At 37.8% G+C, this 72,089-nt stretch overlaps 4 protein-coding genes across 5 annotated transcripts; 2 read left to right on the top strand and 2 right to left on the bottom strand.

Moving 5' to 3' along the window:
- Nucleotides 1-19,636: 19,636 nt before the first annotated feature.
- ppm1g (protein phosphatase, Mg2+/Mn2+ dependent, 1G) lies at nucleotides 19,637-27,784 on the top strand. The gene is made up of 10 exons (XM_079855033.1): nucleotides 19,637-20,169; nucleotides 20,310-20,379; nucleotides 21,382-21,467; nucleotides 21,755-21,878; nucleotides 22,448-22,899; nucleotides 23,134-23,262; nucleotides 24,322-24,556; nucleotides 24,666-24,795; nucleotides 25,420-25,516; nucleotides 26,711-27,784. The coding sequence occupies exons 1-10, from the start codon at nucleotides 20,059-20,061 to the stop codon at nucleotides 26,897-26,899; spliced, it is 1,623 nt and encodes a 540-aa protein (XP_079711159.1). The 5' UTR covers nucleotides 19,637-20,058; the 3' UTR covers nucleotides 26,900-27,784.
- Nucleotides 27,785-32,679: 4,895 nt separating this feature from the next.
- LOC307149217 (uncharacterized protein) lies at nucleotides 32,680-38,380 on the bottom strand. Of its 2 annotated transcripts, none has more exons than XM_079855394.1 (9): nucleotides 38,246-38,380; nucleotides 36,036-36,103; nucleotides 35,911-35,958; nucleotides 35,751-35,815; nucleotides 34,405-34,442; nucleotides 34,241-34,314; nucleotides 34,045-34,107; nucleotides 33,418-33,468; nucleotides 32,680-33,214 (listed from the first exon to the last, which is right to left on the bottom strand). In XM_079855394.1, the coding sequence occupies exons 1-9, from the start codon at nucleotides 38,253-38,255 to the stop codon at nucleotides 33,161-33,163; spliced, it is 471 nt and encodes a 156-aa protein (XP_079711520.1). In that variant the 5' UTR covers nucleotides 38,256-38,380; the 3' UTR covers nucleotides 32,680-33,160. The 2 variants fall into 2 exon arrangements, with proteins under 2 accessions (XP_079711520.1, XP_079711519.1); XM_079855393.1 differs by lacking the exon at nucleotides 38,246-38,380 and adding an exon at nucleotides 37,098-37,219.
- Nucleotides 37,934-62,794, top strand: apmap (adipocyte plasma membrane associated protein). Its single transcript, XM_079855387.1, has 9 exons — nucleotides 37,934-38,230; nucleotides 38,371-38,487; nucleotides 45,490-45,605; nucleotides 45,906-45,998; nucleotides 54,463-54,579; nucleotides 54,835-55,009; nucleotides 55,174-55,308; nucleotides 59,545-59,737; nucleotides 60,982-62,794. Exons 1-9 carry the CDS (start codon nucleotides 38,139-38,141, stop codon nucleotides 61,189-61,191), a joined length of 1,248 nt encoding a protein of 415 aa, XP_079711513.1. The 5' UTR covers nucleotides 37,934-38,138; the 3' UTR covers nucleotides 61,192-62,794.
- cst7 (cystatin f) lies at nucleotides 62,257-69,903 on the bottom strand. The gene is made up of 4 exons (XM_079855392.1): nucleotides 69,703-69,903; nucleotides 69,335-69,510; nucleotides 69,143-69,262; nucleotides 62,257-66,462 (listed from the first exon to the last, which is right to left on the bottom strand). Exons 1-4 carry the CDS (start codon nucleotides 69,875-69,877, stop codon nucleotides 66,370-66,372), a joined length of 564 nt encoding a protein of 187 aa, XP_079711518.1. The 5' UTR covers nucleotides 69,878-69,903; the 3' UTR covers nucleotides 62,257-66,369.
- Between the last annotated feature and the right edge of the window lie 2,186 nt (nucleotides 69,904-72,089).

Raw genomic sequence — 72,089 nt, 5'->3', positions numbered from 1 at the left:
AGCACTTATTTACCTTTGTTAATGAAAATGCAGCTGTTCATTGTTTTCCATGCTAGTTCACAATGCATTAACTAATGTTACAGTTTTTCTCTCATAATTTTGGCTCAATTCTCGAATGAGACTTTTTTTTCTCTCAAAACAATGAGAGATCTCTGAACAGTTAGGGCAGCCTATGTTTACACGACAACAATACTAAAAACGGAAATGCTTTTCCTTTGTTTTCCGTTTACTGACGACAACGTTGTCAGAACGATCCCCCTTTACATGAATCCGGGCAAACAAGACAAAAACACTTTATTATTCATGCCAGGCCAGTAGTTGGCGATGCCACTTTGTAAAGAAACACTACGTGCCTATGTATATACTGAACACGCAATACGCATGCACATGACGTCACGAATTTGTAAATGAACGGCCAAAACGCATCAAAAGTTTTACGTTTTTATTCGACAATGGTGTTGTGTAAACGGCCCTTCAGTTTCTTGTTAACATCGTTTGAATTCATTATTGATTCAAGCAAATTGCGTGTGTTTTGGCACGTCTGCAAAAGCGCAAGTACAATTTTCACAATAACTAAATGCATGTGGCTTGTTGATCAAAACTGATGAGTTGATTCTCACTGAAATTGTCAAACTTTTCACAACTTCTAAACATTCATTCATAGTAAATCAATCAATCAATCAATCAATCAATCAATCAAGTTCAGAAGCATATATATGGTTTTTGTCCAGCACAATCACTACCATTATGAACATGGAGGAACGTCACAATTCTAAAGCAGCCGCTACAGCCGAACCCATACGTTTATTTGGACTTTTTCAGTACATTTATTTTTGTGGAAGTGTGATAGATAGATAGATAGATAGATAGATAGATAGATAGATAGATAGATAGATAGATAGATAGATAGATAGATAGATAGATAGATAGATAGATAGATAGATAGATAGATAGATAGATAGATAGATAGATAGATAGATAGATAGATAGATAGATAGATAGATGATAGATAGATAGATAGATCAGTCAGTCAGTCAGTCAGTCAGTCAGTCAGTCAGTCAGTCAGTCAGACAGACAGGCAGGCAAACAGACTGACAGATATACACAGACAGAGAGACAGACAGACTGACAGATAGATAGATACACAGACAGATATACACAGACAGACAGTTAGACACAGAAAGACAGATTGATAGACAGATAGACACAGACAGACAGTGACTGGATCAGTAGCCGGGACAGGCAGCAGGAGTGTGTCAGCATGAACGCCTCTAAGCTCTGCTCTGTGTACTGAAGCTCTGATAACAGCAAACACACTGGTGCGATGTGTCATTAGAGCTGCAGTTTCACACTCCACTGACACATCTTCCCCCGCCGCCGCTGTGTGGAGACTCTTTAATCAGCAGGTCAGATGCCCACTGGGTCTCTTTAATCAGCCAGAGTGTTAAATAGAGATGACAAATAGGAAGTAGCTCAGCACAGATGCAGACGAGGACTTCTGACTCGAGCACATCAAAGCTTCTTCTGCAGGAGTTTCAGTAGAATTAGCAACTCACTGTTACTATTGTTTAGGATCATTAAGGGTTTGATGCTGGAAAACTGTACCATGTGGCTGCAGTTTATAGTCCATTATTTATTTTCTTTCGAGATCAATAAACATACCATGGTATTATCTATCTATCTATTATTGGAAATGGTAACTTAGTAATACTGTTACAACGCACAGTATACAATGTTTATGGACATTCTTTGAAATACCTTATCATGTTAATATAATTTACAAAATCCTTACTGTGATGGCATCAGGGTACAGTGATGGTGTCAGATAGTAATACTGTGGTACTTTGAAATATTGTACTGAAATGATTTACATGCGGTCTATAAGGTGCTGTATGGTACTTCCAAAACTTGAATTTCCAAGAAATACTTTTTAGGAGGTGTATTCAATACCATGGTATATGTCAAATTAGTATTACAATGATATTACTATCTCATATCATCACTGTATTTACAGTACGTTTCATATTTCTGTGGTGTATGGATTGGCATGACTGTTCTTTGTGGTAATACCATAGTTTTTAGTACCATTTAAATACAATAGTATATATGTATAGCCTATATAAAAGCCTGCATTGAAAAGTCACAAATATTATTTAACATCACTGCACCAACATTAATTTATACAGAAAAAAAAAACTATTTTTGTATAGGTTAAATCAGGTAGAAATCACACTTAAAGTTAACAATTCAAAGTACCATGGTATTACCATCTCCTACTTTTTTGCATTGTAGGGTTATTTCTTTCTTATAAATTTTAGTCACTCATTTTTGTGCAAAAAAAAAAAAAAAAAAAAAAACAGAGTGGGGAAAAACGCAGCATTATTGAGTTTATCAAACAGCATGATAAAACCCCGAGGATAGTGAGAACATTTGACTGCGGAAGTTCATTATTCAGAGCATCCGAACCACCTAATCCCAAACCCTGAAGAACTAATTTAATATCAACACATTGTGAGGCGTGAGACACCCTTGAATAGTAAAAGGAAGATGGATGGATTTTATTTGATTTATTTCTAAATCCTATAGGGTCCTTTAGACATGCGGTTCTCGAGTGGTGAAAAGATGGGTAGCAGCTCTGTCCTGACAGGGTCATGGATTCACTGAACAGTGGAATGGCCATGTCATTTATTTAAAGTGCATTTTTATATCGGTCTAGCCAAAAATCACGGTTTTGTTCAGTTTGGCTAAAAAAAACAGTTTTATTTAAGTAGTATTTTCAGTGTTGATGTTAAGAAACTAAATGTTTTTTAATTAAATCTTAAGTAAAAATGCTACTTTCATATTATAAATCATTTAGTTTTGGTTTATTGTGAATTCAAATTGTAAAAAGCCCCCCTAAAATTCTATAGTGACTTACATTAAGGGACATTTAGGCTTGTCTAAAGAAATTATACTGATTAAGTATGGGCTTTATAATAAATAATCTTTTTACTTTGTATGAATGTTTTTGCATTTGGGAAAATTATATATTTTGATTAATAATAAATAAGAATGTAAGGTTTAAACCAAACCATAAATATAATTTGTGGAAAAACTAATACATTTGGCTGTAAAAGAAAAGAAAAAAAAAATGCGTTTTTTTTTTTTTTTTTTTTAAAGTTGGTCAAAGTGTTGTTGTTGTTTTCAGTGTACTTTTTTTTTTTTTTTTTTTTTGACAAAAAAAACCCCCTAAATGCTAATATTAAAAAGCAACTAACCAAAATGTGCATTTAGGGATGCCAAATAGACTTCAGTGTTTTAAAAAACATCAAAGGCTGTGCTTCCAGTCAAGCTCTTCTGTACAAGCATGTCAGATCAGATGCAAAAATGGACAAGATGACGTTCCCTCACTCTCAAAAACCAAGAACACAACAACTACACAAGCTAAGAGAAAATACAACCCAAACAGCAGAAGGGAAAAAAGAAAACCCACAAAACAATAACAGGAATGGAAATGAGAGAGACTTCTCACAGAAGCCCCAGACCTTGTGTTCATGTCCCTCCCCCTCTTCTAATCGTTCCTGTCGCCTCTGGTGTTTCCCAGGCTGAAGGAAGTGGGCCACAGGCCAGCGATTCATATCTCTACATCACATTCGTACATAGTGTGGGATTCAAGCATATTAATGCTGCAAAATGTCAGAAAACTGCTAGAAAAGGCTAATTGTTGGAAAGTCTTGGGAAAAGTTACTTTTAAAAGTCATGCGTTACAAAATTGCGTTACTCCCTAAAGAGTAATTTATTGTGATACTTAGTTACTTTTTATGGAAAGTAATGTGTTACGTTACTTTAGCCTTATTTTTTCTTGCCTGGGCTGGGCTTGCTTGTTTGATTTTTAATAATTATATATTTTTATTTTTTAAAAACAAGTTTTATTTTGGGCAAATGTAAAAAGGCCCTTTCATACCAAAAGTGAAATGAATATGCCTCAGGCTGTACAGTAGAGGGAGCAACTCAAACAAACCTTCCAGCTGCTGCCATTCTGGATCGCAGAAGAATAGGTTGCAGGAGAAGAAAGTTCAACACTCATTAATAAAAAAAAAGAAAAAGAAAAAAAAAGAATTCGGCCAGCGCTCATACCTGTATTTTCTTCCTGTTTTCGGTCGAAGTCCACAGTAGTCGATTGTCGAGTTCACGCGCATAGGTTATCACGCGCGTGAACTTGACAATCGACTATACTTTGGGCTTCGACCGAAAACAGGATGTAAATACAGGTATGAGCGCTGGCCGAATTAACTTCATTTTTATTCATATCTTTCACATCTACTGCAGTCAGATTCACCCATGTTCACTCTAAAGGAATCACTCACATTGGCTGGGCACTTGTAATGACACATCAAGGATGTTAAGAGGCTAAAAGCAGGTTTAAAACTTGCCCCATTGAAGTCAACAGGGTGCAAATTTTAAAAAGAGGATAACACGGTGTAGGCAACACCGATTTTTGTCGTTGTTCTCTGTACTGACAGCACTCCAAATTTACAAAAAAATGAGCTCAATGTTAAAATTGACCGGAGTTCTCCTTTAATTAAAGTCATTTTTGCTTATTCGTATGGTTTAATTGGATCATCAAAGGTCAACAGAAAAGACATTGGTTAATAAAGTGAGATTAAATGCATAAAGTATATATGTGTAATTTAACATATTTAATTATTGCAGGTTTGCAGGAGGAATACTGAATCTGTTTTCGTGCAAGTGAGATGAGTTAATGCACTCACATTCAGTCTCTACAATAATCATCATGTTTGCACACAATGCCTCTACTCCTGATTTCTCTCAACATGGAGACAGGAGAGGCGTCAGTCAATAAATGGGAAAACAAAGTAACTTGCATTATTATTTGAAAAGTAACTCAGGTATTTTGTTGTTAATTTAAAAGTAATATGTTACTTTACTAGTTACTTGAAAAAAGTAATCTGATTACGAGTTCATTGTAATGCATTACCCGCAAAACTGTTGCTGGAATTTTGTAAAAAGGATCTGGAGACGCTGATGTCTGTGACAGATGGTGTAGTTCAGGAATGCTGGGAAACGGCACTTTCACCGGCTCCTTTTCCCACAGTAACACAAACTGAAGAGGTGAGAAAGACAATTTATTGGGACTAAACTCCCAGTCTCCATTCTGGCTAAGGAAACACAGGTTCATACAAACTGCACTCGCTCCGGCCCAAATGGTGCTCGCACCTCTTGAGCATTCTGCTGAGAAAGTCACTCATTTGGCACATTTTAGCAAAACAGTGACACTTGGTAAGAACAAATACAGCTGAAGACAGCATCTGCATGTCTCCGGCCAGACACAATCTGCTGACCGCTTCTGCACTACTTATCCATTCAACATAGGCTCATTGGAAAAATATGTCTCTTTTGCAAAATTTCAAATACACCAAGAACTTTTATTTATTTTCACACATCTTATTATTTCAGGGGTAGATCAATTGATAAAGACTTTTTTTTCCGCGTGGTTCCACAATACTATGAACTCAAAACACTTTTTACAAACTGCATGATTTGTAAACTAAGGGTGTGTTCACACTTGTAGTTCAGTTCGTTTGGTCCGGACCCCAAAAAAAAAATAGTGCTGGTCCGCTTAGCGTTCACATTGGCATTTTAACACCGGACCTAAGGATACCGAACCTAAAGGCAAAGGGATATTTTCACAACCTGGCTTTTATAACGTATATATTTTTTGACGGAACTTATCGAACATCCCAAACGATGCTGTGTTCTGGATAAATGCGCTGGTTGTATGTGCGTAGCTACATATGATGGTATTTTGAGCAGCTGAGAACTCGTGAAGAGCTTATAAAATGTGTAAAAGTGTCAAAACAGCCTCAGGAATCCCTCCGTCACACACACACACGAAGATCTGCTGCGAGGAGACGCGGTTCTGATGCCTGTACTGAACTGTGATGAGCAACATCACGACTATGATGAGAAAAAACATGCTTGAGCATTCGGTCCTTTTTAGGGTCGGATCATTGTTACATCATGTTTTTGATTCGTTTACATTGCTGGTCAGAATGATTTGCCCTCTTGGTAAATATGATCAAAGATGGCTGTAAAAAATAATTCTGCATTGACAATCCTTTTGATATTTTATAATAATTTTTTTTTTTTTTTTTTAAATCTAACCTTTCATTGAAGTAAAAGAATTTAAAGTGTGGGGGGGGGGGGGGGGGGATCACATTATGAAATAAATGTTTTTCTCCAAAACACATTGGGAACAATTACTTGCCCCCTTTTATTAAATACTTTTTGCAACCTCCTTTTTCCAAGATAACAGCTCTGAGTCTTCTCCTATAATGCCTGATGAGTTTGGAGAACACCTGACGAGAGATCAGAGACCATTCCTCCATACAGAATCTCTCCAGATCCTTCAGATTCCCAGATCCATGTTGGCGCTTCTTCTCTTCAGTTCAGCCCACTCATCATCTATAGGGTTCAGGTCTGGGACTGGGATGGCCATTGCAGATGCTTGGATTTGTGCTCAGTGACCCATTTTTGTGTTGATTTTAATGTTTGTTTTTGGATCACTGTCCTGTTGGAAGATCCAAAGATGGCCCGTTGTAAGATTTCTAGCACAGGCTGTCAGGTTTTGATTTTTTTATCTGTTGGTATTTGATCGAATCCATGATGCCATGTATCTGAATGTCCAGGACCTCCAGCAGAAAACTAGGCCCACAGCATTAAAGATACAGCAGAGTATTTCATTTTACACATGGGGTACTTTTTTCTCCCTGTGTGCACCAAACCCATATTAAGTGTTTGCTGCCAAAAAAGCTTCTTTTTTTGTTGTTGTTTCATCTGACCACAGAACCCGTCCCGTTTGAAGTTCCAGTCGTGTCAGTTACTTTTCAAACGTTCTATGGACAGATAAAACAAATGAAAAAGTACTTTGTGGCAGCAAACACTTACTATGGGTTTGGTTCATACAGAGATAAAAAAGTACCCCATGTGTAAAATGAAATACTCTGCTGTATCTTTAATGCTGTGGGCCTAATTTTCTGCGGGAGGTCCTGGACATCTTGTATTTTAAGCCGATTTGTGTCATTGAAGTCTCACTACTACAGTTCAGTGATGAAATATACGTGTCCTGTAAAAGGGAAGCCTCAGGTGCCGCTTCACTTTTTTTCTCCCTGAGGAAAGGTGAAGTAGGCTCTTTTTCTCTTCTCGCTCATCTTTCCATGATTTCTTGAAAAAGTGTAATATTTAATTTTGTGGCTCCGTTTACCCCAGTGTTTCCTTTGTTCGTGGTCTGGTGTCGTGTGTGTTGCTTCCAGTTCTTTTTTCTTCCCAAATGTTTGGACTTTGTTTCGCTTGTCTCCCTGTGCCTGGATATACTTTCATATTTTAATAAACATATATTACTGCATTTGGATCCTACTCTCTGTATTTTCTGAAACAACACATTCCAAAAGTGTTGAGAAATGTGCAAGCAACGTAATGTTGCAACTTGTCACATTGAGCCTGGGTTGCATTTACTGGTTGCTGAAAGCATTGCTAAAAATGAACAAATTTGCTGAAGCGCTTGGGTAGAATTTGTGGAACTTTGTGAATGACAGGCAGAACTGTAAAGGTTTAGTTTCTGTGTGGACTGAGGAACGCTCTTGTTTTTCATGTTCCCATTCAGACAGCAAGACACTTTGTCATGTCACTGTTAATCCCCCTGAAGACACACCTCATGAAACACCCCTCTATGGAAGAGCACTATCGGTTCCTTGCATTATCACTGGGGCTTGTTCCACAAAGTGGACAAATTTAATGGCAGACATTATTTTGTGGATATGAGGAGGACAGTACCAAACCATGCTTTTTTAACTCCGATCACATAGACAACAGCAGAGATGTTCTATAAGAGCGAGAGTTAGGGTTAGGGTTAGGGTTAGGGTTAGGGTTAACCCTAACCCTAACCCTTGTCCTCCTATAGAAGAGAGCAGTGCATGATAACTGAAGCAGTCCTGAGAGGAGGGACACTAAACAAAGCACAGGTGTCAAAGTGATTGCTGTCCTGTCGATGAGTGTGATTCGACATGTTTAGCAACTCCTCACATATTATCAACATAGAGATGTATTAAAATAGCTGCATCTGATGCACATGATCATGCATAGACAAATTGTGTGCTGATAGGTTGATTGTGTGCACCAAAGGCACAGTATTTAACACACAATCAGGATTATTGTCCTAGCTGACCAATTATGGGTATGCTAGTGATAAGCTCATCTGTAGCTAATATGGGACATTTATAGCCAACATTTAACAATGATTTTCTGAGAGGTTTCAGTGTTTTCCAGCCCAAACAAGAATAATCTGAGAAATACAGTCACAAATTATACGTATAATCATCAATAATAAACAAATTTGGGAAGTTACTTCAAAATTGTAACATACCAACTACAAGCTGCTTATAAAGTAGTTAAAATACACTTTTTAAGAGGAGCTACACTAAGCTGATTACACATTTTATTACACAGCTCTGTGGAATACTTGATTCTGATTGGTCAATCGCGCAATCCAGCGGTATGTTATTCCCCGATAACAGCCGGTAAAAACTGATAACACAGGCTCATCCGGGTATCTGTCACTGAAGTCTGCGCTCGGATTGCTAGAAAGTTTTTTTCCCCGTGGAAGTTTGAGCTAATTAAATCGGTATTACAGACTCGCTCTCTCTTGTTTCATACAAAAGCAGCTGCTGCCATTTTGCGACTATTGTTTTGTACACTGTAATGGATTATAATACAACAAACAGGTAAGATTATAAAACAGTTTAATCTCAAATCAATATCTCTTATCCCCATAATTATTCATGTGGTGAAATGCTGTGTAATAAGTGGTTTGACTGTATACCGTATCACTTAAATGTCTGTCTAGTTTGCCGCTTGCTAGCAACTGCTTTCTCTGAGGAAGCTTTGCGTTTAAAGAGCTTATAAAATATTTAAACTCAGATCAATATTTCACGTCTAATTATTTACTTATGTGGCGAGTAGCCACGTAATAAGCAGGATAATGTAAATCCAGCCAATTGTTATGGCAGAATAAACCCCTCCGCTTTGCATCAGGGTCCTGATCACCCTGTCGGGGTTTATTCTGCAATAATAACTGGCTGGATTTACATGATCCCTTATTTAGCTAACTACACTACCATTGTAAAAATAAAAAATACAGATACTAACTTTAACCGTAAAAGACTGTAAAAATGCTGCAGTAAAAACCTGTTCATTTATCAACAGTAAGTTCCCTTATACGGGGAAAAACTGTAATAGATCTAACCATGTATTAGTATGGTGGTTGTCAGGATGTTAAAAGTATAAAACAGATTTTAGTAGCAGTATAGTCTCGCTAATTCAGCAGAAAAGGCTGTTGGGTTTACCGGTTTGTAAATTACAGTTTTGAATTGTAAAATTTGTAACTTGTAAAGTTTAAAGAATTACTCTGGCAAACACAACTGCCTTTTTTTTTTTTAAACATTAGGATTTTTAACATTTATAATGTTACTAAAGATTTCTCTTTCAAATAAATGCAGGTTTTTTTTAACTCATCAAAGAATCCTGAAAAAAATCATGGTTTTTTAAAAAATATCAAGCAGCAATATTGTTTTTAACATTGATAATAGGAAATATTTCTTCCGCACCAAATCAGCATATTAGATTGATTTCTGAAAGATCATAATGTTTCAAAAACATAAAAAAAATATATATTTTTAAGATCCTAATCTTTTGAATGGTAGTGTCCATTGAAAATAGTTAGAAAGGAGTAATCTTATTAAATATGTAACAGATGTTATAATTTATTTATATAGAATTTTTATAGAGTAGTGTTTATTTTGCCCCAAAAAATGTAATGTTACTAAAGATTTCTCTATAAAATAAATGAAAAAAATCCTGAAAGAAAATATTTCTTACGCACCAAATCAGCATTTTTGAATGATTTCTGAAAGATCATGATTTTTCAAAAACATAATATATATATATATATATATATATATATATATATATATATATATATATATATATATATATATATATATATATATATAAGACCCCAATCTTTTGAATGGTTTATTTTTATAACCAGAGTACTGTTTATTTCCCCCCCAAATAAAAAGGCTCTCAATCAGTATTAAATTGAACAGACACTTTGTCAAAACATAGAATGACCAGGATCATTTTTGAAACGCACACTGAAATGAATCTTTGCAGCTTAGTGTTTTCTCACGCTTCACTACAGCTGAGCTCATGTCACTAATGACAAATGTAGCTAATTCGCCACTTTTAGCTAGTTACTTCCCAAGATTGATAACGACTACTTGAAATTAGTTATTTTGGCTGATTATACACTCAGGGTTAGCATTCAGTCTAATGGTCTGAAGTACCTCCCTTGCATCTGCTCCAACAATGGCCAAACCCTGACTTTGTGTCTGCAGCATCAGGTGCTTCGGCTCTGACAGCTCGGATGAAGCCATTTTGAGCGTTCACAGAATCATTAGCATTCTACCAATCAACTGAGGAGATGCTCCCACACCCCTAGAATCCCAGCGCACCCACACACACACACACACACACACACTGCCATATTGTGCGAAGGAGATCCATCATCATGTGGTAACGGGAATCCCTTAAAATACGCCTCATTCCCGCTCGCTCACAGACAGTATTGCATAGGAGGTGGGGGTGCTAGGGTCATACTGTCCTGGGAAAGTTAAGTTCTCCATTTAAATCAACAAACGATGTGGCCTTCTGCCGAGTATATGAATGTGCCCGGTGGCAGATGGCAGTGTTTCATACCCATAGACTCGAGCAAACCCTAATCCCCGGGGGATCGCGCATTCCCGGGTCATCAGTTGTTCACATCAAGGAGAAAAAAGGGGAGAGAGAGAGAGAGAGAGAGAGAGAGAGAGAGGGGAACGCTCGTTCTCCCCCTCCCAAAGCCAACAAATACATTTCAGGGCACTTCAGTAGAGACGTAAGCCTGATTGGGTGTCTATCATCTCATTAGTCTGGAGGGACTGGAAAGCCTCATGAATAATGATGCCAGCTAATTATAAAAGACAGATAGTGTGAGTTAGTAGAACTCACTCAAACATGGTTTAAGGAGCTCAGTAGGATCCCTCATTTTCTCCAACTCATTTAGTTGCCCGACTGTCATTGGTTTCTAAGATGCCTGCTGATTTTCTTCATTGTTTGTTTAGGTGGGTGAAAGCCGCACCAGTCCCACGCTCCAGCCATGTGCGTGTGTTTGTACATATCAGCTGCTGCGGGCCAAACAAAGAGGCTCATGTGACTCAGCAGTTGAGGGAATAATGTTCCTCCCCCTCAGGCTCTATTGCTGAGAGACTTTCTCACACCTCTCCATCTGGACTGGCTTCTTTCGAAACGTCAATCACAGCAGGGACTCCCATTTTTCAGCCAGCTTTGGGGGATGACCCTCTCTGGGAGATTTGGTGAAAAGTCAGAGAGATTTCTGAGGGATGATCGCGTAGAAGTCGGCTTAACCTCGCCTAGATGTGCAGAAGGTTCATAAAAGTCATTTGACAAAAGGAGCTGTCAATCCTTAGAAGTGACATTCTGTTATACTGTGTATAAACAAAAAAAATCAAAGTAAAGGAAATGCACCCGGAAGCGAGTCGGAATCACATAAAAAGTCTGATCATTTAAAGCATAAACAATCTAAATGATTCAATAAGCAAATGTGACTACTGTTTTGTGTCAACTATGGTTGGTCTAGAATTTTACAAGGACCAACAAATGGAAATGAGCAAACGCCCTCTAGTGGTAATGTCGTAGAAACGAGCGTGATGTTTTGTGTTTGAGCGCCCTCTGTCAATAATATCCAGAAGTGACACTTCTGTATGAGTCCCTTCTCTTCCCCCATATGACTGTTGAGAACAATTATCCTGACCAGTTGAATGAGAATGAAAGTATGACAATGTCAGTTTTTTTTATATAATTAAAATCAAATAACATAACTAAAATCATGAAATCATGCTTATTTTCTTAAATCTAGAATATTATTTAATCCAGGTTACTGTAATTTTGTATAAATACACATTGGTTTAATTTCCTAAATTTTAAAATTCACAAATTCATTAAACCCTAAATTACATTTTAATCATTTTGCCTTTTTTTTAAGGCAAAGTTAATTGACTAACTTACTAGTCTTAGCAGTTTATGCAATCGGCCCCTGAACCTACAAATGCAAGCCTCTCTTAGCTTCAGTCTAAGTTATAATAATAATAATAATAATAATAATAATAATGAATGTTATTTTATATAGTGCATTTAAAGCAGCTTCTCAAGGCACTTTACACAATAAAAAATACAAAGAAAAAAAATACACAGATAGAAATACAGTGTATAACAACAACAACAAAAAAGAACACACTGGAATACAAAATAGTTAAAACCATCAAGAAAAAAGCTAATCTAAAAAAAATGTTTTTAGGTTAGATTTAAAAATGCATTACATTGCAGATTGGTATATGATATAATATTATTTTAATTTATTATCATAATTATAAGCACACTGGTTTGTAGCGCAAATAGTTTTACTGTTATTCATACTCTTTGTTATTCATTTATTATTTACCTATAGCATCTAATGGATCAGATGTCTCACACATTCAAAGCAAAAGTTCTTCTGTGTTGGATACCTTTTGTTTTTACTTTTGTTTACACATGGTTGTATCTGATGATCCACTATGATGCTGTTTATGTATTACTAGCCATTTTGTGGTGTAATGCTTTCATTAATGTTTGTTGCTTGTGTGTATATGTGTGTGTGTGTGTGTGTGTGTGTGTGTGTGTGTGTGTGTGTGTGTGTGTGTGTGTGTGTGTGTGTGTGTGTGTGTGTGTGTGTGTGTGTGTGTGTGTGTGTTGTTCTGTTGGCTTGTTGATGTACTGATAACTGTATTTCTTTGCTGTTATATGATTGTGATATAGGTTGGGACCCCTTGGAAACTAGATGGTACGTCTCAAGGGGGTTATCCTAATAAAAAAATTCTCACTAAATATTTAAGATGCACTATTTCTAGGTCAGTAAACAAATTGTATACTGAATTAAAATCTGTTTTTCGCAGATAATGAGGAAATGTAAATGAATGTCAGGTTGAAGAAATAATTTATTGTATAACTTTTAGCAAACAAAATTTGTCTCAACAATATAATGAAATAATTGTAATTCATATGCTGTGTGGACAAAAATCATGGATACATGGTTACTTCTGAACGGCCATGGATGAAGAAAGATCCTTTTCATCATACAGTTATGACCAGCAGGGGGTGACACTAACCAGATCTGCTGTATGTCTGTTTCTGGAGCACCACCAAAAGAGCGCTTTTTTAAAACCAGTGTGGCAATTGAGAAGTTCATGCAGAGGTGAGGCCCTAGGTGGGATAAACTTAATTAATTATTAATTAAGCATTAATACTGCATTAATACTTTTTCCTTTAAAGAACTAATCCAATCAGAATTGGAGATTTGTGACTTTTAGTGTATGTTTGGCTTGAGGTTAGAGTCAGCAAATGAAATGGAATGAAGTTGCAATAGTATTTTCATACCTATTGTGACATATCTGAGTGAAAAGGCTTCTCAAACAACATGAAATGTCTCTGGTTACTCAACGTGACCCTGGTTTCCTGAGCGGAGAAGACATTGCATCAGTTGCTGACACTATGGGGAAACCTCCTTTCTCCTAGAATACTGAAGCCCTATTGAATGGCGTTGTGCACATCACGCAGCTGCTGACGTCACTTCATCAGAATCTTTTGACTGAGAGAACCATCTGATCCCTGATTCTGAGTGTATGTAACACTGCAACTTATGCAATGTTACATTCCCTCCTGTCAGGAAACCAGGAGACGTTCCCTTTCACGGTCGGTTCATTCAACATTGCGTCAGTAGTTGGGTTGAGTATTTTGAATTTTAATTCATTTTAAATTCATTTTAATCTTTTTAATTTTGAATTTCAAATTAAACAATTCCCCATCGTAAGTACACATTGATGGCCTAAGACACGAAACGAGCGGTTTGTGTGAGAAAACGAACAGTAATTATATCGTTTTGTGTACTTCAATGTGATACTTACGATGGGGAATTGTTTAATTTGGACTCTGTGCATGCTCTTTGAGACAGTGACCACAGACCTGCATGATATGACTGACAGACAAGAACGGTTTGACCTAAAAATATCAAAATTGAAACTACTGCGGAAACAAAGACACCTACATCTTGGATGCCCTTGAGGTAAGCTAAAACATACCAAAATTTAATTTCAAAGTGAACTATCCCTTTAACAAAAAACAACAGGCTAAAGAACACTTACACAAGGAACTTTTGCCTATGGTTTAAAAACACCATAGCAAAAACAACTAGCCTAACTAATATAAATTTCAAGCATTATTAAATACAAGTAAATACTCAGTAATTAAAAAAGAACAAATAAACAAATTAGCAATTGCACAAATAAATACAACTGAACAAAGATACGATTGAAATAAACAGTGTTTTTAGATTTTTAGATAGTACAGCAACTGTAATCAAATGTAAAATAACACTGCACTTTTTATGAATAAAATATACATTACAACAAAAGTTATTCATTCAAGAACAGTGAGTGAATTTTCTCTTTGTCTTTTGTTGTTTGATTAATGTTATTATAGAGACATCAGCAAGAATTTTAGGCTGCCGTCACTTTAAGAGCTGCACGGATCCAATATACTGTTATACGTTTCCTTTTTCAACTGTTAATGTTCACTTAAGACATAACCCACTGTGTTTACAAGAATATTTTGACATATCTTTGTGTGTATTTGTCCGTCCCCAATATACTTCAAGCGTAATCGAAGACTGAACTGATGTGACGTCATTTCATACTGACGTCATTTCAAAATGGGCAAAAACTAAGTTCAGTTAGTTTTGGGTGTTTGAAACAGCTTGCCAAAAAAAGAGCTTGCCAGCTTTTCCGGAAAAGTTTGCTTCGGCTGATAAACACCTTTGTACTACCCATTGGTCCGTGGCGATTACTTACTAGGTAGGCTCCGCCTTCTGGAAATATTTTCTGCTTCATTTCTCCTGTTCAATCCTTGGAGGTCAGACATGATCCGCGAATGATAACATAAAAACACTGGAGAGCTGCTTTATAGTAGAAAATGTAGTTGTACTTCTGATAAAACGAGACACTGACACTGATTTTAATGTTTATTACAGTAAAGCTGCTTGATTTTAAGTAATCTATTGTATAAAGTGCTATATAACGTGACGTGACTTTACTAAAGTGCCGAATTGCAGAGCTCGTGCAAACATATCCACGTTGCTGTGATCAGATGAACGCTTCACGTACAGTGGTTCGCTGTCCTGAGGCGGGAAACTGTGAATTCATGAGAGGTGGGGGACTATAAGTGTGCATCGGTGCTTGCTATACTTATAACTGCTTATTTTGTATGAAGGCGTGAATGGCAGAGGAGGATATTTGCTCTGATATTGAGGAGTTTTGTTTGTTTTTGATTTATTAACAAAGGTAAGGACATTGAACAAAATGTTTTTCGCCCGTGAAGGAGTGAGGGAGTTAGAGTGTGCAGGCCCTGATGCTTTTGGTACTTCTAGCGAGTTGGCCAGGCTGGTTTCGGCTTCACCGCTGGTTCGGGCTCCTTGCTTGAGGCTGACGCGAATCAGAAGGACGTCCAGATGAGCGCTGTCTAGAGCACTGAGCAGAAGATGATTTTGAGTGGGAGGGGAGCATTTTAGAGTCAGTGCTCCGATCGGGCATGAAGTGACTCATGGCTTTAGATTGTTTATGGGCTTCCAATGTTCTGAGAACGTGCCAACAGCATCACCAAATAATCCAGCCGCATGAACTGGGGCATGCAAAGCCCCTTTCACACAGCGCGTTGATCCTGGAAAATTGCCGTAAAATTGCTAGAGTGCCTTCTGTGTGAACGCAAACACGTCCTGAGATTGATGCCAGGATCGATGCCGGGATGGGGACCTAGTAACATTGCCGGGATCAGTCCCGGAACGTGCCCTGTGTGAACAAAAGCCAGGACCAATGCCGTAAGGGTTGTGATGACACACGTGCCATCGTGCGACTCTGTTGCTCTTAGAAGAAAGTTTGTGTTCGTCATCAACAAAGAAAGAACGAAAAAATGTCTGCAAACTGGAATGAAGCAGAGACCAGGGAGCTCCTTACTGTCCGCACTGGAGCTGAGATCGTTCGCCAGCTTTGTGGAACAGTACGCGATGCGTTAGTTTTCGACGCGTACGTTACACGTCACATCCTGACGTCAAGTGTCATTACGGGATCTTTACGGGATGTGTGTGAACGCACTCACAGATTCCGGAAAATCACTGGCAGTGTGAATGAACCAAGATCAAACGACACATTATCCGTGTATTTTCCGGAATCTCTGTGTGAGAGAGCTGTCTTCTCAGAGTCTGTAATCTCAGTCAGCGTGAGCCACAAATTACCCATGCTGCGGCCATGGACTAGGCAGTCTTTTTGTAGCTCAGAGGGCTTGGTCGATGGCACTACCTTAAACAATTCTGGGTCTGGACCTTTCTCATCCATCGACTTTAGCAGCTTCACGTGGAACACCTGAAGCAAAGCCATGGTGTGGAGCTGCCTGCCCAATGGAAAAAAAGTCCTTCGCTGCTGCCCGGCAAAGCGTCACCTTGGATTACTAGCCTCTAGTCTCCTTGTGAAACTCGGGGAGGAGTGGTGCTGGTTTCTGGGGGGAGGCGGCCCGAGTGCAGATACCATTCATCCATTCGGCAGGCAGAGACCACTCCAGGCCCACGGCCTGCTACGGAGAAGTGACATCATCTCCAGCTGACCTCTTGTTACCTCACACAAACGGAAACTGACAAATCTCATGGCATAAGATTGCGTAATATTCTGAGAAACTCCTAGAATTATGTAATAAACTTTATTCATTTTATCGACAATCTTGCTTTGTTCTCCCTTTATTGTTGCGGCCACGAGCCGGTCGTAACGGTCCTGCACAGGAATGTCACTGTTTCAAAGCCATCTCTTTCAAAGTTGTCTTGAAGTTCGCCTGAATGCAGAAGGGAAATAATCCAAATGAGGTGTTGATCAGTGGCGAATGCAGGCTTAAGTAGACAGATGTCATGATGGAGGAAGATTCTGATGCAATGATGTTAGCGGCGGCTTAGATAGTGGTTGGATGTCATTGGCCGGCACCAATCAATAGTTCAATAGAGAAAGAAGGTTTCCCCATAGCGTTATCTACTGATGCAATGTTGAGTGAACTGACCTCGAAAGGCAACTTGATTTTGTCCATGGGGATTGATGGGATCAATGGATGGTTGTTTGCTATTGCTGTGACCTCATGTGAGTGACAGGTTGTCTCGCCCTCATGTCAGTAAACATCATCAGAGAAGAGATGTCACTGCAAGAGGGAGGGGATATTTTTTGATTAAATATTAAGAGGACACATGAATTGAAAAAAAAAAATGAGTTGCAAAGATTTATATCAGTATTCCATTAAGAATTGTCCAAGAATTGTCATGCTAACTTTACTAAATGGCACTTCAGGAAGCTTCTTTTGTTTCGAATCAGTGGTTCAAAGCTAGTTTTAAACTCACCAAGTCACGTGATTTCAGCTCGTCAGGCTTTATTACATCATAACATTTAAAAAGGCAATGGTTTGCCACTAGATGCCGTTGATCTATAAACGAGTGTCTGATGGGTTTTTATCTAGTGTCAGTTTTAAAATGTAGGTTCATGTTTTAATTAAATTAATACATTTTAATACTTGTGTGTCTAATACAAAAAGGAGAATGATTAATGATTTATTTTACCTATTTTGCCAGCAAGTGTCACTAGTCTGTGGTGTATCAAGAGCTTCGAAACAGTGAATCAATTGGTTGAGGCATTCAGCGAAGCAATTGTTCAATTGATTCAGAGTTTCAAAAACCTTTGTTTCTCTCATTACTACCTAGTTATATGCTAGTGCTCCTAAATACTCACAAAATTGACATTTTAGAAGATGCATTCAAAATGAATAGTCTCTGTCTTCCACCAATATGGATCAAACATTTTGATGACTCATTCTTCTCTTCAGATTTGCTGTACAGAGAGTCTGTTTGTGCGCACAGGTTCTGTGTTATAAGCCTATAGGTTAAAAATGGCATATATGTGGCCACTATTAAGAATTACAACACAATTTAGTGTTTAAAAGTGCCTTCACTAAACAAGACTCACAGTGCCACTGAACGAGGTGTCTTTGAATGTACTGATTCAGTCACCGAATCACTCGTTTAAATAATCAATCAAAACACTGAGTTATTCACAACTGCAACAGTCGCATTGTATTTCATTAAAGGTGCTGTATGTAAGTTTTTCACTGTACTAAAGCATAAATACAATATGTTTGCAGATATTTAGGAAAAATGCTGAGTTCACGAAAAACACTTCTACAGACAGTTATTTTACTTTGAAATGTGTGTTCCGTGTTGGAATGTCTGTTTTTGTTTTGGTCTGTGTGATACCGCACGTTGCCAATTTACCCAATAGTATTTTGCCACCACAGGTTGCCAGTTGGCGGGAAAACACAGCATGGAAGCCAGCAAACAAACTGGGTCAGAGATCACAGATTCTACCCAACCTAAAAAGCCTCAGCACCCCATCTAACGGGAGCATATTAAAACACGGTATCAACTCATCATTAATCAATAAATCAATTTATCAAATTACAGTAAGTCTCCTCGCCTTCCATTGTGAATTGCGCTCGTTCCTGTTGCGTGACCTGTTTATACGCCTGGAAAAAGGTCACTGGTTAACACAAGTTCAAGATATTTTCACATTTTGTTCTACAACAAAAAATACATCTTGCAAGTGCCGATATTTTAAAGCTTTTACTTGTCTTGAAAAAGGTGGTTGCTAACAAGCGAATAAATGAATTACAAAGTCGGGGACATTAAACGGCATCACATTGAACAGGAAATCTCATTTACTCACTAGTCCCCTTCCACAGCCTCATTGTGTTTATATTAATGCACTTGCAAACTATTCTATGTCAAACTTTCTGGGAATTTTTTTTTAAAATAAAGATTGAAACATTTGTCTGAGGCTTGGTAATGTTGTCACGCGACCGTAGTGTAGTTCATTTATAGCCTACATTAGGTTTTTAACTTCTGCCAATTGCCATTAGGCTTCAAAATTCATAAAAGTTTTTGTAGTTGAAGGAAGTGAAGACACATCGTCCATCTTTTTTTGCAGTCTTACACGTCATCAGAGAAGACAAGACAAGACAATTAAGACAAGACAAGAACCTGCATGATGGAGGGGAAGTTATTTTGTTTAAAGATTACGAGACCACGTGAATTCTAAAAAAATAATGAAGTGTCCGGATTAAAATTTTATAAAAAATACTTGCATTTCCCCTTAAAAAAATAAGAATTATCCATTTTGATTTCATGGTTACCATAATGATGTAACCTGTGACTGGACGAATTAGTAAATCTAAACCAATCTTTTTACCCAGCGATGAAGATTCGAGTCACTACGCATGAATCAAAAATCCCCGCTACCAATTTTTAGTAACATGCGCATGCGCGAACTCACAATGAGCAGACTTCCCTTTCCGGTGTGCCTAAAGTCCGCCCTCTGTGAAATGGGTTTGCTGGTGGACTGTTGATTATGTTGACTCACACGTGTTAGAGGCTTTTCTATGTTTTAAAAGAGACTCAAATCGAATCAACATTTATTCCCCTTTGTGTTTAATGTGAGTTCTGTCCGTTTTGGACAGACTTATCTGGACCCTTCGCTCATCTGTGATTGTTCATTTAGAAACTCCAGCAGCATCACCAGTGTTAGCAGCCCGTCAGCTAACAGCAGTTAGCAGGGTAACATACCGGTTTACTCTCATCTAAGGGTCACTGCGCACTGAAATGTGACAAGTACCTAGTTTGTGCAGACGTATTACCTTCTTTAAAGTCAGCGAACTGGAATTGGACGGATTTATTTTACATTACGAGCTTTTCTTTCACTATACCTCATTGCATAGTACATCATGGGGGCTTACTTGTCTCAACCCAACACGGAGAAGAGCACAGGCAACGGCGGGGATAAAAACATGACCTATGGGTACGCGGCCATGCAGGGCTGGCGAGTGTCTATGGAGGTAAAACACACACTTTCACCGTTTCATTCACTCTGCTGCTGTTGTGTGTTTTGTTATGTGACTTGCGCGGATTTTGGCGCCAGTGAGTTCAGAGTGACTCCCGCCTCGAGCTCTTTCTAACGGCTTGTTTTGTTTCCTAGGACGCGCACAACTGCATCCCAGAGTTGGACGATGAAACCGCTATGTTTGCGGTCTATGATGGTCATGGAGGTAAGCTGGTAACGTGCACAGTGTGTGTAAGAGCTTTTAAATAGTGAGTTTACTCAAAAATGACATCTGTAATTTACTCGCCCTCAAAGTCGTCCCAGTCTCCTTTTTTTTTATTTAAAAAATGATTTCAGTGCAGCTTTGTTCCATATGCCTGTTCATAGTGATCATTTCCTTTAAGCTAAAAAAAAAAGAAGCACCATATACACATACAATAGTCCATATATGAGCGTTTTGAGCAAGTACTTCCATACTATATAGTAGGTGAGAAACAGTATGTGACAAAAGTACTCATAAAAGAGTACGCATAAAGTACTTGGATGACCTACTACTACTACTAGATTCTGAAGTGTGCATTTCAATGGACACTTTACTATCCCATGAGGCCATGGGAGAGGATTTGTGAATGGAGGAAGCCATGCAGCTGACATTGGTAGGCCACATGATAATGACAAAATGGTGAATGTAGTATGTCCAGATTTCATTCATACTACATACATGTATACTATATAAAGAATACTTTTTTAGCGGTCATGAATTACTTATTCAAAATAAGTACCTACTCGAGAGTATGCGATTTCGGACGCAGCCTTTGTTTACCCAATAATGAAAATCATACTGTCATTACATTCCAAACCTGTATAAATTTCTTCGCTGGGACATAAGGATAATTTGAGAAATGTTTTCTTTTTCCATACAATGGAAGTCAGCGGTCACCAAAATAGTTTGGTCGCCAACGTTCTTCAAAATATTCTGTGTTCCACAGTAGAAAGGAAAACCATTCATACATGTTTGGAATGACATGAGGGTGAGCAAGTGATAGTTTGAAGTTTTGGGAGAATAATCTCTTTAAAATTAAGTTATTCACTTAAAATCTTCCCCTGTGCTGAGATGTAGGCAAAAGAGCTGCATTATGATTTTTTTTTTTTTTTTTTTTTTGGTGAACTCTTCCTGAAAGAGGCAAAAATCCATTTGATAGTGAGAATCTGTTACTGTTTCCTCCAGGTGAAGAGGTTGCTTTGTATTGCTCAAAGTACTTGCCTGACATCATTAAAGAGCAGAAGACATACAAGGATGGCAAGCTGCAAAAGGTAACGCTCACCTTTTACAGTTGTATATTCATTTGGCATCTGGTATAATCCTTTAACTTGCATAGGCCCACAACTCTGTGGTGCAAAGAAAATCTGTGTCTGCTTTTATTTAAGACATTATGGTAGATTTCAGATGTGCAAAGCCAGTAAATATGATTTGAAGGCTTTTTAAAGTCTCCATTCTGTTGTTGTTATTAGTCTCTCATTAATCATATCATGATATCTGAAAATGGCTATAATCACTGACCTCATCTTTGTGTTCGTCTTGCTTGCCTTCATATTCCCAGGCTCTGGAAGATGCGTTCCTGGCTATCGATGGCCGCATCACCACAGAGGAAGTCATCAAGGAACTTGTTCAGATAGCTGGACGTCCTCAGGAAGAAACAGAAAAAGTAGCAGATGAAGATGATGGTTAGTGTGAGGGTTGTTTATATCACATACTGGCCCTGTTTAAACCTGGTTAAGATTAAACAAAAATTGTAATCTTCCTACAAAAAGTGGTTGCTGCATTGAGCGGTATTGAGTGGATTCTGACTGGCTTCAACACTTCTGATTGGCCATTGCATTCTGGTGCTCAACAGACGTGTCTGTGATTGGCTACAATTCTCAATGCTGCAAAGATGCGTTGTAAATGGAAGTGTTTTATGCTTTTCAGAGCACAAACACAAATATGTATAAGAAAGCAGCTGCATATCTTTGTGAGAAAGTGTGAAATCGGCTTACTTGTATGCTAAACTTTTAACATTATCGCGATATTCACAATATTCCCCAATCTTTATCGTCAGCAAATATCATGATGATGTTGATATTCAGTGTATCGCCCAGTCCTAGTGTGAACAATATCCAGTTTCGAACCAAGTGTGAAAGCACCCTAAGTGACATAAGCAATTGCAATGTGTATCAATTGTAAAATGCATGCACAGCTCAACTACTACAAGTTAGCAAAATAAACTGACATCCATGCTCCTCTCTCTTGTCAGTTGATAATGAAGAAGCAGCTCTGCTGCATGAAGAGGCCACCATGACAATCGAGGAGCTGCTCATCCGCTTCGGACAGAACCAAAACAAAAATGCCAAAAAGCCGTGTCCAGATGCGCCTAAAGAGTCTGAGGATGGAGAGAAGTCTCGTGCTGAGACGGCGATCAACGGCGAGGCAGAATGTACGGCCTCTGAGGCCGGCAGCAATGGGAAGCAGAAGGCAGCTGGTGCGGGAGATGTGGCTGAAGGCTCCAAGATGAGGGCCTGCAGAAGAGCTGCTGCTTCCGGCTCCGCTTCGGCTGGGTCCCGTGAGAAGTCTGGCTCAACTGGGGATGCTGGTCCCTCATGCTCCTCCTCTGCAGCTCCTGCTCCTGGAAGTGCCAAGTCCAAGTTTTTCGAGGACAGTGAAGAGTCCGAGGAGGGGGAAGAAGAAGAGGAAGGTAGTGAGGAAGAGGTGAGGGGACACATTTAGCAGGACTAGCACATTTTGACAATTCAGGACTAGGTTTGTATAATGGCCAAGCATCTGGGTTACTTGCACTGCAGGTTCAATCTGGAAACCAAAGAGTAAGGGTCAAGTTTATCCGTGTAGCGCCTTTCACAATGCACATCGTTTCAAAGAAACTTTACAGAAAGTAAATGGAATATGTAATTGTATATTTTGAACATTATCTGTTATGATCAAAAGGACTGCAGTGAGGAGGATGGTGAGAACAGCAGTGAGAATGAAGAAGAGGATGACACTGAAGAGGGGGAGGAAGAGGATACTGATGAAGAGGAGGAAATGTGCCTGCCAGGCATGGATGGGAAAGAGGAGGTTAGCATGTCACATGACCTCAGATTTAATGTGGGAAATATAGGCTGCATCTGAAATCACATACTTTTGAATAAGCAATTACTTTGCGACCGCTAAAAAGTATGTTCTATGTGGTATGGATGTATGGATTATGAATGTAATCTGGACGTACTACATTCGCCATGTTGTCATTGTCATGTGACCTAGCGCTGTCAGTTGCATCGCCTCACTGTCATTCACAAATAGTCTCCCGTGGCCTCATGGGATAGTAAAGTGTCCACTGCATGCACACTTCAGAGTCTTGCTGGAAGTAGGTCATCCAGGTACTTTTGCCTACTCAACAAGAGTACTGTGAATTCAGACTTACTACTTTTGTCACATACTGTTTTTCGCCTACTATATTAGGAAGTATGCAATTTCGGATGCAGCCCATAGTGTTTGTTCATGAATTTTCTAATGGTTCTGACCTCTTTCTACTCTGAATAGAAGTTCAAATGATGCCTTCATGACCTTTTTGTTCCTTTGAAACTTGGTTGCTGGTGTTTTTTCTGTGGAACACATAAAAACAGTGAAAAACAAGCATATTTTTTGGACTAAGTAATTTTCTCATGTAAATGCTTTGAAAACTTGAAATAAGTTGTTCGAATAAATAATGTTCTTGAAATAAATTGCACGACTTCGTGACACATGCTCGTATGCATAGTTTATTTTAGGGCTGGGCGATATATCGCATGACATTGTTAGGCGCATCTCATCAGTAAAGCCGGTTCCTTGATTAGTAGTAAATCGCCATCACCTGCTTTCAGATGGAGCGGCATTCACTACACAGAGCCGTAGTTCACTGACAAGCTGAGCCATATCGCATTAATTATCGCAGGCGATACGTCCGCAATAATGCGATATGGCTCAGCTTGTCAGTTAACTACGGCTCTGTGTAGTGAATGCCGCTCCATCTGAAAGCAGGTGATGGCGATTTACTACTAATCAAGGAACCGGCTTTACTGACGAGATGCGCCCAACAATGTCCTGCGATATATCGCCCAGCCCTAGTTTATTTACATTTTTTCATCCGTTCTGCAGCCAGGCTCAGACAGTGGCACCACAGCTGTTGTAGCTCTTATTCGTGGGAAGCAGCTCATTGTGGCCAACGCTGGAGATTCCAGGTGTGTGGTGTCTGAAAAGGGCAAGGCGGTGGACATGTCCTATGACCACAAACCAGAGGACGAGCTTGAGCTGACCAGAATAAAGAACGCGGGTGGGAAGGTGACGATGGACGGACGTGTCAATGGAGGCCTGAACCTCTCCAGAGCTATTGGTAACTCTCCTCCTTACTGGCTTATTTATTTACGGAAGTGTTATTTTGCGTATTTCCTTTTTGTTTGACGTTGTTTTCTTGCATCGCTCTAATGGTTGTTTTCTTGCAGGTGATCACTTTTATAAAAGGAACAAGGCTCTTCCCCCAGAGGAACAGATGATCTCTGCTCTGCCTGATGTCAAAGTGCTGACTCTCAATGAAGACCATGAGTTTATGGTTATTGCCTGTGATGGCATCTGGTAAGACGGACAAAAATAACTAAAAAAAACATGATTTCATGAGTTTTTTTTTTTTTTTTTTTTTTTTAGGGCTAGTTGTATTAAATATTCACAATGCATTAACATGCTTTTGCAAGTTGTTAATTTGAGTGATCATGATATTTGTGACTATTTTGCTCTTCTAGCCTAAAATTATTAAAAAAGAATTTTATTTACTTTTAACTACATTATGCTTTTAGTTCTTGGATAAATCATTTGCATGCAATTGGCCATAGTAGCTGTTTTGGTTGAAATTGTTTATCGTTTGGTTGAAATCACTTTTAAATGATATATAAAATATCATGGAAAAGGCTGAAAAACAGTGCGACTTCTAGTGTTTATTCAAGTTCTCTGCTTTGATAACAGTGTGCATTACATCTAGGCTTAATGCAGTGGTGTTATTTTAAAGTCACTCGATGTAATGGTAGTTCTCCTATAACAATTCTTCTCATTGCAATATGCAGGTCCATATATGTCTCTGCCATGAGAAATGCTGATTTTATTTTTGTTTTGTTTTTTTGCAATAGTCAATTAAGAACTGTAATGAGAAGCCAATGAATAGATTAAATTGTCTGTGTGTTTATATTTGTCTTTGTGTGTTTAAAGGAATGTGATGAGCAGTCAGGAAGTGGTGGACTTTGTGAATGAGAGATTTAAAACTGAGGCTGGTAAAAGCAGACCCCTGTCTGCTATTGTAGAAGAGGTAAGGACTGGGAAAAATGTGTGACTAATATTGATGTGCCCGAGGCCGAATTTGAAAAGATGAATTCTACGGAGCCCCTAAAGGGACATGGTGAAGGAAGAAATATATTTCTATATCTTCACATAATAAGTGAAATCTGATCAGGGCTTCAGACTGCAACCAAATCACATTTTACAAAAAAAAAACTAAACTTGCTGGTGCGAATAAATTGTTAGAGGTCGCACTGGTGCCACCACCACGTTGCCCAACTGATAAGAGCTGCCTTCAATGCATATGAAAAACATTAAATGGCAAATTAAAAATGAATCAAACGAAACCACGCTACTCTTGAGTTGCGCAGCGCGGTCAGTTTATCAGCTCGAGCTCAGAACAGCTTTACTTTCTGGTTTATCTCGAGCACGCAACACTGCTACTACACTACAATCACAAATATCATTATTTTTTACATGGAGATTGCTAGATCTATTAGTAAAATTAAAGAATGTTTGCAGTATACATGCTAAGCAGGTGTAGTGATTATCTGCATATAAAATGCTATATTTCAACAACATTGACTAAAATCCTCATTAGATCGGGATCGGAAGTTAATACAAACACTAGATGGTGGTTTAAAGTGAGTTTTGGGTAAAAGGGTAATATTAATCTTTTAAATTGTGTTATGTAGCTTGATGCTAATTGTAGCTTCAATGCACCTGTCATGTCAGAAGTGATTCTATTCTATAAAATAATTTGTAAAAAGAATTCACAAAGTCCCAAGAATATGCTTTTTTTTTTTTCTAGGCAGACTTCAGATAATAGATTAAAGTAGAGTGTGATGAAAGTGTAGTAGATGGGAAAGCCATATAATGCCAGAATAAAGGCTAATAATGGCTGAATCCAAACAAAAGGATAACGATAAAAGAATAATGAAGTCTTCATTATTAATGAATCTTCAGATTCAGCTTCGGGCACTTCCCTATGTGTGATATAGTTTTTTTGGTCCTTTTCAGCAACATGCGGACAAAAAATACATATATTGTGTCAATTAAGAATTCGTTTTAGTAAATCGTGGCCGCGTTGAACTAATTTATTCCTGAACAAATTATTATATTGTTTCAATTAAATGGCTAAAATGATTATTATTGGACTTTTGTCTTGTCGTTATGACTGGAACCATGAACAAACTCATCAAAAAGTGTGTTTTTCACCATACAGCTGCTCGACCACTGCTTGGCACCGGACACCTCAGGGGACGGCACAGGGTGTGACAACATGACCTGTATAATCATCACCTTCTCCCCACACCTCGGGAGCACCGTCGCCGAGAGCACCAAGAAGCGGAAGTCTGAGGAAACCACGTCCGAGGAAAACGGCAATGACAGCAAAAAATCCAAAACTGAGTAGAAGTGCCGTCGTTGAATGTGCTGATTATTTTGAGGACACCTTCCCCTTTTGAATTCAGACCACTTGGAAAAATTTTAAGAATAGCTCCCTGAGAAAGAGCATTTAAGTTTTAAACCATTCAAAGACGCAAGCAACTAGAACTGTTAAACCAGACCGTTTGTTCTTTTGTTGTTCTGATTTATTTAACAGGCCCGTCTAATTGCTAATGGAATGAACAGAGCAGTGTGGTAGCAGAGGTGATGACACGAGTCTGTACTCCTGATGTATCGTCTCGTCCATCGTACCCTTGTTTATGTACATAGTGTTTTTCCAGTAACCGTCAACTTGATTATTTTTTGTTGTTTTTTTTGTAGTGGTTCATTGTGTCAGTAATTGTGACCTTTTTTTCTGAACACCAGTATGTAATTGATCAAATACATTTTTTTAAAAATAACTTGAAAGAGATGCTGGTCTATTTTATTTTTCCTGATAAAGCCATCGTCCAGATGAGAGAGAAAATAATCCTGTAGAAGTGCTCTGAGATGGTGATTTACATTGACATTCCTTTCTCCCTTGTTTCATGCTTGCAAAACATTGATCCTAATGTGTGTAATAAATGGGCTTCGTTCCTTTGAATCGGAAGGACTGAAGGCTGACATTGGGATCAATGTGAAATAATTCAGTAAACTGCATTTATAGAGTGGAAGTCCTCACTGCAAAACAAGTTTGCTTTTTTTCATTGTCATGAAGCAGCCATTTCATTCATTAAGGTTTATATACAACGTATTTTGGAATATATATTTTGCTACTTTTTCAGAACATCTTTGTGGGATGTACAGGGAAACGATAAGTCATTGCTCAGATCTGCAGCCTTTTCTGTATCAATAAACAAGTGGAGACAAGTACTGTGATGCTGTTTTTCTTGTGGAGAATTGGGGTTTGTTCCAGCATTAAGGACATGTTGTTTCTCTATGCGGACCGGTATGTTTAGTTCTGGGTAATCTGATCAGCAAAAATGCATCCAAATTTTAGCCTATTGAGAAGTGATCTGTTCATAATGGGTGGTGAGCTGGGAAAAATCATATCTGATGAGTTTTATTTAAATGTAAATGCTGCGGTCATTATATTCCATTGTTTATATGGCCACCATGTTTACATGAGAGTGTGATATACTTCATCTTACACTGTTGTAAATGGTCTAAAATGTGTATAATTATAATACATGGACATTTTAGGCTCTAATTTTAATTGAGAATACACTGAATATTTCTACTTAAAAAGAAAAACGAGGGCCACCAGTCACAGCACTTAAAATACACACATAACATGTTCAAAATAAAATAATAGACATAACATTCATGTATTTGTAAATATGTGACCCTGGACCACAAAACCAGTCACATGGGTCAATTTTTTTAACATCGTCTGAAAGCAGAATAAATAAGCTTTCCACTGATGTACGGTTTGTTAGGATATGACAATATTTGGCTGAGATACAACTATTTGAAAATCTGGAATCTGAGGGTGCAAAAAAATCGAAACATTGAGAAAATCTCCTTTAAAGTTGTCCATTTATGTTGGCGATTGTGCTGCATTCACTCACAAAAATAAATATTTTAGATATTTACGATAGGAAATTTACAAAATATCGTCATGGAACATGATCTTTACTTAATATCCTAATGATTTCTGGCATAAAAGAAAATCGATAATTTTGACCCATACAATGTATTGTTGACCATTGCCACAAATATACCCGTGTGACATGTGACTGGTTTTGTGATCCAGGGTCACATATATACAATATGCTGATGCATTTTCAAGGAAAAATAGAACTGTAATTTTCTTTCAATGGGTTTTCAAACTTTATTAACTGCTTTACATATTTTAATTGTTCTGTTTGTATATATTATTGTAATGCCAAAGCATAACTGTCTGCAACTTAAACTACTCTTAATGTATGAATGCATTTACATTAGATTGTGGGTTATGAAATCTTAGTGGATCATGTTACAGTTTTTCTCGATTGCTTAAACACATTTCTTGAAACTATGCCTCGTATTCTCAAAACTATAAACACAAATCCATAACGTCTCACCCAATTCCCCAAACATCCTATTTTCAGGTCAAAATGAAGCTCTACACTCAAAACCATTCACTCTTGCTGAAAAACCAAACTTTGACCTCAGACTGGACACACAAGCCATCAAAATCACACACACTACAACATAGTCTAAGACACTGGTGCAATAAATTCAAAACAACATTTCCAAAACTGGTAAGTTATGTTGCTTGTGGTTCCCCCTCACAAACCTTTTCACACGATGAACACAAAAGACACAACCAATGGATACATTGGCACATTTTTATTCATACACAGAAAACACACACAAATATTTTTTTTTTCCCTGTTTTACTCTTTTTTTTTTTTTTACTCTCTCCTCTAAATTTTTTTTTAGATTTACTTACAGTAAGATGTGTGTGACCAACATATGACAGTAAAAGAGCACACACAAACCATATTCTAATATGGAATTTGAATTGTATTGGAATGGTAAAGAGTGTTGGGACGTGAGGGTCTCCACTCAAGGATACAATATGATGAACACGTCTAAGAATGTTTCACGTATACGGTTGAAATACCATCATTGGCCTAGAAAGATAACATTCTGGGAGTCCAGACTATAAAGGAGAAAGGATGCCCTCCCTTCACTGTCACACTCTGCAGCCACTCTGTGTGACTGTACGACTGCTGGCCTTTTCTTGCAAGAAAATAAACCTCATCAAAGACTATTGGAAATGTTTGTCTCTTATTCAGTAATTTTGTTTGCCACCACACCTCCCTGAAGGCTCTCGAGGCGACGGTAAAGCGACTCAAATTTGGCCTTACTCGTAGCCCAGCCTCCCTCATAGTCATACCATTGAATAACACATGGGCAACTAGAGTGGCTTGAATTTCATCTGAGACTGCTTGTCTTCTAGCCCTTCCTCCTCCTCATTCTTATCCCTCTTCCTTCATGTCTTTCTGGATCCATTGTTCCAAAACTCAATAATCTGATTTGGGCCCTTTTATATATCTATTGAAGGTTCTGATTGATGTGTGTTAAATTTTGACTCTTAGTGTTTCCACCTGGATAATTGTGTGCTAACTGAGCTGAAGCTGTGCTGATTGAGTGAACAATTTTGAATGCTAGTGCTTTCTATATGACAACATGGTGTAGGCAATGAGAAATGAAGGGATTTGTGTGTAGAGTTTTGCAGTGACAGTTCAACAAATTTGACTCATGTGTCAAAACAGGGAATAGTGTTTATAGTTTAGTGAAATGGGTGTGCTTTTTGAAAAATGGCATTATGGTTTTGAAATTTTAGTTCAAAAGCCTGGTTATAGTGTTTAAGCAATCGAGAAAAACTGTAATAGGTAATGTGATTCTCTTCACCTGTGGTCACACTGATAGGACACCAACTGAATAAAAGCCATTGGAAAAAAAACGACGCAGAAACTTATTTTATAAGTCATTTACAGGTCGGACTACAGGCCAGTTGATATTGAAAAAACTGATAAAATACATGATGAGACACATACACAGCTCCAGAAAAATCATTCAGATTCTCTACAGAGTTAAACAAAAACTGAAGAACAGACAGATTCTACTCTAAGATGTTAATGGTCATGTTAGTCAGTGCTGATATCATTGAGTTGAGCCAGTCTTCATGAACTGTGGGCATCATTCACCACAGTGGAGCTCTTCTCAGCGTCCCCTCCCAGCAATAGCACTCGGACGTCTGAAATAAATGTTATTTTAGTCAATCTGAGATTGCCTCGCATTTAAAATTTTAAAATCATTTTAAATATGCAATATTCAATATAATTAAAGAGATAGTTAATTTATAATTTAGAGATTGTTGATATATAAGTGAATAATCTGCATTAATAATTATTATGACATTATGATGATGATGATAACAAATGAAGAATGACATTTTACCTGCATTCGTTTGTGAAGAAATACCAGTTTTTGATTCAGTAACTCAATATCCTGCAATGAAAGGCATTAAATTAATTAGCCAACATTTAACATTTCTACTTTTTTAGAGACACATTTTTTTGCCATATGCTATTGCACACAAAGACCCGCCCACAAAGGACGAAAAAGTTCTAAAATATTGTTCTTTAAATAAAAGAATAACAGAGTCCACACCACACCTATAACACACTTATAGCAGATGAGTGATAAAAACATCTGAATCCATCCTGCTTTAAAGAGCTCGAGCATTTAAAGTGACAGAGGACAAAACTGCAGCGTGCTTATAATAAACAGAGCAATATCCTCCGCTGGCATGGACTCTAATATCGTTATCTTTATAGCTATCGTTCTTGGTGTGAACGGGCCTTAAAAGTTGGCAAAATTCACTAATAGCACATGCATATAAAATGTGCAATCTGAATCTTCCTGGAAAACAAAAAATGATACATGACTTACAACCTACACTCACCTAAAGGATTATTAGGAACACCATACTAATACTGTGTTTGACCCCCTTTCGCCTTCAGAACTGCCTTAATTCTACGTGGCATTGATTCAACAAGGTGCTGAAAGCATTCTTTAGAAATGTTGGCCCATATTGATAGGATAGCATCTTGCAGTTGATGGAGATTTGTGGGATGCACATCCAGGGCACGAAGCTCCCGTTCCACCACATCCCAAAGATGCTCTATTGGGTTGAGATCTGGTGACTGTGGGGGCCATTTTAGTACAGTGAACTCATTGTCATGTTCAAGAAACCAATTTGAAATGATTCGAGCTTTGTGACATGGTGCATTATCCTGCTGGAAGTAGCCATCAGAGGATGGGTACATGGTGGTCATAAAGGGATGGACATGGTCAGAAACAATGCTCAGGTAGGCCGTGGCATTTAAACGATGCCCAATTGGCACTAAGGGACCTAAAGTGTGCCAAGAAAACATCCCCCACACCATTACACCACCACCAGCCTGCACAGTGGTAACAAGGCATGATGGATCCATGTTCTCATTCTGTTTACGCCAAATTCTGACTCTACCATCTGAATGTCTCAACAGAAATCGAGACTCATCAAACCAGGCAACATTTTTCCAGTCTTCAACTGTCCAATTTTGGTGAGCTCGTGCAAATTGTAGCCTCTTTTTCCTATTTGTAGTGGAGATGAGTGGTACCCGGTGGGGTCTTCTGCTGTTGTAGCCCATCCACCTCAAGGTTGTGCGTGTTGTGGCTTCACAAATGCTTTGCTGCATACCTCGGTTGTAACAAGTGGTTATTTCAGTCAAAGTTGCTCTTCTATCAGCTTGAATCAGTCAGCCCATTCTCCTCTGACCTCTAGCATCAACAAGGCATTTTCGCCCACAGGACTGCCGCATACTGGATGTTTTTCCCTTTTCACACCATTCTTTGTAAACCCTAGAAATGGTTGTGCGTGAAAATCCCAGTAACTGAGCAGATTGTGAAATACTCAGACCGGCCCGTCTGGCACCAACAACCATGCCACGCTCAAAATTGCTTAAATCACCTTTCTTTCCCATTCTGACATTCAGTTTGGAGTTCAGGAGATTGTCTTGACCAGGACCACACCCCTAAATGCATTGAAGCAACTGCCATGTGATTGGTTGATTAGATAATTTCATTAATGAGAAATTGAACAGGTGTTCCTAATAATCCTTTAGGTGAGTGTATATACCCGTGTGACTTGTGACTGGTTTTGTGATCCAGGGTCATATACAATATGCTGATGCACTTTCAAGGAAAAATAGAACTGTAATTTTCTTTCAATGGGTTTTCAAACTTTATTAACTGCTTTACATATTTGAATTGTTCTGTTTGTATACAGTATATTATTGTAATGCCAAAGCATAACTGTCTGCAACTTAAACTACTCTTAATGTATGAATGCATTTACATTAGATTGTGGGTTATGAAATCTTAGTGGATCATGTTAATAGGTAATGTGATTCTCTTCACCTGTGGTCACACTGATAGGACACCAACTGGATAAAAGCCATTAGAAAAACGAGGCAGAAACTTATTTTATAAGTCATTTACAGGTCGGACTACAGGCCAGTTGATATTGAAAAAACTGATAAAATACATGATGAGACACATACACAGCTCCAGAAAAATCATTCAGATTCTCTACAGATTTAAACAAAAACTGAAGAACAGACAGATTCTACTCTAAGATGTTAATGGTCATGTTAGTCAGTGCTGATATCATTGAGTTGAGCCAGTCTTCATGAACTGTGGGCATCATTCACCACAGTGGAGCTCTTCTCAGCGTCCCCTCCCAGCAATAGCACTCGGACGTCTGAAATAAATGTTATTTTAGTCAATCTGAGATTGCCTCGCATTTAAAATTTTAAAATCATTTTAAATATGCAATATTCAATATAATTAAAGAGATAGTTAATTTATAATTTAGAGATTGTTGATATATAAGTGAATAATCTGCATTAATAATTATTATGACATTATGATGATGATGATAACAAATGAGGAATGAGATTTTACCTGCATTCGTTTGTGAAGAAATACCAGTTTTTGATTCAGTAACTCAATATCCTGCAATGAAAGGCATTAAATTAATTAGCCAACATTTAACATTTCTACTTTTTTAGAGACAAATCTTTTGCCATATGCTATTGCACACTTAAAGACCCGCCCACAAAGGACGAAAAAGTTCTAAAATATTGTTCTTTAAATAAAAGAATAACAGAGTCCACACCACACCTATAACACACTTATAGCAGATGAGTGATAAAAACATCTGAATCCATCCTGCTTTAAAGAGCTCGAGCATTTAAAGTGACAGTGGACAAAACTGCAGCGTGCTTATAATAAACAGAGCAATATCATCTCTAATATCATTATCTTTATAGCTATCGTTCTTAAAAGTTGGCAAAATTCACTAATAGCACATGCATGCATATAAAATGTGCAATCTGAATCTTCCTGGAAAACAAAAAATGATACATGACTTACAACCTATATGCATAATAGAAAGTGGCAAATCATGGTTCTTCTGTGACATATAGGCAAACTAAAGCATTTTACACTTGAGTGAGCAACATCCGGGTTTCAACAGGAAATACATCTATACAGGAAAGGAAGTTGTTAGGTATAGGATCAGAAGTTCACCTTTGTCATCTTTTCATGGTGTTTTAGCTTGATTTGAGGCAACAGCTCCTCTAATCTTTCAATCTGAAATAGCACCAGATGTGTCATAAATGTTTGAAATGTTCATACTTTGTCAACAAGGAAGTGTTAGACAGTCAACTTGATTTAAAGAAGCATATTGAGAATCAGTGACTCGCGTCTGAGTCAGACGCCTCACCTGTTTCACAATGTTCTGTAGTCTTGACTTCAAGGTTTTATTAAAAATGGGAATGCTTCTGGGTCTTGGGTTGACTATATTCATAAGGAAAAAAGTGACTTTTTTAGATAATATAATAAAGCTTGGGGGGGGGGGGGGGGTTGGTTCATTATTAGTTGTCATACCATGCTGGTAGTTTTTAGCCACTTCAAGGACGTACGGCCTGAGTAAGAATATGAACAAATTTAAAGTAGTCAATCACGAAAATATAACATGACTAAGAAAGGATTAACATAGTAAACAGAAAGAAATGACCATGACCATCAGACATTAACCAGGTCAAAAATGTATGTCAGCCATTTATGTAGGCTATACTGTATTCTAGCATGTGTTTATCGTGTGATGATATCTTGTGCATTTAGATCTACTTGAATTTGATAAGTATGATTTGAAAATGTAACATTTATTCATTATATTCAAGAATTTATTTCAATTGATTGATTCAATTTAATATTTTTATTTAAAAAATATGCCCCCATAAATGTTTAAAAAAAAGTCCCTGAAAAGTAATTCTAGGGTCCAAATATTGTCCTGTAATAAAAGAAGGGAAATTCTGACAATGGAAATGCCTTTTGTTATTGTTGGCTGAGGCTGACACTCATATATGTAAGTAGGCCTATAAGTGGAAGTGGAAGTATAAGCTTATACTGTAGTATAATTATTTCGTTGAATTATTAGAAAATAATGCACTCTTCGCTTCGTGCCGTGTCCGCATTCGGCTGCGCTTTATTTTCTGATAATTTAATGGACAATCAATTGAGTCAATTATTCCGCTTATATACTACGGTTAACACACCTCGAAACATTGTTCAGATGTTGTATTTCAAGACATTTGTCAGGGTTTTGTCCTTAAAACTAGTGAGAAATATCATGTAGCTTAAAAGTCACTAAAGATAATCGTCAGAGCCGTTTGCTCCTTGTCTTGCATTGTTTGATGTCAGTGTGTTCGAGGTTGTTTCCTTTTTTAAGTAGTTTATATCTCGCAATTCTGACTTTATTAACTCACAATTGCGACTTTAAATCATGCAATTCTGAAAAAAATGTCAGAACTGTGAGCTAAAAGGTCGCAATTACCTTTTTTAATTAATTTCTTTTAATTCTGTGGCAGAAACAGCTTCCATAAGAGAGTATGTGCTTTATGTCTTTGTGGCAAAAAAACATGGAAATAATCTGTCGTTTTTATCCTATTGTTTACTATATGTATTTGCTTGGTCAGTGTCGTTGTGGGTTTTTGGTTCTTCTGCTATTGTCGTCTGTAAGGACCTTTGAAATAACTGAAATCATTTGGCGGAGTGATATGAAACTGTAAAGCGGTCAAGACCTGCCTGGAACTACTTTAGCCATGCGTTTCCATGAAAATAATTGCACACCTTATAATGTTCATCAACCAATCAGAATCAAGCATTCAACAGCCCTGTAGTATAAATTAATATATTTTTGACACTAGGTGAGATTGTTTAAATAGACTTACATTTGCTTGCTGTTTGGTGGCATGCAGCAGTTTAAAGGAATTAGAGATCCTCGATTGTTTCGCATCTGAAAATTGATTTCAAAATATTTCGGTTTATATAAATATGGAGCAGATAGTAAAGGTTTCAATCACCACAGGAAGTTTGTGCATGTCAAAATACCTTAAGTGTTAACTGAGAAGTGTCCAGCCTGAAAGAATGAGCTAGTATCTGTAAGGAGAGAGAACACCAATTTAATACATATTTTGAATATCAATATCTAACCTAAGAACTGGTATAAAACGCACTTGTCTTATGGTGGTTACTTTAGCCCTGCTTGGAATGTGAACTTCCCGAAGGGCCGTGACCCTGTTATCTGTAAAATAACTGGTTATGTCAGCACCCATATTTACATCCATGATAGCACACGTACATCACAGAGATGTCTATTTGATGTCTGCATTTACATCTGAAAGATGTATTTTTTGGAGTGTTTGCTAATCTGATATAAATTCAATAAATCGCTAATCTGCAATCTGTCTCTAAAACTTTTCCTGTCAGATGTTAAATAGACATTTAGAAAACGTCTTTAAGATGTTTATGATTTAGAATGTATGTAAAACTGCCTTTTCTAAGACGTTTATCAGATGTTTGATGTTTTCCAGATTAAGCGCTCTTTAGCAGACATCTTAGAGATGTACCTGTGCTATATCTTTTCCGTGATAGCACACACACATCTCAGAGACGTCTATTTGATGTGCGTGTTTTCACCTGCAAGATGCATTTTTTAGAGTGTTTGCTAATGTGCAATGTGTCTCTAAAACTTTTCCTGTCAGATGTTAAATAGACATTTAGAAAACGTCTTTAAGATATGTATGATTTACAATATGTGTAAAACTGCCTTTTCCAAGACTTTATCAGATGTTTCCAGATTAAGCACTTTTACCAGACATCTTAGAGACGTACCTATGCTATATCTTTTACATGTGCATGTGATTAGCATGTCAGCACAAAATTGTGCAACAATTATTCAAAGCCATAGTCCAAATAATATCAATTTTTTTCTTTCTTTTGTCATAGCCAGTAACTCTTGTATAAGTCTTGTGCTGTCAGATGCACCTGTTGCTGTCAATCCATCGCAATACATTTTACAACAGTGGCCGTAAGGCAAAGTAAATTATTTCAGAGTAATTCAGGATATTTTATAAGAAATGTTGTACTCTTATTGTACAAATAATGAAGGTGGCAAGGCAGACAAACGAGGATCTACAGCAAATCTTTTCATGTTGCCATGGCAACCAGGATGCTACGCAGCTGTCCACTGTTTAACTACATGCCATTTGGACAGATTATTATAAAATTAGACCAACCGTTGAGATCAAGCCTCTTGAGGACAATCCAAATTGTACTACGAATGTTTTCAGTGTTGTTAATAGCCATTGCAGCATAAACATACACCTCTTGTGCCAGCAGCGTTAACCAGCAGTGTGAAGGCAGATATAAAAAGTACAATATTTTCATAATTAAAGTCAAAATTCTAGCAAAAAAGTATACATTTTTAATAATAATTTACCCATTACTAAAACTCATAACGGTAGTCATAGAACAACTAAAATACACTGCAGTTCCTAAACAGTACAGATGAACACTACAGAAGTTGGTAACACTTTATTTTAGTCATTGTTACATGTTACATGCAGTTACTATAGGAATAACTAAAGCATGCAAATCATGCATAATTACATGCAACGGACCCTAAACCAACCCCTAATCCTAACCCTAAGTACGTTACTTAATATTACTTAGTACATAAATGTATTACAGTGTGTAACAAAGACACCTTCAATAAAGTGTAACCGCACGTTCTTTTACAGTCCTATTCTCAATGTACTTACTATGTACTTTTTATAAATAATGTACTTATTATAAATAAAATAAAGTGTAACCCAGAGTGTTTTTATATATTATTTATGTATTAATGTGTTATGTTGTTACAAGATTATTTATGCTTTTAAGAGTTGTGTTCCATTGATATTTAAAGTCTTCGACGTGTACAAGCTCAGCATATTAATCCTAATTTCTTGATTCAGTGGTTTTATCTGTGTCATAAATTAAACGTTTCGTGTATTTATTCTTAAGCCTTTCTAAAAAAAAAAAAAAAAAAAGCCCCAAAAATACTTTTAGTTTGAAAAATGTCCATTGTGTCATTGTGAACGTGTTTCATCGTTTCTCCGTTCACACGTCACTGACTGGTGTCGCGAACGCGCGTGGGTCTCGTGCACGTCATTATGAACTGCGCTGGCTTTGGGATGTTGTGAAATAATTCTTCGTTTGTTGGACCAGCGTTTATTTAGCCTTATGTTTTAGTGAACGTAGCTGTGAAACAGAGAGAGAGTCGACACAACAACAAAATGAATGAGCCCGAGGGACTGCGGTTCAGGAGGTTGAACAGACCTCAAATAATTACTGACGAAACCCATGAACCCCAGTACAAAAGCACAAGGTAAGACATACCTACCTGCCTTCATTGCTTACTTGGAAACATCTGTATGCACTTGATTAATTTGCATTCAATTTAATTGATGTTAAATGTGTCCTCGTCAGATAATGTATAGCATGTTGTTGTTATGTTGTGCGTTGCAGCACTTACAGTGGGAAGGTGTTTCGAGTGACGTTACTCTCACTGGTGGCTTTCCTGCTTTTCCCACTGCTGGTCCTCATTTTCCTGATTGATTCTCCCATTCAACCAGAGGCCTTCAGGTGAGCTTTATTCTCTCACAGGGATCTACACCTTAAGCATGGAAAACACAAGTCACAACTCACAGTAGCAGGTTTCACAGTACTCACAATACTTCAGACATTGGAAGTCATACATTTTCTATTTACACTTTGCTCTAAAATATTTAATTGGATAGAAATCTGTGAATGACTAAATGATGCAAGTACAATAGGATATTTCTCATGCAAAGGTGTGTAATGACAAGTGGGACATTGTGTCACACCGCATTGCACAGAAACCATAAGTTATTGTCATTGGTCCTACTCAATGTTTATTGCTAAATGTCAGTTGTAAAGTTTATTACAAAATGGCAAAAAAAACTTCCTGTAACATTCTGTTGCCAAGCTGGAAATGTTGCCATTTAAAAGAAGCCCTATTCAAAAAGTACATTGCTTTAATTGTAGAAAACCGCCTTCTTTTAGACTTCATGTGTTCAGTTTTAATGGTTAAAGGATTTTTTAACCCCAAAATTAAAATTTTATCTTTTAATCATCCCAATGTCTTTCCAACCCTTATAAATATTTACAGTATAGCTTAACTTCTGCTTTCCACATAACTAAAGCGGAGGGCGATTTATACTGCCAAGTTCCAAAAAGGAAAAATAAAACTTAAAAAGTAGTCCATGTGACTTGAGCACTATAAAAAAAATTCTGATTTGTATTTTTACATTAACAATAGCCGCTTTTCCATTACCATTCAAATTGCGCAAATTGAAATTGCGAATTGAAAATTCGCCCAATGTAAACACGTCAATTTCGCAAAAACTCCCATTTATCGCAAAAAAGGTTTTACACTTGCATGAGGTGGTTTTTCAGGCAATTCGAAAAAGACATATTTCGCAAAACTGCAGTGGACACAGTTTTTGCGCATTTACAGGTCACATGACGTAGATGACGCAGTGTTTTTGGACAGAATACGAGACAGAGTTATTTATTAAATTCATATAAGACAAAAGAATTACAGGAACAATGGGTTCTAAACCTTAAAGATATGCCACAATCAAGACCTCGAAGCAGAAATGAGGGAGAAACACCCAGAAACACCTCATATGTGCCGCTCACAAGTATAAGGGTCGTTCCTTAAGTTACCATTAAAGCAGGGCTCAGTAGTTTAGGGATTTCTTCGCTGTATTCTTGCTTTTTGGTCGCAGGTTTCTCTATAGAGCTCCCCCCACAGCTTCGGAATAGATATTTGACAACACTGTTGTAAAAATTCGTTGGCGATTCTCAGACACCAGAGGCTATAGATCAACGACATCAAAGCAGATGTGACATTCTTTAAAACGTCTTCTTCATTCGGGTTCGAACAGCGTGAGGGAGCGCAATAATGACAGCATTTTAGCAGATTTCTTTTGGCCGTAAAGCAATTGTTTACATCGCGAGACCTGATATCATGCGAGACTTCCTGACGCGGCGGCCCGCCGGCTTGGCTCAAAGTTGCAAGTGCGTATTTTCCGCTTACGGGCACCAGGGGGGTGCGAAACGACCACCATTCAACCCGAAATAAGTAATATAACCACTCCAATGACTCCGAAGCTGTTCAGTTAAGGTAAAAAAGTTACTTAGTTCATCTTTAATGCTTGGAAAACACACATACATCTCCTTCCATTAATAATAATGGCTAGTGCAGTGGCTGGGATATAGTACATAAACCTACCAACATCCGTTGCCATGTTTTTTAAATGACTAAAGGCCTATTTATACATCTGCGTCGAACTGCCGCCGTAGCTACGCCGTAGGCTGTGTGTAGCGCGCGTACCCTGACGTGCACCTCTCCAAAAATGTAACAACGCGTCAATTCTACGCGGACGCAAGCGCTGTGATTGGTGTGCCAGAACCCCTCCCTCGGGGTTTCACATGCTCCCTAGGTGCGCGTCAACGCGGACAACGACGCAGAAGTATAAATTAAAACCAACACGTTGCCTACGGCGTATAGGCTCCGGCGTAGGTCCGACGCAGAAGTATAATGAGGCCTTTATCGTGAGAGGAAAAAATGAAGTTTTAGTCGCAAAACATCGGTTAATGGAAACGCCGTCATTTCGCAATAGTTTTTTGTCGGCATTTAGAAAAATCGCAAAAGTTTTCTGCAAATCTGTAATGGAAACGCGCCTAGTGTAATTAATGTTCTATTTATTAATTAAAACCAAGTATGAATTTCATCAAGTTTTTAAGCATTTTTAATAACTAAAGGCAGTAACAATTTAAACAATATATTTTACTTGTGAACTGATGTTCAGCTGTTCTTTTTAATAGTCAACTTATTTCAGATCATCAGTCATCAAGCTCGGTAAACACTGGTCACAGACATGAATATGGACCTTTAAGCTGATTGCTCCCCCACAGTCTTCATGTTTTCGGGCCATTTCACGCTTAATTTTGACGTAACATAAATCGGTGATACAGTATGTATATGTGTGTGTGTGAGAGAAGAGTTCAGATGCAAAAACTTTATAAAAAGAAGCGCTTCTGCTTTTTCACAGTGCAGTCTGTTTCTTTTACTGTCCAAGACATTGGATGCAGCACTGAACAATCGTTCACTGTCGGTGCTTGTGCACGGTTCACACAAATACTTGCGTGCAGTTTGTGCAAGAGACGGAAAGCGACCTTGATTGACACACCAGTATTGAAGAGGATTCTCATTTCTTTCTATTGGGATTTCTGCGAGCTAGGCATCCATTTGTGGCATGGTAGGGTTGAAGGAACACACCGACTTTTTGGGACTTTAGCTTATTCACTGTATCCCCCAGAGTTAAGTCCATACATACCCTTCTCATCACTGTGCGTGCCGTAACTCTGTCTGACGCACCCACCGCTAGCCTAGCTTAGCACAAAGACTGGAGGTAAATGGCTCCAGCTAGCATACCGCTCCCAATAAGTGACAAAATAACGCCAAGATTTTCCTATTTACATGTTGTAATTTGTATAATCACAGCGTGTACAATCAAGGTCACATGAGACACAGCCATCTTCTAACCATATACATACTGGGAACTATATTCTCAGAAGGCGAAGCACTGCTACTTGGGCGGAGTGATTTGCTTGCAGCGCCTGAGAAGCCCCGTGGTGAGGAGCAGAGAGTTCGCTCAGAGTTGGAGTACATCACTCCGCAGAAGTAGCAGTGCTTCGCCTTCTGAGAATATAGTTTCCAAACTTCCCAGTAATTATATGGTTAGAAGATGGCTGTGTCTCATGTGAACTTGTTATTTGTACACGCTGTGACGATATGCCAATGGTTTTAAATGAATCAAAATCGGCCGATAAATATCGGCGGCCGATATATCGGTGCATCCCTAATTATTATCATTGCTATTAGCACCACTGCACCACCACTGTCCCATATATTCATTTTTTTTTTCACACGTTTTGCTTTTGAATTTATATTTAGACATTATGAAATCACTTTTATAAAATATCAAATCAAGACATCAATTTGTGTCAAAGTTTGGCACAGTCTCAAAGTCTCATGTGAAACAAAAAGTTCTTCAAATTGCGACTGCGCTTATTAATGCAAAACAATAGTCATTAAATGATTAAATTATCTTTATGATTAAAATCCCCCAGCGCTACCTGGTGCCACCATCTGTAGAACTTAGTGCCTCTGTTCCCAAATGTTATTCTGGAGCCCTGCAAACTTAAATTGTTCATGAATGCTCTGGAATATAGATCTAAGGTTGGTCTCTTTGTAAAGAATACACTTCAGATTATTGCTTCAAAAAATGAAAGTGTAAAAATGTTGTAGAAGTTTAGGCTTACTGTAAAACAATTGTACAGTACTAAAAAAATATTTTATACAAATAATTTAGTAGTTACACTTTATTTGAAGGTGCCATTGTTAGTGTAATTATAGATTTAAGTACTGAGTATTATTAAGCAACTACATGTACTTACTATATGGTTAGGGTAGGATTAGGGTTTGGTTGAGGGTTAGTTGCATGTAATTATCCATAATTTACTGTTATTACTATGGTACGTACATGTAGCATATGTAACAAGGACACTGTGAAATAAAGTGTTACCAAGAATTTTTACCCTAAAGTTGCTTTATAACCAAAGCCATACATCTAACCAAGTTGTATTCCAAATTTGAAGTTAATATCGCAAAAATTGAAGTTCCTATGAGATTTTTTTTTTTTTTTTTTTTTGCCACCAGATGACAACCACACTACATTTACTTTTTTTATGCGTTCTCCTGTAACAAATTAATCAATTTCTGTCACAATGTCTCTTCTATCACAAAATAATCTCCATATATGCAACCTTGGCTCGCTAACTTCCCTCCGTCTCGTTCACTCGGATGTACGTCATTGCTTACGTTGCACGAGTGCCCACTACTGGCGGAAACTGCAATGGGCTGAATTGAAACGCGTCCTGAGCCCTTGATCACTTGGAATCAGCTGTGGAGTTTATTTATTAGCCTATTATTTACATTTTTTTTTCCCTTTAAGAATTTGTTTAATGCAGTATCCAAATGTATATAGGTGTGTTTGGGTTGTTTTAAATTAAAAAATATATAATTAATATATCATAGAGTTGTTTGTTGTGGTGGTGATTAGACGAGGTATGTGGTGACGTCACAGTCGTACTGCATTGTGGGACATATAGGTGCCTGAAGTGTACATATGAAGTAGACTCGCTCCCTCGGTCAAAATCGAGGGAACAAGGGTCTGTCCATATAAACTTCCCTCGTCCACTTCACAAAGTGGAACGCACTTCAAAATGGCGGCAGGGATTCCCCAGAGGGGAAGTGCTTAGGGAAGTTCGCAAGTGCGTGTCTAAAAGTGGACTGGAACGCAGCCTTTGAGTCTCAGACCTTTTCAATGATATGTATTTTGTCAAGATTAGAAAAAAAATTGATTATAAAAGTTTAACTAAATGTTGTAAAATGAAACACGACACCGCACGCTAGGAGGAGGAGCCCACTAAAAGGCTTTAAAGTACCCTTTCCATGGTAACACAATGTCCGATTTCAAAATGGTTTTCACAGGATGAATTTTGAGTTTTTAAGCTTTTGAAAAAAGATTGCTGACAATTAAGGGGTTAATTTTTGGAATACTAATTTCCACTATCTGGGCAGCAATTAAGACGTTTAAATCAACTGGAGATGGTAACAGTCTACATGGAAGAGGAAGAGTGTCTATATTGGCCCCACTCACACTGAGGAGGATGGTTTGGTTTGAAAGTTGGAGAATTGCAGATGCTAGTTGGGTCTTGGGTTCAGAAAGTCTCCAAAACTATGATCAGACCTCATCTATATAATTACAACTTATTTGGGAAGAATGCAATGAAAAAGCCTTTGGTGACATTAAACGGTAATCTCGTGCACCTACAGTTTGCCAGGCGTTACTGGATCTTTCAGTGGGACTGAGTTTTATGGTCAGATGAGACCAAAATAAAGCTTTTTGGAAAAACACCAGATGTGGGTTTGGCATAGACTGAACCATAGCAATGTAGAAAAGTACCTCATCCCCACTGTGAAGTATGCTGGTGGATCTTTAATGCTGTGGGGCTACATTTCTTCCAAAAGACCCTGGGCAACTTAGGATACACAATACACAGTAAAATAAAATAAACATCAAGGGCCTGCAGACCCTGTCAGGAAGCTTGGTTGGATCTTCCAGCATGACAATGATCCAAAGCACGTCTCAAAATAAACCACAGAGTAGTTCACTGATCACAGGATGAAGGTTTTGCCATGGACATAGCAGTCCCCTGACCCAAACCCTATAAAAACCTGTGGGATGAGCTGAAGAAATGAGTCCACAAGCATGGATCTCTGAATCTGGAGAGATTCTGAATGGAGGAATGGTCTCAGATCTCTTGCCATATGTTCATCAACCACATTATTATTATTTTTTACGCATTATAGGAGAAGTTTCATAGCATTTATCTATCTTGGCAAAGGGAGTTTGCACAAAGTAATTAAATGAAGGGGTGTCAATAATTGTGGAATACATATTTCAGAATTTTTTTTTATGATATTTGTTTCTTTCAACTATTTGACTTTAATTAAAGGTTAGATTTTTGTGAATATTTTGAATGAAAGACTTAAGAGGAGAAATTGCAAAAACTAATTTTCACAGTCAGTTTTGCTCATATTAACCAAGGGTGCCAATACTTGTGAAGCCCACTGTATTTATTAATGTTTTGAATTAGATTTAATTTTTCTATTTTCAGTCATTTAAGTTTAAGTGTTAGTAAGTTTATCTGCTTTTGTTTAGATAGATAGATAGATAGATAGATAGATAGATAGATAGATAGATAGATAGATAGATAGATAGATAGATAGATAGATAGATAGATAGATAGATAGATAGATAGATAGAGAAATAGATAGATAGATAGATAGATAGATAGATAGATAGATAGATAGATAGATAGATAGATAGATAAAGGTAGTTGATGTAAATGAAGTCACATATTGCATGAAAGGTGTCTATTTTTTTTGATTATTTTTTTTAAATAAAAAATAGACCAGCATTTGTGAGCTGTGGTGGAGGGAAAGCTTATTTGCAAATATTTCATAATATGACTTCTGAAGACTTGGGAAATTGAGCATGAGTCGTATTTGCGTTTCACAGAAGTAAAATAATATAGGTTTGGAAATTATATGAGTGTGAGTAAATAAAAGCACAATTTTAATATTTTCATGCACTATTCCTTTAACGCTGAATGGAAAGCTTCTTTAATCATTCTTTTATATTTCATCCAATATAGTCCTTTTGGTTCTGATCTGCTGCCACAATGTTCTTGAGAGTCAAGACAAAATCCAATATAAATATTCATCTTAAGTCAAGCCCCACAGTGCTTTCTCATTTCTTTTTTAGCTCTGACAATGGTAAATAATTGATGCCTCTGCAGTTGATATGTAGGGCATTTCATCTCCTCCAGCTTTCTGCTGAAAGTTCAGTTCTTCTCAACATGTCTGAACATGAAGCTTAACTAAAGTTATTCTTTGTTTTTTCCCCTCTTGTGTTTAATAATTAGTCTCAATGAACCGCCTCTTATGACTGGCTGTTACGAGCCCAACCTAATACTCAGACAGGCAGAGCGACTGTTCGAGGAGCAGCTCATCGGCCCAGAATCCCTTGCCAATATTGGAGGTCAGTATTTGCAAAGCAATGCAGTCAAAATTTGACCTTTCACCCAGTCTGCCGCAGCTGTTTGGCAGTGTGTGCACAGATAAACTGTGGTTGCACTTGCCAAAATAGGTAAAAGTTGAGTGTTATTGTATTTTTGTATTGCATGCTTGCACACTCTGACAATAAATTATTATATGTAGATCTTAATATTGATCTTAAGTCAATTAAGCCATTAAATTAGATCTTAAGCCATTAAATATGTAAAAAATGATTTGCTTTAATGACAGTTTGTAATGCCTCTAAATCATTCTTGTTTTGTAGATGTTTTGTACACTGGGACGGCTGATGGAAAGATAGTCAAAATCGAGGGAAAGAACTTTCATGTATTAGCAACACTGGGCAAGCCACCATGTGGTAAGAAAGCCAGCAATACTGGACTGTTTCCTCAAACACTGCGTTATGTGGTATTTCAACATAAGTGACCTTGTCTTTTGAAATGCTCAGGTTCATGGGTTTGTTGCACATGGCATGAATCTTTGTACAGATTTCAGTTACTTTGAGGAAACTCATGCGTTGGTTTTTTTTTGTTTTTTTTTGCTCTTCACACTTGCTAAATATGATCGGATTCCAATTGGATATGCACAAAAAATTATTTTGGACTAAACAAAGCTTTTGTCGACTGAATTTTAATAGTCACACAGTCCATGACGAACAGATCGTTAACACCTGGTCCATGTGGTAATTATGTCGGGCAGGAAATATAAATTTTCTCCTCAGACATCAGACATGGCTTATCAATTGAAACGTAAGTAGTAGCTAAACGTTAGCCACTTTACACGGCTGCTCGCTCTAATGTTAACGTTATCTTAGATAAATATTCACTAATATTAGGCACATATCCAAGTGTTTGTGTGGAGTGTGGAAACAAAATTATACAGCGCTTACTTCATGACATGTTTAACTTAACATGCATTTCTCTCTAAAGTCGCATCCACTATACTGTGGAGATGAGGAGTCAGCATCGTCAACTGCAGCCGATACTCGCTGGTTTATTAATGAATTTAAATGGTCAGAAAATGTCCTTGTGTTGTTTTTCCTGACACATTCATAATCATGACTTTTGCCGGTGAGCTGCAGTATTACAGTTTAACTGGTGACTGTTATGTTGACTGTGACTTTATGTGAACGATCGGCCATAGATTCGTAAATTCAAAATAATGTTCATTACAATTAAACTTTCTTACAACATGATGCTGGTATCATTGTAAAGATAAAAACATAAGTGATGCCATTACCTGGTAGAAGTATGTTTAAGAAAAAAAACGAAATGCTAATAAAGTAATTCTTGTTATGGGATTCAAACTCATCCATCAAAATACAATCAACAGAAAATTGCCCCTTTCTGCCGATCTAACTATTTTACCACCACAGTAAGCGAACGGATCTTAATCTTCAAATGTTCTTTTCTGTAGCCTAATGTTTCATGATGCCACTGTGCCCATGTTGCCTCACGCTCACATGCTGATATAGCCTCATCTGTGTGAACAAACAAATGACCTAAATAAATAAGCCCTCCATTGAGCTGAGTCATTACAGTTTTTTTTTTATTCATCACGTGTTTTCTTTGAGCAGGTAAAATTAAAGGTTCAGTTCATATATCTGACTGCTTGTATTTATATACAAAATTGTATACATGTGAAGTAAAATTGAGGATGCAGTGCATCTTGATATCGAATCGAACTGAATCAATGACATGTTAATCGCAATCGAACCGAACCGTGAGACCAGTGTAGGTTCACACCCCTAATTCACGCTGGTACTGTTTTCAAGAGGTACATTTTTAAAAATCTCCTTTACTAATCGCACATCAGATCATCAAAAATGCATGTCCTTTTTTCCTATTATTTTAGTACATTTTCAATGTTAGGACAAAACAAAAATCACAAAGTATCCTTTTCACTACACAAGTGTTTCATCTACCTTTCATTCATAACTGCCTTTCATAATGTGAGTATGTGTTATGAGTATGACTAACTCGGCTCAATAAATCAGCTTATTTATCTAGGTCATTTGTTTGTTCATTGAATACTGAGTGATGAGTATTATGTCGCACAATATTTGGGGAGCAGCGTTTTGATGAGAACTTGTCACTCTTGTCACACAGTGTATTCAGATGAGGCTATATCAGCGTGTGAGTGTGAGGCACAAGTTAACATGAGCATCATGAAACATTAGGCTACAGAAAAGCTTATTTGAAGATCAAGATCCGTTTGTGGTGGTAAAATAGTTCAATCGATAGAATGCGCCAGTGTTGCGTTGCTTGTATTTTGATGGATGAGTTCAAATCCTGTAACAAGGATGACTTTATAAACTTTTATTTTTTTGTTAACGTACTTCTGCTGTTCCAGGTAATGACATCACTAATGTTTTATCTTTACAATGATGCCAGCATGTTGTAAGAAAGTTTAATTGTAATGAACACACTGCACAGGTTTTTCGAATTGACGAATCTGTGGCCAATCGTTCACATCTGGCGTAAAGTCACAACTCAACACGGTCACCAGTTAAAGCTATAATATGTAATTTTTTCGCCACCAGAGCTCGCATTTTCAAAACGATAACAAAGACTGAAGCTGATGACGCTATGAAGGAGAGTGGAACTTTGGGAGATGTCGTTTTCACCATCCAGAGATGTATAGAATTCACGAATTTTATAAATTATATATCAACTAATAAATTAGTTTTTGTATTACCTGTACGTATGATCACACTATGGGGCTATTTACACGACATCGTTTTCAACTAAAAACGTAAAACTTTTTATGCATTTTGGCCGTTTGTTTACACGACAACAGTGTTTTGAGTGTCTGAAAACGCAAGTTTTTGAAAACGGTCTCCGTGTAAACAACAAAAACGCGAATCTCTGAAGACGATGACGTCATGCACATGCGTATTACATGATCAGTCAAAATGCCACGCCGATATTGATCCTTGTTTTATTTCTCCCTTTTTCCCAAAGCCTGCTTGCCTAAATTGATCTGTTTACGTTTTTTTGTATTTTCTGTACTCTCCAATCTATAATCGTGAACCATGATGACTGAACGACACAACAGCGGTGTGTGAGATATTGTATAGATAGAGATACATACATAGATTCCTCATTAGCGGCTTATAGGGCTGAAACGATTAGTCGACGTTGTCGACAATAAAAAATTGTCGACAAATATCTTTGTTGTCGAGTAGTCGTTTGAGCTCACGTGACCTAATGTAAGGGCCTGCAATATCGCGATTTGACCGCTACGGCGCTGTAGCGCTAGAGTGTAATGCAGCCGTTACAATGCTATTGCGGTAGAAGAAAACACAGCGCGAATGAATTATGACGGAGTGCAAACGAATCCGAACTAGCTAGGTGTGTGAAAGTTTCACAAAACTTCAAACCAAGAATACTGTCGTGTGCAATACATGCAAGGCGGAACTTGTTTTTCACGGGAACACAACATGCATGTTAAAGCACTTAAAGAAGAAACACCCCGGCACAAGACGAGCCGGTGAGAGGTGAATGTTCTCCAGCTGGAGCTAAATAACTAGCAGTAAATCTCTTTATTAGACAATGCAATACTACTAATAATAGCAATAATATTAACAATAATAATATAATTACAGTAATGTGATGATTTATTTTTGCATAGAATAAAGCTTGATCGAGTTTAGGAGTCAGGGCTGTTTTTATTATTGTAACTCTATTAGGTAATGTTATTACGGTCTTATCACTTGCCTGTATTTTGTTCCATATTCATGAAGACTTACAAAAGGAGATGTTATGAAGAATATCATGTCAGTCAATTTTTTATACTGTAAATTAAAAAGTGAATGAGAATGTCAGCAGTAATTGTTTGCAGATTAAGTTTGTCTGTAATGCAGCTGAGATTTTTTTTTTTTTTTTTCTATTGAAAGAGAACTGAATATTTAACCAATGCTTAGAGAGCATTTGTGTGTGATTTGAGTTGGACAGAAATCTGAAAACTTAAAGAGAATGACCGGTTTAGTTGGCTCAAAGATCATTAAAACAACCATTTCAAAAGCTGAAGTGATTTTCTTTTTTTATATTATAGTTAGAATATGTATAACTCAGTGTTTTAACTAATTGAAAAAGCTGAATAATCGTTCCAAACTTACTGATTAGTCGTCAAAATAATCGACGATTAGTCGATTAATCGTTCTAATAATCGTTAGATTAATCGATTATCAAAATAATCGTTTGTTGCAGCCCTAGCGGCTTATGGCTGCTAATGAGGAATCTATGTATTGTCTCTATGCAGGGTCCGAAATTAACACCTGCCAAGCACCAAATGTGGGTAGATTTTCCGTTTGGCGAGTAAATCTCAAAAGGCTATCCGGCACACTGGCGAGTGAATGTTCATACCAAAATAGTAATGTAATAAAATGTTTATTACAATTGCATTTTGCAATGTTATAAAATATCTGGCATGATGGCTCAGAGTTGTTCTGTTTGCCAGTCACTAATCTGGGGACGAGGTTAGCTAGCCACAGATCGTCTCTAGCGCCACTAGAGACGGTCTGTTGCTAGCTAGTACTGAAGCTAACTTCCGGTCTGCAGCTAGCTGCCGCTTATTAGCTGTTATGTGGCGACATTTACCAGGAGTGAACCAACCTTTGAAACGAAAACCCACAGACGAAAAGGGGGATGAATTACATAAAAAAAAGAAAGTTTTGTGAGAAATGGAGGTTTGGAGATAACGAGTTTCAAGAGCTGTCTACAATATGATTCTGATGCTGTCGTGATGAGATGTTCTGTGTGTCGCCATTGTGCTAAAGATAATGCACTCTGTACGGCACTTTTGGTCAACTACAGTTTCTATAAGTGCTTTACAAATAAAGTTGATTACATTTTGATCAATATATAGATTTTTTTTTATTATACATTTCAAATTTTGCTCTGGAAATTTTTTAATGTTTGTATTCAACATAATACCTTATTATCTCAATTAAATGTACTGAAATGAATGTATATGTGACAAAAAAAAAGGCTGTTTATTATTTTGGCCTGTAAAAAATATGCTTGGCTGGTGGAATTTTTCATCTACCAGTCCCCGTGGCAGGTGAGCCAAAAAGTTAATTTCGGACCCTGTCTCTATGGTTTCTACAAGTGGAAATTGAGGATAGTGCGGATATTACGTAATTGATAGGCGACAATGACCAGGGACGCGCCATTATTAAAAAAACTGGAATTTCTCTGGATTTACAAATCCTTTTGGGAACTTTTGGGATAATATAAGTACACAACTGCATGAAATGTATCACACTGTGAAAGTGGTTTTTGAATATTTTATTACAAAAATCGTACATATTGTACCTTTAAACCGGAACAGCAGCAAGGTTTGTGCATGCATTTGAGCTCCTAAAGGTGCAGTAAGCAATATCAATAAAAAAAGTTATTGAAAGTGAATCGGACAAAGCACTAAAACAAACTTGTAGCCAGTCAGCAGTAGGGGGTGTGTCCACTCATGATGGGGGAGGAGAGAGAGTGAGAAAGAGGGAGATTTAAAGATTTGAGAGACATTACAAAAGAGAAAAGGTAAGGGGAATATCACTCGGAAAAAAAGGTTAGGGTTCGGAACTGAGAATCAGTTCTTATCCAGAACCATCAGTGTTTTTGAAAAATACCGGAACCGTGCGAAATTCCTAAGTTTCGGTTCTGAATTCGGTTCTAGTGGGATGTGTGGGAGAAGTGCTGGGAGCTTATCCTTTAATAGCAACGTCTCACCTCATAATATTAAAATAGTAATGAATGCACTGAAAAGCCCTCGCGCTACTCATATACGTTTTGTGTCAGATATCAACGCAGAGAGAGAGTATAAAGACAGTAGAGCTCACGATTAATCTTTAAAAGATCTCGATCTCGATTCAAACACCCACGCGATCTTATTCCTAAATAACAAAAACTTCACACCGGAACATTCTAATCTGTTTGCGCTGTCGCTGACCCAGAGAGAGCAGTTGTCAATATATATATTATGAAACAGCTTTACATTCACAGTTTTTTCAACCACACAGTATCGATATTTCTGTGTTACAAATATTCAAATGATCACAGAAGTACGGAGATAAAAGTTTATAGTTCGAGTATAATCACTGATGTCTACGGTAGCCACCAAAACAGAGTAAATCACCTTTTGAAAGTCGCTTCAAATAACGAGTGTATCGATTACATCTGATGCTTCAAAACATTCATAAAGACGACTGTTAAAGCTGCAATCCGTAACTTTTTTTGTGTTCAAAATGTACAAAATTAATATAATGAGCGAGTACATCATGAATGCCTGTTTTCAAACCGTGTTTTTGTCTTATTCTGAATCACTACGGTAAGCCTGTAATTAGTGTTTATACTCAGACTACTTTACACTGGTCAGGTCGGCACCGCTGCGGATTATCCAGTGCCTGTGTGACTCATCATAGACATAAACAGAGAGGAGTAACTCCGGCTACAATAGCCGCTTTCCGACCGGAGGAACCTTTTCACAGTTCCTAGAACTATTGCGGGAAGTTACCGGATGTCGGCATGTTCGCACCGCAGGAACTAGGAACGATTTTAGTTCTAGGAACTCCATTTGGAGGAACTAATTTAGCTCCTACTTCAGAGTAGGGTCTAAACCAGCACTATAGGAACTACTTGTGACGTTAGTGTGCGCTGATTGACCGAACGCACGCAAAACACCAGCACCTGCCATTTTTAAACGGCTATATGTAAACACAGATTATAGCCTATATATTTACTCCAGAAACTAGATACAAACATGGAAAACAGTGATAGATGGGTCTCTAAACCTTTATGCTGAAGAGAAAATCCAACGCAACTTTGAGGGGACCAAGTCAAACATGATTATGTATTTCTGCTCAGCTAGCAACACTGGACATCAACCACACTGCATAGGCTAATAACTTTCTTTTCATATACTGTCTACTTTCTATAACAATTCTATCTAATAACATGTTAAACAGTACTGTTAGACAGATCTCTAACTAATGAACACAGAGAATGCGAGCATTGTTTGCTCTGGCGTTCTCAGCGCCGTCAAAATAAAAGTCCTTCGCTCCGTCAAAATAAAAGTCACCGTGCTTGCGTCACTCCCTTACCCCTCCTACCAGTTCCTATGGCCACTTGGCCAGTGCGAACGCAAACAGCAAAACCGAGTTTGGGGGAGAGTAGTTCCTAGAACTGTTTAGAAGTGGACAGTTCCTATAACTAAGTTCCTGTAACTACTTGGGCGGAAAGCGGCTAATGTTCTTTCAAAAGACGTATTCAGTTCTGTTTATTAACCGCTAAAAAAACGCTGATTCATCCAGGAATGAAACAAGTGAAGTCTTTATGAATCAATCATTCAAACCGATTTAAAAAATATTCTGTTTCACCTGTCTGGATCTTACATGTGTGTTCAAGCATATTCTACCCCTTCTGAAAGGGTCTTCTCCACTGCTGGAGATACAATATGCTAGGAGAGATCCCAAATTCTCCTAGAGAATGCAGAAATGTTTATTCTCCTTGAAAAATTCATATTTTTTTGCAAAAATTGCTTAATAATATGCTGAATTTGTTGACATTACCAGTCTGTTAACTCATTTGACAAGTATAAGAAATAAACACAAAAAGAATTGTACATTTTTCCCTTACTACTGATTTTTATTAGTTGTTTTAATAATTTTTATTGAATGGGAACCGGAACCAGAATTGGAACCGGAAAATTTCTTACGATTCCCAACCCTAGTTATGATCAGGCAAGACTTTAGGACCCTTATACATACGTAATACGCATGTGCACGCCATCAGCGTTCTCACAGGTTTCGCGTTTAAAGTCTGTGTAGAGTTTCCTGTTTAAACGGTGTCGTGTTAGCGGCCCCTAAGTTAATAACTAATGATCGTTGCGACCGAAGTGAATCAATCAAATTAACTTTAGCTGGAAAATAACTTTATTCAAGAACTGCTATAAAGCCAAAACAATCTGTTACTTTAAACTATCCTTGTATCTCTGTAAAGCCGCTTTGGAACAATCTACATTGTTAAAAGCGCTATATAAATGAAGATGACTTGACTTGACCTTATTAATATTAGAAAAGATTTGCAGTGCTGAAGCGGGAACGCCTGAAAACGGACGCTGTGGTTGCGTTGTTTCTGCTCCATGCGCGAATAACATTGGTTTTGAGTGTGTGTTGCTTGCGACTAACAACCAACTCTTGCTTGTACCTGTGTACAGTATGTTCATTTTTTGTTCTTCCTTGTCATTCGTTCATGATCTTTGCTTTATTTTTCAATGATTCTCGGAAATTGCTTACTGCACCTTTAATTTATATTTTAAATGCTCATTCTTATGGTTTAGTATTTCTCTGTAATGTAGAACAGTGTCACATCTAATATTCTTTCTCAGCCCTGAAACTGAAACCATTGTAATTAAATTAATATCACAAACGTCTGACTTGTCGACTAATGGCTTGAACCAGCCCTACTACATTACACTAATGCATGTAAAGCACACATGCATTAATGTAATGTAACATTAAAGCACTACATAGAGGAGTTAAAATTCCTGTTTATTTTATTACAGTAGAAGATGGCATTTTATATAGTGGATGACTGTACTCCTGTCTTTTCCCTGGCTGTGTTGTAAACTGCTGACGCTGTGGAAACAAACATAAAATGTGCTTAGAATTTTAATTGTTGACTAGCTCATGCATTTTTTTCTATCAAACACATCAAGTTATTCAATAATGGAGTTATGTTAGATAAACAGTAATTGAGAATTCCAGTGTCAAATACTATTATCATTAGTGTTGAATTGATATTGTCTTTTTTTCTGATTCAAAGGCTCTCGTGAGCAAGAACACACTTGTGGACGTCCTCTGGGAATCCGTGTGGGACCCAATGGCACCTTGTTTGTCACTGATGCCTATTTGGGACTGTTTGAGGTCAACCCTGTCACAGGTAAGGAAAGAGAATACACATATTCTGTTTTAAAAAGGCAGTGCTCATTTAAAGGGTTATAGTTCGTGCAAAAAAAAGAAAATTCTGCCATTATTCACTAAACCGCATGTTGTTCCAACCCTGTATGCAGTTATTTTTTTTCTACATAGAACACAAAAGGAAGAGTTGAGACACCACTCCTCTAACAATAGTTCAGTGTACACGTCTCTGTCAAGCTCTAGAAAGAGCAATGCACTGTCTTGTTTTGACTTTTAGGTGAGGTCCAATCTCTGGTGAGCACAGGGAAGATGATCGGTGGTCGACGTCTGGGCTTTGTGAATGATCTGGATGTAACTCAGGATGGGAAAAAGGTGTACTTCACTGACTCGAGCAGCAGGTGGCAGCGCCGAGACTTCATGCACCTGATCATGGAGGCCACAGCAGATGGACGGTAACTGGGACATGAAACATCTGATTTTCAGTGCATTTCACGGGTTTTCGCACTTTACAGTTTTATTGGTTGGAACATTGCGCATAGTTTCTGAATCACTGCTTGTTTTCATTGGGAATTATGTTTTAGTACGGTGACTGATGGTGCTAATTTGTTTTTTTCAGTGTGCTTGAGTACGATACAGAGAGCAAGGAAGTTTCCGTGATGATGGAGAACCTGAGGTTTCCTAACGGCATCCAGCTCTTCCCTGATGAGGAGTCTGTTCTAGTGGCTGAAACCACAATGGCGAGAATAAGGAGGTGATACTCACCGTACTGTTTATATTCTGTTACTTTGGTCGTTGATCGTTAAAACTTGTATATTGTTTCATTTTTTTATTTTATTATTCTAATCAAAACCTAGGATGTTATTATCCCTGAACAAGAGCTATGTTCATACTGTTTTTACTATTTCTATAGTATATACTGTACACTAGCGTTCAAAAGCTTGGGGTAAGTAAGATAAAATAAAAAGGAAATTAATACTTTTATTCTGCAAGGATGCATTAATTCGATATTTTTTTTTTCAAATGCCAGTAATGTTTTAAAATATTGCAGTTTCGAATAAATGCTGTTCTTTTGAACTTTCTATTTATCAAGAGTCCTGAAAATAATACAAAAATATTAAGCTGCAGAACTGTTTTCAACTGTGATAATAAATTAAATGTTTGGATGATTTTTGAAGGATCATGTGACACTAAAGACTGGAGTAAAATTCAGCTTTTCATCACAGGAATAAATTACATCTTTTATCTCACAAAAGTGAGTACACCCCTCACATTTCAGCAATCATTTTAGTATATCTTCTCAAGGGACAATACTATAGAAATGAAACTTGGATATATTTTAGAGTAGTCATTGTGCTGCTTGTATAGCAGTATACATTTACTGTCCTCTGAAAATAACTCAACATACAGCCATTATTGTCAAAATAGCTGGCAACAAAAGTGAGTACACCCTAAGTGATAATAGCTGTACGTCGTTTGACCATGCAAAGCCACATGTTCTATTCATCATGTTCATGTTTTTGTCTGCTTGACAGGACCATACACATTTGTGTATCTTGTATTAGAGCAGTTCAAATTTGGTGCTTTGAGTAAAATTCTCTCATACTGACCACTGGATGTTCAACATGGCCCCTCATGGCAAAGAATTTCCAAGTGGACTGATTCCACTCATAACAGGCTTTGTAAGGGTCAATCAAAGAAGTTGAGTCCTCGTGCTGTGCGTCAGGTGCAGAAGCTGGCTTCAAAAAACAGACTCATGACCGTGCCAGCATTGCTTTTGAAGTTGCAGAAGCGGAAGGTCAGCTTGTCAGTGCTCCGACCATACGCTGCACACTGGCATCCTCAAGCGGAAGGTGGAGAAGTGCCATGTGTCTAACATCCAGCAGCTCTGTGATGTCACTATGGAGGAGTGGAAGAGGATCCCAGCAACAACCTGTGCAGCTCTGGTGAACTCCATGGCCAGGAGCGTTAAGGCAGTGCTAGATAACAATGGTGCTCACACAGAATATTGACACTTTGGGCACAGTTTTGACATGTTCACTTAGGGTGTACTCACTTTTGTTGCCAGCTATTTTGAAATGAATGGCTGTGTATTGAGTTATTTTCAGAGGACAGTAAATGTATACTGCTATAGAGCTGGTAAGTCCCGCCCCCTCCGCTAACCCCGCTGGACCTCAAAGTTGAAAAACCGTCAATGCAAGTGAATGGGAGAAAATAATTATTTTCTGGTCCCGTTTGAATTGTGCCATGAATGTGAACATATGTTGTCTGTGAATTTTTTATATAACTTTTCGTGTAAAGAATGATACAATTTAGCGGGTAGAAGTTTGATACGGTTAGACTTTGTGTGAGAGCACTTTGTGGACTACAACTCTCGACGCGTTTGAAACGTCAACACCACTAGCACACGGACTAGCTCACGGATCCCGCTAAACATGGGTGTCTTTGGTGCACTTCACCGCCTTCTTTCAGGGAGAGGACAGAATCGTTGAAGTTGGTGAAAACCACGGGTAAGTCAACTTTATGGGGTGACGTCACATAGGCGACATGTAGTCTTTCTCGTTATGTCTTTTCCACAACTGCTAGCCGAAGAATCATACCATATACTGTCAAACTCGTAACATGAATTGTTATATAAAAAATTCACAGACAACATATGTTCACATTCATGGCACAATTCAAACGGGACCAGAAAATAATTATTTTCTCCCATTCACTTGCATTGACGGTTTTTCAACTTTGAGGTCCAGCGGGGTTTTACGGAAGGGGCGGGACTTACCAGCTCTATACAATCAGCACAATGACTACTCTAAAATATATCCAAGTTTCATTTCTATAGTATTGTCCCTTGAGAAGATATACTAAAATGTTTGCTGAAATGTGAGGGGTGTATATATATATATATATATATATATATGTGTGTGTATATGTATATTTATACGCAGATATACACACACACACATATGTATACACAATTCAGTGTATATTTATACACTAAAATAGAATACCGTTATTTTAAACTGTAATATCTCACAACATTACTTTTTTTTACTTAAAGGGGTCATCGGATGCAAAATTTACTTTTATGTGGTGTTTGCATATAAATGTGTCTTTGTACTGTGTGGACACAACCACCATTCAATGAAAAAAAAACATTCACTCCTTTTTTTTTTTTAATCCACAAAAAGCCTAAACACTCTAAATAATCAAGCCGTTTGGATTTTCTGAGCGATATGATGTCATATTGCTCATGCTCTGCCCACGATCACTGACGGACTGTCCCGTATTAGCATATTTCTGCCCTCAGTCATTTGTATACTTTCTAGTGATGGGAAGTCCGGTTCTTTTCCACAAACCGGTTCTTTCGGACAGTTCGATTCAATGAACCGGTTAAAAAAACGGTTCACCAGTTCTTTTACGTCCTCACGTAATGACGTAAATTCAATCATCCCGGCGGATTAAACAAAATTCTGCCATTTAATAAATAAAGGCATTTGTGATCATAACGTCAGTTAAATAATAGTAATCATCGTCATAATCATCTTGGATAAGTTTCTTACATTTACGCTTTGCAAATGAACCCTGTACAGGCGATGTGCAAACACGGATGTTTTACATGTCTAAACGATAGCCTATAAAGTGAATAAACTGGTCTTCATCAATTTTATTGTATTGGTTATTAAATAAACTTACATTTCGCTGAATTCGGCCCCTTATTTAAGTCCTTGGTTCACCCGTGCTCATGTCTATTTTTGATCAGTGCAGCCTAAGACTTCTTTCAAAAACATTAGAAAAATCTGAACCATGGTGTATTTCTATCCCTCATGGCAAGTTTCACATCTTTGACTTTAGAAATGCTCATGTTTACTTTCTAATACAAATCTGTTCTGTGCTTCACTTTCCATCTATATTTCAGTACTTTCAGTACACTGATTGTCCCATGTAATTTTAAGCGTGTTCCTACCTTTGGGCTGATTGATTATCAGGTCAGCTAGAACACATCAGTTCTCCCTGTCACTTCTTTATCGCCTCACAGCTGACCTCTTGAATGACATAGTCCTCATCCACCGCTACATGACGTCTCATGTCTGCTAGAGGCACAGGCCGTTCTCCTTACCTGGATAAATGATGAGTGCATGCAGTTGCCAAGGCAACAGGCTCCATCATTAAGATTCCTGTGTGGAGAGATGCATAGCATGTTTCCTCTTACTAAAGCTAGTGTGGTCTCAGTGCTCCAGATGGTTTAATATTAATGTACCTTCCCTTTACCTCTGTACAGATAAAACGTTATCAAAATGATTCCAGTTCGCACGGATACATGGAAACGACTAAAAATTCTGTATTATGCAGGCCAGGCAAGTAATTTGATGATGTCAATCTGTAAAGAAAGACTACACGCCTGCGCATATATATATATATATATATTCAAATGCGCATACCTAAAGACTAAACGAAAAATATGCAGGTGAGCTGCTAGAGCGCATTAAAAGTTTTCTGTTTTCTGTTAGAACGGTGTCGTGTAAGCGGCCCCTAAATTAATAACTTTAGCTGGACAATAACTTTATTCAAGAGCTGTTGTAAAGCCCAAACAATCTCTGTTACTGTAATTTCCTGTTATCACTGTAAAGCTGCTTTGAAACAATCTATATTGTTAAAAGCGCTATATAAATGAAGGTGACTACTTTAACCCTGTGGTGATCTGGGATGGTCTGGTTAAATCAGTAGAAACAGTGCTGGGTAAAAATAACTCCCAGATTAACTGAGGTTATGTTAATTAAAAATGAGACAATGTTGGCAAAAGATTTAGCATTTTTTGGTTAGTGTATTACAATGTATTGGAACCAGATTGGTTAAATTCCTAACAAGTCTAATGTCGATAGTCTCAAAATGTTGAAACGTCATCTTGACTTGTCGGTTTAGCTGATGTATCGGTCCGTCACTGCTCATGTTCAGTTCTACATCTTGAATGTTTACTTTTTTGTCTTCACAGAGTTCACGTGTCTGGCCTCAATAAAGGAGGAATGGATACCTTTATAGACAATCTCCCAGGATTCCCTGACAACATTCGACGCAGTTCTTCAGGAGGATACTGGGTGGCCATGTCTGCTGTGCGACCCAACCCCGGCTTCTCTATGCTGGACTTCCTGTCTCAAAGACCCTGGATAAAGAAGTTCATATTTAAGGTAAGCTGCCATTTAGAAGTCAAATAAAAACTGTCAATTTTTTTTTTTTTTTTTTATAAAAAGAAATATTTTTTTGATTAATTTATATTTATCTAATACTAATTAATTGATTTTTTTTTAAATTAAAATTAATAATAAACATAATGTCTGTGTAATAAATCACTTTTCAAATAGACAAATACATAGACATACGCTGATGTAGATGTTTATTTAAATATTTTTAAAATTGAGGGAAATGTAACGGCAAAATCTCTTTTCAAACTGACAAATATATATACATTTACTGCATTTTATTTAAATAGTTTAAACATAGTTAAATGTAACAGTAAAATAACAAATAAATCACTTTTAAAATTGACGAATAGATATATAAAACAAGAAAATAAATGGACCCATTTATGAGAAGGATCTCGAGACCCACAAGTTTCGTCATTTTGTTGCACTCCATCCAGCTGTTGTTCTTAATAGTGCAACAGTCGGTTCCGGAAGTAAAATCTGCAGTCATTTTCTCCACATAGTTAAACTACAGTATAACTTATAAACCTTTAAAGACAGACCTACTGTGTGCTACAAGCTTGTTAATCGATGGTATTTGCCGTCAGCCCGCATTATTTCAGCTTATTTTTGTGTTTATCAGCAGAATTCCTGGTGAAAAACTATACATTACCCATGATGCTGAACAAAAAACGACACCAATCAGAGTCGAAACAAGCAACACTCACCAAACGATCTCTTTAGCTCCGCCCACTCCCATGAAGCACTGTGAATAATCGAGTCGATCTCTCTACGCTCTTTAAAAATACTTAAACGTTTGTGTGTATATATATATTATATATAAATATATAAATGCAATGCTTCATGGGATTGTAGTTCTTTTCCTCACTAAAGCTAAGTACACAGTCTCGTACCCTTGTATTTTTGTCCGACTTGCAAAATCTTTTTTTGCTTCAAATCAAAATTTGTAGTGTTATGATTCACCTCGTAGCTTATTGGCTTTTTTTTTTTTTTTTATCCCTATGGGAAAAATGATAGGAAAAAATACTTCTCAAACCAGCGCCAGTGAAAAGGGTGGCTGTCACTGTTGTACTCGAGAACAATTCTTAAGTGAGCACTTCTTAGGAAACATGTTCTGGTTAATTAATTGCTGATTTTGATAATAGTTTTTGTAATGGTGGTTTTACACATTCCAACTCAGTATATTTTTCTGAAATAGATATGCTTTCCCATGTTTTGTGTGTTCTCAGCTCTTCAGTCAAGAAACTCTGGTGAAGTTTGTGCCGCGCTACAGCCTGGTGGTCGAGCTTCAGGACGGTGGGACGTGCGTTCGTAGCTTTCACGACCCTCACGGCATGGTGGCGGCCTACATCAGCGAGGCACACGAGTACAACGGCCACCTGTACCTGGGCTCCTTCCGCTCCCCTTATCTGTGCAAGCTGGATCTGAGCAAAGTGTGAAACATGCCGTCACAATCCTGACAGATGCTCAGCTTGAGTCATTTCACTGTGGCTTCCAAACAAACAGATCCCGAAGCAATTAGCACAAGAACACTTATCAAATTCTTCCATATTGTATGACCAAACACAGTCCCTTCATTTTATCCCATTCTCTTTATTTACGTCTGACAGATGCCTGTTTTTTGTTCCATTAACCCGTGTGGGTGACTTTCTTTTTTTAGAGATGTGCGGTGCATAATAAGCTATCTGCTTTTTTGTTTTTGTTTTTTTAAAGATGTGCCATTACTATTTTTATTTCTCTCCCTTGTGACAGAAATAGTCGTTTCTGTACTTGATTTATTTGCACCGACCATCATCTGGTCCTTAAAATAGAGCTGACAACTGTTTTTCTTATAAAGGCGCTGTGATACAAATCAAGACGACCTATAAAAACTATAACTCCTGTGGGTGGTAGCATAAGGAAGTTGCTTTGGGGAAGTGAAACGGTATTTTCATTTCATTATAAAATGAAGTTCCTGCAACATTACGCTAAAATTATTTCTGGTTTTAAGAATGTTCGAATGTCTGAATGTTTTGGTTTATTTTTAATTAAGAGATTGAAGATATTAATTCCTCAATTCATTGTTGTTTGTATATGTTGCAGAAATGAGAGCTGTGTCACTCTTGGCTGATAAATGCTGCTGGCTTTATAATATTTAGCACACCCTTACACGAGTATCTGTGTTTTCCATTCATACGTTATATGATGTCTATAATAATTATCAGCAATAATGTCATATAACAGCTCATATCTCAACTGGTGGGTCACAGCTCATTTGATAAGACAATGGTGAAAAAAAATAGTGCTAAATGGAAATAATAAATTAATCATATAATCTTGCATAGTTGGGAAAGCAAAATTAATTGCTTAACTTTTTTCTTTTTGCATTCCTGTAGTTTAAACAGTATAGCATGATGTTAGCAACGCCATGGTCATGGGTTCGATTCCCAGGGAATGCATGAACTGGGAATGGAGACAATGCAAGTCACTTTGGATTAAAGCTTCTGACAAAAGTAAGTCTAGTTGACATCAAAGATTGTGTGGATATTCGAGCTACACAATTAAGCGTTAAAAGATTGCGGTCTCAATTCAAACACCCATGTGATTCCTAAATGGCAATTTGGCTATATCTATTAAACCTCTGACAACAAGTACCAGCGAACATTCAAATCTGTGTTTTCTCTGCCGCTGACCCAGAGGGAGCAGTTGTTATATTCAGGTATTAAACAACTTCACAAACAGTTTTTGAACCACACAGTATCATTATTTCTGTCTTACAAAAATTCAAATGATCACAGAAGTACTGGGATAAAAGTTTATAGTTCAGATATAAACACTGATGTCTATGGTTGAGATCAAAATAGAATAAAACACTTTTTGTAACTTGATGCTTCAAAAAAAATTATCAGTGACAGTTTGTGGCAACAAGTGACTTAAAAAATATAGATATTTGTCATCGACTCGTTCAAAAGATTTGTTAAAAAATACTGATTCATCCAGTACTGAAGCAAGTGAGTCATTAAATCAGGTTGTCAGGACCTCTAGTAAATTACTGCCCAGTTTACTGGTATGCTCACACAAAAATCGCTGCAAAAGATGCTTTCCAACAGGTTTTATCGTAGTTTTTGTCTCCTCCATTGACTTGCATTGGATGTGCTGTGAGGTACGGTATTACTCCGCGCCGGAAACTGAAATGGGGTTCAGGGGTTGTTTTCTTCTTCTTCTTCTTCTTTTTTTTTTTACGGCGGATCACAAACAATGAAATGCCAGTGGTTTGCTTGCAAAGGTGCATTATCGCCACCAACTGGGCTGGAGTGTCTATTATTCAAGCTCTCAACGGAAGAATCTACGGGTGTGAGACGTTTGGAAAAATAGGTCCACAGTTTTACAACGAATGGTAAAACACCTGTTGGAAAGCATCTTTTGCAGCGATTTTTGTGTGAGCATACCAGTGAACACCCCTGACCACTCTGTGAGTTTCACGTCTTTGTAAACGAAAGTTTAATGTGTTTTAGGAAGGAGTGTTCCAGTGCACCTATACACCCAGTCTACTGGTGGGGGGGAAAGCGAAAGAAACCTAAAATTCTCGGGACAGCAGCATTTGTCCAAAATGTAATCTTAACCGTTCTATTTCATCAGAAACGATCTGTAAACAGGGCTTTAAGTGTAAAATACCGAACTTGTCCTTTAAAGTTTACATAGCAGCTCTTGCTGCTGAGTATGGGAGGTGTCTCCTTTTGGTGACACCCTCTGGTTTCTCGTTTTTTACAGGGAGCAATTCAGCTTAGGCTGTGCGAATCCCTTTGTGGAGGATTCGACATGGAGGCGAAGGTAGAATACAAATACAGAAAGTTTAATAAAAATCAGTCAACAAATCCAAAACACGAGTCGATGAAGCAGGCAAGGTAATCAGTCTAACTAGACAAACAAAAACAGTAATCCAACGATCAGTAATCAAACATGAGAAGCACAATGGTCATAACTGGAAGGCAATGAAACAGGCAATGGAAAGAACGCTCGGTGAGGCAGTGAAATAACTGGCAATACTTTGCAAAGTATCTATGGAAAACCATAGCTATTTACAGGTGATAACAGGAATAAACCATAGAAGAAACAGTTCATGGCTAGTATTCGGGAGAGGGCTCCCTCTGGCGGTCGGCTGAATGGATACCAGCCTAATTTGTTACACCCTTCTTGGGACTTATCAATTGTCCTGGAAGGCCATCAGTTTGAACCATTGGAGTCCGTGTCACATAAGCTTCTCGGCCTATTGGTGGCCTTATCCTCTCTTAAGTGGATCGGAGACCTGCAGGCTCTCTTTGTAGGCCCTTCTTTAATGGACTTTGCCTCTGGTTTGGTTAAGTTCTTACTACAGCCTTGGCTGGAGTATGTTCCCAAGGTTGCTTCGACCCCATTTCGCACTCAGCAAGTGATTTTTGAGGCATTTCCCCTCCTAGCACAGAGTCTGAGTGATGTGCAGCCTCATGGGCTCTGCCCAGTGCGGGCTTTGAAGACTTATATCGACCACAAGGACCAGTGGCGCAAGTCTGACCAGCTTTTCGCTGTCACCAAGCAGAAGATGTCTCATTGGATAACTGATGCTATGCTGCAGCCTATAAGGTGCGCGGCTTGGCTTCGCCTCTCGGTATACGTGCTCATTCTTCTAGAGGAATGGTTTCAGGCTCTGTTTAAGGGCTCTTCCTTGGAGGATAATTGTGTTGGGGCAGGGTGGTCCTCTCCACACACTTTTATCAGGTTTTATGGTCTCAAGGTGGGTAGGGCACCTGGCTCGCTGTCCTCAGTCTTCTACATAAACCCGCAAATGTAGTCGAAGGCATTATGGTATACAGTTCCCATAGCTTCAGCGACGCAGCGTAGAAGTGAACCTATGTATGAAAGGGAATGTCTCGGTTACATATGTAACCTTGGTTGCCTGAATAGGGAACGAGACATTGCGATGCCAGCCATTCTACTACTTTGCGAGTGCTTCCTCCGCAATGGGAAATCTGAAGAGAGATGGTGGGAGCACGCTCTTATTACGTGGCGTATGCCTCATAAAGCTAGGTTTATACTCGCCGTATCTGCACAAGCGCGAAGGTGCGCGCGGCAAAAATGACGTCATTGCGGTGTGGGCGGTCGTGCGCGTTGGGTGCGCAAGACACCATTTCGCTTGACGGTGTGCATGGCTTTTTTTGTAACAGCGCGTGCAGCTCCGCATCCGAAGATGCACGACTTCGAGCCGAATCTGGCCGAGCATGTACGTCTCAACGCACCAGCACTCAGTTTGTGCGTCTTAAATTAGTTGCTTACATTTACAAAATGAGCCTATAGCAGACATAAGCCATTTTAATAAAAATAAAGTTCCACGTTTTATAAAATGTCCACGAAACTTAATGAATTGTTTAGTGAAATTAGGAAATATTTAAGAGATCGTTAATTTAGTTGTATAGCCTACAAACATGTTTTTATATCCACATATTTTGTTCTAATGTCACAAGTAATAATATCAGGGTTTACTGGATTTTACACGATTATTTTTGTAGTGTGGTATTGGTGGCGATGTACTAAAATAAACATTGTCACGTGTGGACCTTTCTTCTTCTCGACGTTGATTCCTGATGGTTAAGAGGACAATTATTTGAGTCGCCCCCTGTCGTTTCACAGAATAGTACAACGCCTCGTCCGTTTGGGGAGGTGCACGCGCAGTCTGCGTAAACTCGCGCTGCGGAGCCAGGCGAAAGTATTTAGAGCGTGCTCCCGCAATCTCTCTTCAGATTTTCCATTTCAATGGAAGTATTCCATGGAGGCAGTGCAAGCGCCACTGGCCAATGAATTGGCATTATGGTATAGGGGCTTCAGACAATCGTCTCACCAAAGGTGTTCCCATAGCTTCAGCGACACAACGTGTTATTACCTATTCAGGGAACCAAGGTTGCATACATAACCAAAACGTCATAAATGATGGAAAATTACGTCAATGATGGGGAAAGAGTTTAAATGTATAAAAAAATTGCCATTTTCAATTGTAAATCAATGATTGGTTTAATATTAATAAATGTAATTTTTGATTTTAGGGACAATTTAAGGTCGCTTTTGTATGATAATGTTTTGGTTGCTGGGTCGCCACTTCATGTCAACTGTAAAATCTTGGTTCAAAGCAAATCCAGTTGAGAACCACTGTTCTATTGGATGCTTCCACCCACCTAATGGGCATATATGGATTTATGAAATTTAGGACAAGTATGTCACATTTTTAAAAAAAAAAGTAGTAAATCAGTAGTCAAAAAAAAAAAAAATCTGTTCATACAAACCCGTTACATGTGTGTTTGATCAGTGCTGGTGTATTTCAAGGGCCAGTTTGCTTTAAAGATCTGTGACTCAAAGGAAAAGAGACCAGGGAGCTCAGAGATTGCGGTGATAGCCCCTGATCTACTGTAGGTGCGTAAAGCACATCAGAAGTGAAGCCCACTGAATAATTTACTCTGTCAGTCAATCTCAGCATTTGATGAACTGAAGGTCACTTGCACCTATAGAATTACTGTCCATGATAACCAATCATTACACTATTCACTTTTTTATTTTATTAGCATGACATTTCAGATTGATCCATTGAAAAACATTTAGATGAGACAGACATTTCAGAATTTATCAAAAGAATGACACTCAAAATATGTGGTCGACATTTTCTTCATCCATGGAATTGACCATATGTCAAAGTGACAGAGGAATGTCTATAATAAAAGGAAATATAAAAAAAATCATATGAGTAATGATTTACAACCTCAATATACAGTATTTTATAATTACATTTGTAGAGGATTATCAGGGTCATGGAAATATCAGGGAAATATAATTGTGATTCCCAAGTCTAAAAAGTTGGAAAGTGACATATATATATATATATATATATATATCAGTTGTATTCAAAATTATTCAACCCCCATTGCAAATCAGGTTTCAGGACTTCAAGCTGTTTGCAATGAACAAATCAAAGTAATTGAAATAGCTCAACACACCAAATGTTTCAAGTAATTTCCCCAAATTCAACTGAAAATACAACTTTTAATGACTTCTGCAGTCTCAAAATTATTCAACCCCCTAAATAGTAACCCTCACAACAGCACAAATCTGCAAAACAGGTGTTGTCTCAAGCACACCTGATGCAACTAATCAAGGGCTTCATTAGTTTCACCAGGTGTGCTTGAGCTAGAACACATGAAATATCTGAACTGGCTAGGTTTGTTTCCATGATCAACATTATGGATCATGGCAAGCAGACTTTGGGACAAAAGGAATAACGCCACGCCAATATTGATCCTCATTTTAGTTCTCCTTTTGTCCCAAAGTCTGCTTGCCATGATCCATAATGTTTGAACGAAACAACAACAGCGTCCCGTTAAACGTTACGCACTACGCAGTTGTCCACGTCTGTCACCATGGTTACTTATGGCAGTACAAGCGGAAACCAGGGATAACGCGGATATTACGTCATTGACAGGCGACAAGTGAACAGGGATGGGCACTTTTTAAAATTGTGAATTTCTCTGAATTTACAAATTCTTGGAAACATTTAGGATAATGGAAGGACACAATTGAAAGAAATATATAACACTGTGCAAGTGGTTTTTGGATATTTTGAAATTCTTACATATTATACCTTTAAAACTGCAGTGGACCAAAGACAGTCTCAAAAACGCGGTTTGAAAAGTAGTCACAAACTACCTTGTAACCAGTCACGTCAACGAGTGGATCTCTGAGCTGGTGGAGTTGGGGATAATTTGCATATTCATAAAACTGTGCATACTTAATGAGGTAAGGGTGTAGAGCTTTAATTCAAGCTATTTTAAAGCATGAATAATTTTTTTCTAGGACAAAATGTGTAAATATGTCGTTTTGGTTCTCAAAGATGAGTTTTAAGGGATAAAGTTATTGACTGCAGGGGGACTTTAAGAGAAGATATCATCGCCCTTCACAAACAAGGAACAGGATACAAAAAGATAGCGAACTGAACGCATGCGGTTTCCATGCCAGAACTCCAAGACGTACACCAACACTGACCCAAAAGCACAGGAAAAGTGCTCAAATAAATAAGCCACGGAAGTTTTGGGATTCTGTTCTGTGGAGTGATTAAAACAAAACTGGAACTTTTCGGCCCTATGGATCAGCGGTATGTCTGGAGTAAGGCACCATAGGCTCGGTGATGCTCTGCGGCTGCTTTGCATCCTCTGGCACTGGAAACCTGCAGCGTGTGGAAGGTAAGATGGATTCATTGAAGTATCAGGAAATCCTAGGAGAAAACGTAATGCCGTCAGTGAGGAATCTGAAGCTTGGGTGTCATTGGACCTTCCAACAGGACAATGATCTCAAGCATACCTCAGATTCCACCAAGGCTTGGTTAGAGAAGTCGTCCTGGAAGATTCTACTGTGGCCCTCACAGTCACCTGGCTTGAACCCCATAGAAAATCTCTGGTGGGATTTGAAGAAGGCGGATGCAGCACGCAAACCCAAGAATATTACTGAACTAGCCATTGCTCATGAGGAATGGGCTTAGATTCCTCAGAAACACTGCCAGAAGCTGGTGTCTGGTTATAGATCTCGTTTGCAGCAAGTCATAACAGCAAAAGGGTGTTCTACTAAGGGGTTAAATAATTTAGAGACTGTAGAAGTCATTAAAAGTAGAATTTGGGGAAACCACTTGAAACATTTGTTGTGTTAAGCTATTTCTATTACTTTTGTTTGATTTGTTCATTGCAAACAGCTGAAAGTCTGTAAATTTTGCTAATAAACCTGATTAGCAATGGGGGTTGAATAATTTTGATTACAACTGTGTGTGTATAAAAAATATTATATATGTGTGTGTGTGTGTGTGTATATGCATATGCGTGTATATGCATATGTGTGTGTGTGTATATATATGTGTATATATATATATATATATATATATATATATATACTTTTTTTTAAAGACATTTTTAAAGAAATCTCTTTTTGATTCATCAAGGATGCATTAAATTGATCAAAAGTGACAGTAAAAACATTAATAATGTTAAAAAGGATTTCTATTTCAAATAAATGCTATTCTTTTGAACTTTCTATATTTCTGAAGGATCATGTGACACAAAACTGGAGTAATAATGCTCATTGCTGAAAATTCAGCTTTGCATCAAGGGAATAAATTATATTTTTAAATGTACTAAAGCAGAAACAGTTATTTTAAATAACTAATAATATTTAACAATATTACTGTGATATATTGTAATTTTGATCCAATAAATACAGCCTTGGTCAGCATAAGAGACTTCTTTCAAAAACACTATAAAAATCTAGAGTGAGAACCCTAATTTTGGCCTTATTGAGTTACTTCAGAGCAAGAAAGCCATTGTATCTTCTTCCATAGAAAACCACACATACCTGCCGTAACAGACTGTCTGTCTGAAAGGTACAGTTGTTGAGGTTATCGTTGTTGCCCATCTTCCTGCACATAGTCCGTGAGATCTCCACTTCCAGAATGTAACGGATGCCTTTGACTACCTATAGCAGAGCAGAGACTGGATGACGCACATTATAAACACACGCAGTGAGACAAAAGGGCTTGTACTGTACCTGTCTCTTTGCATCAACAACAGACGATGCTTTGAACAGGAAAGCATCATTGGACTTGTTGTTAAATGAGTAGGTTCCGGTCAGGACAGCCTTCTGTACTCCAGTGTCATTCTTACTGACATTCTGCAGAGTTCCTGGGATTGGTTTGCTGACTACTGTGTGAACTTCAGCTTTCCCTGTAATCAAAAAACAAAAACAAAAAAAAAACATGTATTTTGCATTTTGATACAGACAGGAAGGTATCAGACAAATTAACATAAAAGAGCCATTTAAGTGACCATGTCATATACATTATAGAAGAAAACACACAGACCTAAACAAACAATTATAGCTACAAAACTATGCAAATGCTTATAAAAGTATCTCACCGAGTGAGCATAAGCCTGTTAAGAAAAACAAGACAAGAGCCTGATAAGAGACCCTCATGTCTGTTGGAGCTCTCTCAATTCTACTCAGCAACTTCCTGTTCAGCAACACTTCAACCACCAGCCGTGTGCAGCAGTTCTCCAGAGAGCAGGCACACTTCCCATTGGTCAAGAGCATTGTTTCCTACACGGACTCACATATGCCTTAAGAAAGAACACAGGTGAGATCAGTTGACTGTTGATTGCTGCTTGAGTACAATATGATGCTCCTTTGGAGTTAAAAGAGTTATAAATCATATATTTAGTTTACTTTTATAGTTCTGTGTACATGTTGTGGTTGAGGATTTGCTTCTATAAATATCAAACTTTGTAGAGACCACCGAAATCAACAAGAACAAAGGATGCAATCCTTCCTCAAACTGAACCGAAATAGGCTGTGTGTGTTGAAGTGCTTTGAAAGATGCAAATGAACTCCTGTGGTTTCCTCCCACATCCGGTGATGAAATCCACTGATAGAAATAAACGCTGACATGTAAGTGCGTGTGAATGATGAGTTGTTAGATGAGCAGAGCAAAACTGTCTTAAAGTAGCTTAGGAACGTGTGTTGAGCTGTGTAACAATATTAACTTCATCTCTGTAGGTAATATTCTTAAAGTCAAAATGAAACTCTATTTGCAACTCCTTTGAGGCAAGTTATTACATTTTGATAAAAGATTACAAAGACAAAACAATAAAAAAATTCCTGATAGATTGTGCACTGTAACAACAGCAATGTGTATTAAACTAAATAGGATCAGATTTTAATATGGTGCCGATAAAAAAATAAACACATAATCAAACACGAGACTGCCATTGTCAGTAAATGCAATTCAGAAGGATATTTGATTATAGAAGGCCATTTCAACCACATGAGAATGTGTTGCTGTTCTCACTTGCTGAATATTATCGGATATGCACAAAAATCGGATTTGGACTGACAGTCTGAAATTGTGGGGCTTTTGTTATGTACCTAATTAGGGCCTTGAAGGAGCTCCTTAAGTTTGTATTCAAAACCAGCAGATGGCGCTGTGTCGACAGTCAGTGTAATATACGTGTGTCTCCTGTTTTTGACCCTGTATTGGATCCAAACGGAGAAGAAGCCACTACTCTTTCAGAATTCATTCTGCAATCACTAAAAAACAATTTGGCTATCTTTTCAGAAGTTCACAAGAGGAGAATTGTGGCGTCTTTTCTACTCGCTCTCTAGTTTCTGAAGCTCCTCAGCTCGCAAAACTTCAAAGATGGTGCTCGTGTCAAGTGCTTGTGCTGAGAACATGAAAAGGCTAGTTCCAGCCATGTCACATCCTTCACATGTCTCAATCTAGCCTGAAGAATTGCTTTTGCACTTCAAAAATTGAAGGCTATTTTTGCCTGAACAGAATGTTGATCCTCTTCAGATGACAAAATTCTGAAATCCCTGTTGTTCCTTGGCCCATGTTAATCTACCAATATGTAGGCAATGCATTGGCAATGAAGCCATTTTCTCTGTTTAAACCAGGGCTGGTCAACATTTGCTTGTTTAAACATGAATCTATCTAAATGTACATTCCGTAATGTACATTCAGCATCCTTGTTATCTTTTGAATATGAAAGGAAGAATTTCCTGTTCCTTCTAAAAGCAGCAACAACAACAAAAAAATGGATGAATAGTGTTGAATATCTATAAAATGGTTTCAGATTGTTCAAATACCTTGTTTGATAATGTTGTACAAATGCTAAGGCAGTGGTTCCCAAACTGGGGTACGTGAGGTGACGGAGGGGGTACATGAACAAAATGCTGAGTTTTGCTGTTCATTTAATCCTACCCCACCTTAAAATAAGATTAAAACCAAGCATGTATTTCTAACAGGAACAATAGTGTAAAAACGGGAAAATGGCAGTGCCGTAAACGGTCAAATACATGACATCCAATCAGTTTACCTCATCTTTTGCGGTCAAAACTGACTGCATCCACAAAAGCAGTGTACATATGATAGTTGCGTGCAGAGTATGCTGCCTTAGCAAATCACGCTACATTACTGCCATTCTCGAATATGAACCTTTGAAATGTGGGGTTGTAGTAATTACTAGCATGAAGAAAAAAATATCGATTTAAGACTCAAACTCTCTTCACTACAAAAACATACCCTATGTGAGTTCCTGTTTTTGTTGTTGATAATATATTATACAAGCAAGAATGCAATTTTTCCCAAATATCCGTACGATTGCAAATGTGACAATGATTTTAAATAACAGTTCAACAAAAAGGTAATTAAAGGTGCTCTAAGCGATGTTGGGTGAAGTCACTTCTTGTTGACGTTCAAAGTATTGTCAAACAAAACGGAGGCTAGCTCGACCCTCCCTCCTCCTTA

Source organism: Squalius cephalus (genome assembly GCF_949319135.1).
Source record: "Squalius cephalus genome assembly, chromosome: 21".
Classification (NCBI taxonomy): Eukaryota; Metazoa; Chordata; class Actinopteri; order Cypriniformes; family Leuciscidae; genus Squalius; species Squalius cephalus.
This window is presented reverse-complemented; position numbering and strand designations above follow the sequence as displayed.

What these genes read in the sequence shown, in the direction of transcription:
- ppm1g (XM_079855033.1), top strand. Translation starts at nt 20,059, where the DNA reads ATGGGGGCTTACTTGTCTCAACCCAACACGGAGAAGAGCACAGGCAAC. An exon ending in GCTGGCGAGTGTCTATGGAG is followed by an intron (nt 20,170 to 20,309) that starts GTAAAACACACA and finishes TTTGTTTCCTAG; the next exon opens with GACGCGCACAACTGCATCCC. An exon ending in GCATGGATGGGAAAGAGGAG is followed by an intron (nt 23,263 to 24,321) that starts GTTAGCATGTCA and finishes TCCGTTCTGCAG; the next exon opens with CCAGGCTCAGACAGTGGCAC.
- LOC307149217 (XM_079855393.1), bottom strand. Translation starts at nt 37,167, where the DNA reads ATGGCTATTAACAACACTGAAAACATTCGTAGTACAATTTGGATTGTC. An exon ending in ACCATGAAAAGATGACAAAG is followed by an intron (nt 33,469 to 34,044) that starts GTGAACTTCTGA and finishes CTTTCATTGCAG; the next exon opens with GATATTGAGTTACTGAATCA. An exon ending in TTCTTCACAAACGAATGCAG is followed by an intron (nt 33,215 to 33,417) that starts GTAAAATCTCAT and finishes CATTTATTTCAG; the next exon opens with ACGTCCGAGTGCTATTGCTG.
- apmap (XM_079855387.1), top strand. Translation starts at nt 38,139, where the DNA reads ATGAATGAGCCCGAGGGACTGCGGTTCAGGAGGTTGAACAGACCTCAA. An exon ending in CCCCAGTACAAAAGCACAAG is followed by an intron (nt 38,231 to 38,370) that starts GTAAGACATACC and finishes TGTGCGTTGCAG; the next exon opens with CACTTACAGTGGGAAGGTGT. An exon ending in ATCCCTTGCCAATATTGGAG is followed by an intron (nt 45,606 to 45,905) that starts GTCAGTATTTGC and finishes CTTGTTTTGTAG; the next exon opens with ATGTTTTGTACACTGGGACG.
- cst7 (XM_079855392.1), bottom strand. Translation starts at nt 69,877, where the DNA reads ATGCTCTTGACCAATGGGAAGTGTGCCTGCTCTCTGGAGAACTGCTGC. An exon ending in AACAGGCTTATGCTCACTCG is followed by an intron (nt 69,511 to 69,702) that starts GTGAGATACTTT and finishes TTTTGATTACAG; the next exon opens with GGAAAGCTGAAGTTCACACA. An exon ending in CAGACAGTCTGTTACGGCAG is followed by an intron (nt 66,463 to 69,142) that starts GTATGTGTGGTT and finishes CTTTTATTATAG; the next exon opens with ACATTCCTCTGTCACTTTGA.